Source organism: Benincasa hispida, chromosome 12 (assembly GCF_009727055.1).
Source record: "Benincasa hispida cultivar B227 chromosome 12, ASM972705v1, whole genome shotgun sequence".
NCBI classification, from domain to species: Eukaryota; Viridiplantae; Streptophyta; class Magnoliopsida; order Cucurbitales; family Cucurbitaceae; genus Benincasa; species Benincasa hispida.
Window position 1 is genome coordinate 59,776,162 of NC_052360.1, and position 72,089 is coordinate 59,848,250.

A 72,089-nucleotide genomic window follows, 5' to 3' on the forward strand; every position below is an offset into this window, starting at 1 on the left:
TTAAGACATGATCCACTTGTATGTCACTACATACATGCTTAAGTTACATAAAGACAACCAGGGATATTAAGTTTATTGGTTTGTTGTAAAATAAAAAACATCTAAATGTGCAAAGTCAAGTAGTGAAGTAAATATCATTTATATTATACATCACAAGTGTTCGTACAAAGTTATTTACAAACTACAGGGTACGAGACTTTAGGGCACAAACCCCAACAAAAGTCCATATCAATTACCGCTGAGCTAAGCCTACTTTGGCATAATAAACTAGTGTGAAGACGTAGGATTGAACATTCAACCTCTATAGACGAAGGTCATGCCAATTACCATCGAGCTAAGACAATATGTAGGGTAGGGGATCGAATAATCTGACTTTGAAATTGAAAATACAAGCATTTTGCTAATTGAGCTATGCTCGTTTTTGCTAAAATTTCGCTTGTTAGAGGCATATACTTGTAGGGCTATTGACGTTTTTTATTCAACGAAGATTCGTCTTTTCACCCTCATCACAATGACATTATGGAAACAATGCAATGGTCTTGATTTTCGGAAGTTCCAACATGCGTTGAAGGACTCATTTCAATGGGCTTATTATTGTCTGGAGAAACTTGATCATGGTTCGACTTGTCAATCAAATGGACGTGCAAGTGGCATCGATGCCTCTGCTGTTTTGGTGCCTCCTTCTACATTAGGCTGCCACAACTTTAGCACAACCACTAACGACCTCATTTCCCACTTTTCACAATGCATCTCCCTCCTCTGTACTCATATAAAATCAATTTAGATGCAATAGTTTTCTGTTGTATTGTGGGACTAGATGCTATTGTTTGAAATTTGATGGGAGAGATAATGTTTATGTTTGAAGCTTACCAGAATATTCCTAGCTTAGTCGAATTATCATAAGCTTTGGCTTTTTTAACGACATTACTATCATTATTGAAGCTTACTTGCACCATCTTTAAACTGAAGTAATCCTCAAACAGGCCATGAAAGATATTGGAATGAATTACAATGTTTTGTTGATGCTCTTCGTTCAAAATAGTATAATGGTTTCATCCATGGGTTCCTTTTTGCCAAGTGCGAAGAAAATACCACAACTTATGATTGTGTGATTCATGCTCATTATTTCGAATACTCGAAGATTTGGATTGAAGATTACCCATCACATGTGACCTCAGTTGTCTGTAGAGATATTCAAACCCCTTAGTTTACCTTTTGTTTATTTTGGTTTTGATTTCAATAATAAAGAAAAAAAAATTGAAACCAAGGGTTTATTTGGGAAACTGGAATGTAATCAAAATGACTGAAAATCAGTTTTACAATGAAATGTGAAAATCGATATTAGAATGAGATGACGAAAACGGTGGAAAAGAGAGTTGGGTTGAAAACAATGAAGAGAATGTAATAAGGATTACGAACCGAGTCCAAAGGCCACAATCCAAACGTTTGCTTGGAATTATAGCTTATTACATTCTAGTCCCAAGCTAATACTTTTTTGGTCCCTAGGTTTTGACTATAGTTTCTATTTGGTCCCTAAATTTTAAAATGATACACATTTAGTTCTTAAGATTTGAGTTTTGTTTCAATTTAGTTCTTAAGTTTCAAAATGTTACAATTTTACCCTTAAGATTTGAATTTTGTTTCAATTTGGTCCCTACATTTCAAGTTTTTACATTTTTAATCTCAATATTTCATTAAATACTCAATTTCAATCATTAGTGTCAATTTCTATTAATTAATTAAAAAAATTATGAAGTGAAATTTTAAATTTAATTTTAAAAGTGATAAGAATGGTGAAATTTAATTAATTATAATTCTTTTAGCGATTTTTAATTTATTAACATAAATTAACTCTAAACACGGAAAGTGAGTATTTAGTGAAAAATCGAGACTAAAAGTGTAAATCTTGAAACGTATGGACCAAATTGAAGCAAAACTCAAATGTCAAGAGTAAAATCGTAGAATTTTGAAACTTAGAGACTAAATTAAAACAAACTCAAAAAACTTAAAAGAATAAATGTATAACATTTTTAAACGTCGAAACTAAATAGAAATAAACCAAAACTTAAGGACCAAAAATGTATTTTTACAATAAAAAAAAATCAAACAGCAATATCCATTAAGTACGTGGTGCATTTTGAAGAAAAAAAAAAAAAGAAAAGAACGAGTTTCCTTTCTACTCTATGATGGCGGGTAAGCGAAAAATAAGGAAAAGGGTGAAAAAAAAAAAAAAAAAAAACTTCCATCTATTATCCGAGCGAGGTGAGAAGCCGAAAATCACAGAACAAAATAGGAAGAAGATGGGGGATCTCTACGCTTTGGACTTCGATGGAGTTCTCTGCGATAGCTGCGGAGAAAGCTCTCTTTCTGCTGTTAAGGTTCGTCTCTCTCACTTTCCTCTTTGCTTCTTCTGAAAATGAATGAAAATTCCTCCCTCTGAAAACAAAAGTTTTGACCCAAAACGAGTTAATACAACTCTGTTATCAGGCTGCTAAAGTAAGATGGCCTGGATTGTTCGACGATGTGGATTCCAGTTTGGAGAATTGGATTGTGGATCAGATGTACACGGTGAGTCTGTTATTGCCCTTTAATTGTTCCAATCTGTTTGTTTGGATAACATTTTCAATCCAAAAGACGCTGAATCTATTTCTCATAGAAGTACATGGAAAATTTTATAGTGGGTTTGTTGCACATTTTGTTTTTCTGTTCTCTAATTAAAAATTAGTGTGTGTTTTCTGTAATTCAAAAGTTATATTAAATTTTTTCGGTCATAACTTGAAAACCTGAACAAAAGGGAAAATTTGTTTCTGTGTTTTAAATATAGTTCAGTCAAATTTAAAGATTGAAAGACATAAAAACAAGTAAAATATATTCTTACTAGAAAGACATTTGGGAAAAAGAAGAAGAGAAATGGAGATAACGAAGAGAAAATGAGGGGGCAGGAGCTCAAGGACCTGGTAGTAATTAATTGCAGGCAAAAATATATATATATATATATATAAGGAACTATATATGTTGTTCTGAAAACATAGCTTTATGCTTTTCGAAATAAAATTTTTATAAATACATATTTGCACAGCAATGTTTTTGAAAGTTCTCTTGTTTTCATATAGCTTATTTTCATAGATAAACTGTCTTCTATAGCATTTGAATTTGTTTTTTTCTTCTAAATGTTAGGATTTTGAATTATATTTTGTATAGTTAGTTTGTTGTGTTTGTCATCTTTTATTTGGCTTTTTAATTGTTTGCATTGTTCAATGCAAGCTCGACATGTAATAAGAAAAGAAAATTCGAGTGCACAATAACTTATAGCCCTTTTTTACTTATTGTCACAAACACTGCACACTTCATAATTATACAAAAAACTTGTAATGTTTCAGTGCCATTTTTCTTTTATCAAATACAGAGAAGCCCCAAGAAATGTCATTAGCAGATAGAAGTTATCAATAAAACATTGTTAATATAACTAATGTCCTGTAATGTGGTAGGTCCGCCCTGTGGTTGAAACTGGATATGAGAATTTATTGCTGGTGAGGTTGCTGTTGGAGATGAGATTACCCTCAATTAGGAAGTCTTCGGTGGGTATGCCCACAGTTCTGCTTCAGTTTATAAAATCAGTTCTGTTGACATTCTTAGGAAATTGCGGACATTATATTTATTTTTTCAATTAGAAAGGTTGCAGAAGGGCTCACAGTTCATGGAATATTGGAGAATTGGTCAAAACTCAAACCAGTCATCATGGAAGAATGGCGAGAGAATAGAGATGCTCTCATAGACCTTTTTGGAAAGGTTAGAGATCAATGGATTGATGAGGACTTAGCAACTTGGATCGGTGCAAATAGGTACTTTAGACAAGGTTTTCAAATGGAATAGGTATCTTGCTTCAAACTAATGATGGTTAAAGCCATCATAGGAATTTGAGCACTACTTTTTGGTAGCTTTTGTTTCTTTTGTTTGAGCTCCAATATCTTGGCTGTCCAATTGACCTTCTCTCTTTAGCGAGGAGGAAGGCTGAGGTGTTGGGAGTTGATGAATCTTTAAGCATTCAAAATTAACAAAAATTTTAAGCTGAAGCACGGAAGACACAACTATGGAAATGTTCGAGTCTTGTCCAATTAATTATCTCAAAGTATCTGCTATTCATCAAGAGGACGATACATGAGTTTTGCAATTCTTATTTATTAATTAATTTATTTTTATTTTATTCAATTATTACTTATTTAACAGTATTCTAGAATAATTTCAGGCTTATCCAGATGGGATAGTCCAAAAGTTAACTCCTATTTATGAAATCATGTTATTTTACCCCCAAATGATATTTAATATATCTGAGCTCTTTTTGAAGCTTCTGAGCAACGAAATGTCAATTTTGAGTTCCAGTTGTCTCAGCATTTTACATTAGTTTAAATTGGAATGCTTTTATTTCTGCTTCTTCTACTAGTTAGCTTGTAATCTTTTGCTAAGTGTTTGCATTTTCCTTGAATTTCTTATGTTGTTGGATCTTTTGATTTGTCTCCTATCATGTATTTTGAGTATTAGTCTCATTTCATTATTTCAATGAGTAGGGTAGTTTCCGTTTCTATTTCCTCCTGTTGTATGAGTTGTGACTGAATTAAAACATGTTGACTGCCTTCCTTTCTCTCTAATGAGAAGGATCATATCGAGGAAATGAAAGGTCCTGACTGATGTCGACATTCACTCTTGGTCAAGACTGACATAATGTCAATTATCATGTACTAATTATTTCTACCTTTAGATTTGGAAGGTTGTTGCATTTGTTTAACATCCTGTACAGATTTTATCCAGGTGTTTCTGATGCTCTGAAGTTCTCAAGCTCTAGGATATACATAGTTACCACAAAGCAGGTTTGGTTCTCACTTAAACACTTGCTAAAATCTCTAACACGTATCTTTACTAGGGGTGATATAAAACCATCCTTTTAAGGTTACAGAAGTCCGTTCACTGAAATGCACCTTCTCACAAAACTCATATTCTTCTCCTCTTTTCTTGATGCAGGGTCGATTTGCTGAGGCTCTACTACGAGAACTTGCTGGAGTGACCATACCACCAGAAAGAATATATGGTCTAGGAACAGGGTTAGTCCATTACTCTAGCGTAATCATCACTAAAGTATAGTTTTTCGTTACAAAATGCATATTGCCCTGACTTGTTTGTCATATCATGAAAATTTATTACCTCTTTGACATTGATGATTTCTTTCAGTCCAAAGGTAGAAGTTTTAAAGATGCTTCAAAAGATGCCTGAGCACCAAGGATTGAAACTGCAGTAAGATATATCACAGTATATTTTCACTCGTCATCCGTAGCAGTGGCCTTTACAAGTGCCATTACACGTGTTTTGTGTTACTCTCTCTGATCTCTTCTCTCCCTTAACTATTTATAAAAAAGAAAGCGAGAGGGAGAGAGAGAGAAAGAAAAAGAAAACTAAGAATAGATGTGCTTTAAATGTGGCCAGCTTTGTGGAAGATCGATTGGCTACCCTAAAGAATGTCATCAAAGAGCCAGAATTAGATGGGTGGAATATATATCTGGGTACACCTCTTCTCTCTCTCAGTCATTTCTTTTAAACATAATGATACTTTCGTTATCCTCTGAAGTACTTGGTCCTTTTTTTTTTATCCATTTGTTCTTTTGAGAATGTTTTAGATGAAGGGTAAGAATCCACTAAGCAGACGTATAACCACGAACAAAGGAATGGCGCTTATTGCCCCTTTAATTTATCTTAGATTTAGAAAATTAAGACATTAAAGTTTCCCTTAATTTCCACATTTGAATATATGTATGTATATATATATATAAAGTTTGAATATAGAAGTGGTTAGAATTCCTTGAATCTGTTATCTGGTGCTTCATATTTATGTTATTTGTACTATTTACAATTTTGGCCTTAGGGTTTAGAAGAGTGTATCATATAAACTCTCTAACCCTACTGATGCCTTTAGCTCTGTAGTATGAAATCCTTGACACATGGATATAGTTAATATACTGTTAGTGAACCACGTAAATCTCTATGTCGATTTTCTGTTATTTACATTTTCTATTCATCTTTGATTGTCAATTTCTTAATCGAAGTTTTAGCTTAGAGTCTGTTACTAATGGCTGCACATGTGCGTTCGTTTGATGATGGCTTATTGCTAACAGTGGACTGGGGATATAACACACAGAAAGAGAGAGAGGAAGCAGCAGCGATTCAAAGGATTCGACTTCTTCAGCTATCTGACTTCAGTACGAAGCTCAGGTAGTACTCTTCATTGTTCCCAGTTGATATTTATGTATCCTTTTTGCAGATGAATGCTATTCTTAATTGTCCAATACATACTTTGAATTGATATTCAAATTTAATAATTATCTTTTCTTTTACTCTTTTCTTAGTTTATTATTCCAACAATTATATCTCTACTCTAGTTAAGATTTTGAGATTAGGTATTTGACTTTTCAGTTAAAATACCATTTTAGCACCACTTTGAGAATCATCCTTTAGTTATTTTACCTTCAAAATTTCTATCTCATTGGTATTGGGAGTGAATTTATTTATTTATTATTTTTATAGTTCAATATGGGATTGAAGAAATTCGTTTCTCTCAAACCTTTTGATTGATAGTACATTTTATGAGCTATGCTCAAGAGGAGATTAGTTATAAATTTAGGATTTAACTTAAAGTTTGGAACTTATGTTTGAACCAGACCTATAATTTTGTTGGATAAACACTTCGAGTGTCAAAAAGGAGAATTTTCAAAAACAAAAAAATAAAGGAAACTATTTACTCAAAATAGCAAAATTTTGACAAATTTGATAAAGGTTGATAGAAGCATATCCATGACATTTTTCTTAAACTTATATTTCTTAAATACTTTTTGAACCCTTCCTGTTAATTACTAAACTGATATTTACACGCTTAAAATGACGATTCATGAGACAAACATTGTCTCATTAACTATGGAAGAAAAACATGAAACTTGAAGTTGTTAAAATACGCAGTGTCGACAATTTTATTTAATAATAACAAACATGTTTCATAATAACATGTAATAGTTGGGAGTAGATGAGTTGTAATTAGACTACTTTCTTAAATCTAACAAACAAGATTTACATATTCCAATGACCAATGAAATGTCCAAGTGAGTACAAATTGCAAATCCTTAGCATATACAAAATTTCTTGCATGTGGGAATAAAAAAAAAAAAAATTAAAGGCAAAAAACGCACAACTTTTGACATGTGAGAGTCCAAAGAACAATCCTAATCAAACTTGGACTCTTATTCAAATAAAGAAACAACCAAAAAAGGGCAAAAAGAAGGGAGAAGAGAAGACAAACAGAAAGTCTTTTTCAATCCATTTTCAAGCTTTGCTTTTCAGTAGTCCATTGCCCATTCCCTGAACTCAAAGGCCAACCTTTCTCTCCCTCTTTCAATTCAAAGTGTGGTTCTTCTTTTTTTTAAAAAAAAAAAAAAAAAAATTAGAAAAATATTGGATTACAAAACCTACAATCTGTGGAAAAGGCACTCATATAGATTTGGTTGGTAGCATCTATGTTTCTGTCTTTCCATTTCTAAAATTGTTATATATGTATATATTTCAAATATTGACATATCATTTTAAAAAATAATGTGAATGAAAAAGTTTTTTTCCCCTAAAAGTTGATGGACGGATAGGATATATACATTAAACCAACTAAGAAAGTTGGTTTGATAGATTGACTTAATTTTTCGATATTCTTTGCTCATCCCTACTTAGAATTGAAGAGTGGAATTCTTCATTTTTCATTTTTTTTAGAGTTCAATAATTACGTGGTGGAAAATTGAATCATTAATCATTGAAATGGTTGATATGCATGTTTAAGTCAATCTTTCTCAACATGTTCAATAGATTATTAAGATCTCCAATATTTTTTTTGAAAAATTTTAAGGCAAAGTGTTACTATGCCTTGCACCTATGCTACGACCTTCATTTGATTTCCACAAGAGCAATTTTTAAGAATAATGCACTTAAAAAAAAATTAAAGTATAGAGTTGTTTTTAAAGCAATAATTTAAATAAAAGTAAGAAATGACAAAAATAGGGTTCAGAGCAATCTAATGACAAATTTAGTACCAAACTTGCCTATCGAATATGTTGGAGCTAAATAGCTAAATACACTGTGTACACGATTTGACTATTTCTTCTCAAATTGGTTCAACTCTCTTCCTCAGATGTACGGAAGGGAGGGGAGAAGTTACCCAACCAATTCAATCCAAATAAAATAAACAAACTTTATGACCATTAATTTTTGGTTTCCGTTTGAGTAACCATTTGGTTTTAAATTTTTTAGTTTTTGATTATTAGGCATATAGACATTACTTTTAACTTCAAATTTCTTATTTTGTTATCTATTTTTTATTGATGGTTTAAAAAATCAAGCCAAATTTAGAAAATTAAAAAAAAAAAAAAACAGCTTTTAAAAACTTGTTTTCATTTTTGAAATTTTACTGAGAGTTCAACCATTATACTTAAAAAAAAATGTAAATCATGGTAAAAAATGTGGAGGAAATAGACTTAATTTTTAAAAAACTAAAAACCTAAAACGAAATGATTACTAAATGGAACCTTAGTTTTTCACCCAAACTCTTCTTCACAACTCAACACTTCCTTCCACTGGCAATGGGGTGACATCAAGATGAGAGAAAAAGGGAAGGAAAAAAAAACCTAGATTTGTAGTTGGTGTGCAACAAGGGCGAGGAGAAGTGACTAAATTGCCAAATAAGTTAACCATCCTAAAAATTTTAGGAGTTCAACTTTGAAGTAAAAGGTTAATTGGTTTTATGTAGGAGAACTCGAAACTCATTTTGCATTCAAAATATGTAAGGGGAGAGAATTGTTTTTTAAAAAAAAATGATTTTTAGCATGGTATCAGATTGTAACTCCACACTCTCTCGCTTAAAACAGGCTCCTTGAATCTCCTGGCTTCAATATTTTCTAGTCTGTTGCCCCTCTATGCAAATCCGAGAATCAACAATCTCAAATATGCTTAGTCCCTCTTTGACTGGATTCAAAAATCCATTTTGGTTTCTTGGAATTTGCTCATCAAGTGCTACATGAGAATCAACAACGTCCAAATGATGCCATTGCATTGTTCTGCAAATTGCTTTGTGAGTTTATGTCTGATTCTTTTACATTCCCTTGCGTCCTAAAGGGTTATGCTTGATTGAGTGCACTACATGATCGAAATAAGATTAATGGGTTGATATTGAAAATTGGGTATGATGTGGATGAGTTTATTTTGAATAGTTTAGTTAGCACATGCATGGGAGATGTCAAGATGATGGAGTATGATTGTAAAAGCTTGCATTGATTGCGTTTTATGAAGCACAGATACAGATACGGATACATCAGATACGACGCTTCGTCAATTTCTAAAAAACTAAGATACAAATAGGTCTAAGGATACGCCTTTTTTATATATATTTTTTAATATATATATTTCTAAAAAATGAGATACTGATACACTGAAGATACATTTTATTTTTCTTAAAAAAATCTAGTATATAGATAAATTTAGTATACAAGTTAATAACAATAGCACAAAATAGAATACAAACACTAAAATACAATACAAAAAAAGCAACATCTAAGATGTTGAAGAATGTAATAGAAAAATGATTCATATTACAAAGAAGAAGAAGAAGATTAAAGTGAGAAGTATGAAAATAAATGAAGAACTTTTTTATTGAATTGTTGAACATATCCAAATGGTTTATATTTTGGTGGATTTTGTGGGGACTTAAATGTGAAGATGAAATTAGATGATTCTAGAGTTTGGTCTTTTATTTATTTTTTTTTCCTTTAGTTTGTACTTGACTAGTGAGTTTTTAAAATAGGTTGCCTAGTTTTAGATTGTGACATATTAGATGAGTTGCTTGTCTTTTTTTTTTAAAGAAAGGTACGCGTAGAAATAGATACGTCAATTCGCGTGTCAGATACGCATCTGTGAAGTATCTGGAAGTTTCGATATCCCGATACATGTCTGATACGAATTCTTTATCTCACATGAAGTATCTCTGCTTCATAGATTGCGTTGATGGAAGAACATGTGTTCCCTATACCTCAAAATCAGACTATAGAGGAGCAATGAGTTAGGTAATAAATTTTTTTGGAGTTGTATAATAGAAATTGGCCAACTTAATTGAGAAGAAATTAGAACCCTATAATTTTTAGTCTAAAGTTGACAACATTTCTCTTAAATGGTTAATCAAATCTTACAATAATGATCAAAGTAAATATTTTTTTAAAAAAATTTAGAGACTAAAACGGATATTTTTAGAAATTTAAAAATTAAAATAGAATTTAAACATAAATTTATAACAATTTCTCGTGTTTATTTCATATAAAAAACCACCTAATTTTGGCTTCCACCAACTGCACTTTTGACCAACATTGGACTTTTTTTGACCGTTGGTCTTCAACAATCAGCCGCCACCACAACGTACACTGAATGAGAATTATTTTCTGACGTTTAAAGAAATTCGACAAATCGTTTTTAATTATTGAAGTGAGAGAATTGAATTGATTTCCTCAATGGCTCGCTTCCCTATTTTGTTTTTAATTATTTTCCGACGTTTACTAAGTTTCTCTAAATTCCGTTTAATAATCATTTAATTAATATNAAATTAAATTTATAAATATTATTTTTATCTTATTTTTTTAATTATCTACTTTTTATTAATGATTTAAAAAAAAAGTCAAAATTTGAAAGAAAAATAACTTTTAAAAATTTATTTTTATTTTCTAAAATTTGACTAAAAATTTAATCATTATATTAAAAAAAGATAAAAATCAATATAATAAATAGAAAAAAAATATGCTTCACTTTTAAAATAAAAAATAAAAAATGAGATGGTTATCTGTATAGTATGTACTTATTTGATATTTTTAAGAAAAGTAAAATTAAAAAAAAAAAAAAAAATTATAGTAGACTTGCCGGTGTATTTTTCAATTTCAAGACATTTTAAAAGTTCAAATATATCATGATGGAATAAACTTTAAAGTCGAACAACTATAATAAAATCTAAATCTTCACTAGTAAGTTAAATTATAATTTTGTTTCTTTGAATTTTCATATCTAATTTTGACTAAAGTTCTTTTTTTAAAAAAATTGTTTTTTTAATAGGACCCTAAACTTCTATATTAATTCGTGTTTATTTAGTTATTGTATTTTTTTTTTCTTTTTTAAAAAAAATGAGTAGTTTTAATTTTTTAAGTTTTGTGACTAATAACGTTGATCCTTGCTTTCCATTGTTCAATTTTTACATGATATTGATAGTGTTCTTTAGGGCTTCTAACTAACACACAATTAACGTGTTATTAAGTGTTAAAAAAACTAATGTTAAAAACCGATTAAAAACAAATTTGAAAATTTAAGAGTCTATAAGAAGTTTTCAAAAAAGCAGGGTGACTATACAAATAAAAACATATAATTCCAAAAGCTCAAAAACTTATCAAAACACTTTAGAATATGATGACTAGAACAGAGAATTTAGGATCTAACTAGTTGTAATTTATATGATTAAAATATAAGCACACATAGCTGGATCAATTAAGTCATATATATGAGGGAAATGGTATATATAGAACTAAATACACTAGCAAATTGATTACACCTCAATTATTAGAAACAGTACACTCAATATATAATATTCAAACTCAAACGAAAGCTAAATGGTGTAACAAGGCTTAAATATGAAAATAACCAAAGATTTGAAAGAACTTCAAAATTTTTGGAGACTCAAAACGTAGTCAAGACACGTTTCTGGTAAGTGCGGTCCTAGAGACAATTATTCACTCTGCACGGGCTGCAAGCAGACTACAACGTTCGTCTCAGCGGAATACAACGATTAACTTCGGTAGAATTGCAACCTCGAACTACTTGGATCTGGTAGAACTCTTGGATATTTACTCTCAACTTAACTCAAGAACAAAAGAAAGAAAGAAAGAAAGGGGAAAACTCTTCAATTTGGCATGTGATACTACAAATGAAGAACCAAGTTGCTATTTATTGGCTAGCAACTTGGTAACTCTCCAAATTATAAAATAAAATCAAATAAATACAAAAATTGAAATATTTTTCAAATTTAAATCAACCGAGTTGTTACTTGACAAAAATCAAATATAACTCATTCAAATTGAAAAAACTACAAATTTACATATTACATGAAACATCATTTTAATTTGAAGTTTCAATTCAATTTGAAAGTTTCTAAACAATGAATTTAATTACACAATTAAATTCATTTTATATTTCAAATCTTCACACAACTTTCACTATATATATCCAACAATCCAACAATCCCCCGCATGGAAGAAAGTGAGAAAAATCAAAGAAAACTATTGAGAGCAAACAAACAAGCTATGCATCGGGAGAGGTGTCTTTCTGAACTTGAACCTTCCTTAGTGAATATCCATCGAATTTACCGAAGAAATAGTGAAACTAAGATTTGGAACTATCCTTCTCATTGGTGAATTGAGACAACAGATATCACACACAACTTGTCTTGTATCTTTGAGTTCTATAATTTGTGTCCATTTTGGTCTTGGATAAAATCATGAATTCATGAGAGTTTTAGAGAACATAAACCATTTGAAAAGTTCTCACAGAAGCGACACCACTTCTACTCTCATATAGGTAGCATCCTGTCACTACTTCTCTCGTAAACAAAAAAAAAAAAAAAAAAAAGACATCAATATAACCTTATCATTAACAGATCACATACTTTAGAACATCATAGAAATGGGAAGAAACTATAAGTTTCTTAGTGTGTCAACTATGAATTATCGAACTAGTTTGTGTATTAAACCTAGATCTTGGGATCTCCAGTCAACTAGGTTAGGTTACCACCAGATAACCTATTTCATAGGCTTTAGTCCCATTTTCCTCGATGTTATGTGACTTGCTCTCTTAAGGATCTGCAATATTATCTTTCAAATTCACATAATCAATGGAAATTATTCCATTAGAGAGAAATTACCTTATCGAATTATGCATGCGTCTAATATGTCGTGACTTGTCATTATAGACATTATTCTTGGCTCTCATAGAAGCCGTTAAATTGTCACAATGAATACATATTGAACTTACAGGCTTTGGCCACAATAAAATATCTTCAAGAAAATTTCGGAGCCATTCAACGTCTTCTCCTACTTTATCAAGAGCTATAAACTCTGATTCTATAGTATAACGTGCTATACATGTCTGTCTTGAAGATTTCCATGATACATCTGCTCCACCTAAGGTAAAAATATACCCACTAGTTGATTTAGTCTCCATGCTATCAAAAATCTAATTAGCATTACTAAATCCTTCCAATACATGTGGATACCTCATATAATGCAATCCATAGTCTAGAGTATACTTCAAGTACCTTAGAACTCTAACTAATGCATTCCAATGATCATGCCCAGGATTGCTGGAGTATCTGACTAAACTTCCTACCGAATAGGGAATATCAAGTCTTGTACAATTCATTATGTACATTAAGCTACCAATAACTCTAGAATACACTAGAGAAGTCACATCTTCATCATTATTTTTCTTCAAATTACAATTTGGATCAAATGGAGTAACAACCGACTTATTCTCAAAATGATTAATTTTTCTCAGCACTTTCTCTATATAATGAGATTGAGAAAGTATGTATCCACTTGAATTTCTGGATAAAGTTTGATTTTAACATTCTTTTAGTGGAATCAATAACATTTCTATTTGTGCCCATTATTAATATATAATCCAACAAACAATGACATACTTTTGACCTATCGTTTTAACATAGATACATTTCTCACACCCATTTATCTTAAATTCATTTGATAACATAGTGTGATCAAACTTTTTATGCCATTGTTTATGTGCTTGTTTCAACCTATAAAGAGACTTAACAAGTTTACAAATTTTGTCTTCAAGCCTCTAACAACAAACCGCTGTTCCATATAAATTTCTTCATTTAAATCTCCATTTAAAATGATTTTTACATCCATTTGGTGTATTTCCAAATTTTGTAAAGTTTCTATTGCAATATATGTAATCCTCGTTATTGGATAATAGGTATCAAAGAAATCTAGCTCTTCTTTTTGGCGAAAGCCTTTAGCTACCAATCGGACTTTGTACTTATCAATAGTATTGTCAACCTTTAGCTTTCTCTTAAAAATCTATTTACTTCCAATTGGTTTACTTTCAGGAGGTAAATCAACCAATACCCACGTATTGTCCTGTAAAATGAATTCTAGCTCACTATTGATAGCTTCCTTCCAATAAGGTGTACTGGGGGATGATACAACTTCTTGAAAAGTCTGAGACTCACCTTCTATTATATAAGTTATGAAATTAGGTCCGAAATAAATAGTTTTCTTAGCTCTTTTGCTTCTTCTAGGTTTAACTCAGTATTCAGATTGTCTTGACCTTTCGAAGAGCTAGCCTCATTAATTCTTTTGATACTAATAAATTTATATCATTCCTCATTTAAAGGAAAGATATTCTAAAAGAGTTCAGCTTCAATAAATTCCATTATGGTATTATTATCGATATCAGATATTTCTGATTTAATTACCATGAATCTACAAGCAGCACTATGCATATGCATTGCATAGCCTATAAAGACAAAATCAATTGTCTTAGGAAGTTTGATCCTTTTTGGTAAAGGAATTTGTACCTTTGCCAAAAACCTTTCATTAATGGAATTTTTTTGATGTAGTGAGTAATAATTTTGGTTATTCGCTGTTCAAGAATTCTTGTTTAGGCAGTTCATACCATCCATACATAATGTTTTGATCTAAGATTCTAATTCTTCCATATTTCAGCAGTAGTATATTATTCCATAGAGCTAAGGTCCAAAATACGGAAGAAACTGGTGTTTTCACGATTCTATCACCCAGTTAATTCTGTTCCATTTAATCCCTATTTTATTGCCACATATTTTTCCGGCTAAGGAATGGGAAACTTTTCTCTTATTACATGAATCTAATTTTCATTTTGTCCAGGAAAAGCCATCTTTTTCTCAATATTGTCTTTATGATTAGATCCAATAGTGTTCCGTTAGACAGGAATAGATTTGATTTACTGATAACTCTCGGAAAAATACATTAGACATGAATTATTGGTTCTAAGCCATCTCTGACGATGAATCAACAATCTGAAGTATTTTTCTTACGTATTCATTATAAACTAGTATTTATATATAGATGAAGGAAGATCTGTTTGGAAAGTAAGCAACCCCTTTGACATCTCTTCATCTGCAGAGAATTCTCAATGTGAAAACAAAGAGATAAGGCTGATCTTAAGGGACCTTTAATTTTTTTAATGATATTTTCAACTTTAGAGCATATATTAACTCATATATATTTTTTGGGTCATTTCAATTGTCATTACAATTCAGTTAATAACCTTATTAATCGATGAAATTGTAGGATTCTAGAAAGGGGCCTGATGGCTACTTTTTTCTGCATAACTGGATTATTAGTTACTCGTTGAATTTATTTAAGGCATTTATCTGTAAGTGATTTATATGAATCATCACTATTTCTTTGATGAGATTTCTCCATTATTTATCTATATACATATTTTAAAAAATATAAAAACTATTTAAGTGTAAGCACAATATCATGCCAAGTACTATTTTTATCCAAGGTTTTGCTACTTCAAGTTTTTTAACTGAAATGCATCAATCTCCACTATTAGTTACCCCTCTTATGATGGTATTGGGTTATGCAACTCTTTTATATGGATCATTATTTTTAGTAGCACTTATAATGATTACATTTCAAAAAGCTATTAGAATTTTTGGTAAAAACGATAATTTCTTAAATGCGTTATTTTCCTTTGATGAGATCCAATACATGAATGAAGGGAACAATTTTGTAAGGAACACTTCCTTTTTTTCTTCAAAGAATTATTATAACTCTCAATTGATTCAATAATTACATCATTGGAGTTATTATATTATTAGTCTAGGATTTATCTTTTTAAGCATAGGTATTCTTGTAGGGGTAGTATGGGCTAATGAGACATTAGGATCGTATTGGAATTGGGACCCAAAGGAAACTTGGGCATTTATTACTTGGAACATATTTGCAATTATTGAGTTTGATTCATAGTGATCATTTATCAAAGAATGCCTCTGGTTACCAAATGATTGAACAACCGAGAGTAATTTACTTACGATACTTAGTTGACATTCATAAAAAGTATCTAATGAATTATGAGTTCAATACATCCTGTTTGATAGAAAGACAGAAATTTCTTGCTTATTATCAGACAATCACTTATCCACAAATTTCATGTGGGGCTAATAGTTTTCATTTCCCATCTCATGGAAAACCCTTTTCGCTCCGCTTAGCTCTATCCCCCTCTAGGGGTATTTTAGTGATAGGTTCTATAGGAACTGGACCCAACATTTTATATGAGGGTAATTTTCCATTCCACACTTTATAGGACGACTTATTAGTCTTCTTATGTGGAATTCTATTTAGTATAAAATTTGTTGTCAGCAAAGCTTCCCTCCACAAATTGTGAGGTAAGCCTAAACTATTTAACATGCAATTAACCATGTCCTTTAAAGTCCGGTATTTCCTTCAACTACACCATTCTTTGTGGTGTATAAGGTGTTATAGTTGATGGATTATACCATTAACTTCCTAGAATTCATAAAGTGATGATGATTCATATTCGCCACTTCTATCTTATCTGAGCATTTTTACTTTCTTCTCAAGTTGATTTCCAACTTCTACCTTATATGTTTTAAAAACATTAAGGATTTCATCTTTACTATGTAATAAATATATAGCATTTTTTAATACAATCATCAATGAATGTGACAAAGTATCTCTTACCACCTCGTGTGGGAGTATTTTTCATACAACATATATTAATGTGGATTAAATCAAGTAACTCACTGCTTCTTTCCACAAATAAAAATGACTTTTTAGTAAACTTTGATTCAACACAAACTTCACATTTGTGTCTATTATCAATATTAAAATTCGGCAATAGTCCTAAGTTTACCATTCTATTTAAAGAACGATAATTGATATGTCCTAATCTAGAATGTCATACATCATACAACTCAACAATATAAGCAGAAGAGTTGATATTATTATTATTCTTTGGCATTTGTGCCAATACATTCAATTTGAACATGTTATCATTCAGATAACCTTTTCCTACATACATATCCTCATTTGTCAAAATAAATTTATTTGACTCAAATACAAGCTTAAACCCATTTTTTGTTAAATAGGATTTTTGTCACTAGATTCTTTCGAATCTCTAGTACATGACATACGTCATTAAGGGTAAGTTTCTTTCCAAAAGTCCATTTTAGCAGGACCTTTCCTTTGCCTTCCATTAAGGCAGTTGAAGCATTTCCCATGTACAACTTATCGTTGCCATCTAGCTTCTCATATATATTGAACAATGATTTGTTATTACAAATGTGCCTAGTAGCACCAGTATCAATCCACCAATCTTTAGTGTGTGAAGCCATATTTACTTCAGAAATGACGGAAAACCAAATCGTCATTTTCTACAACATTAGTGTGATTGTTGGAACTTTATCTCTTCTTATGCTTGCACATTGTAGCAGTATGACCATTCTTATCAAAAACCCACAATTTCCTCGAATTTTCTTGCTAGCATCATTTCTTAACCCATGATATTAATTTTTCTTCTTGAAATTCTACTTCTTGGGTTTATGTTTTGAAGCTTCAGCAATGTGAGCCTTGGCTTCAACTTCTAGTGGAATTTTATCTCCTTTTATGTTATCCTCTTTTATACGAAGTTTTATCGCGAAGTTCTCCATGGATAACTCGTTTTACTTGTGTTTAAGATAACATTTGAAGTCCTTCCAAGAAAGAGGCAACTTCTAAATCACAGTAGTAACTTGGAATGGCTCACTGATGTCTAGCCCTTCACTTTGCAAATAATTGATGATAATTTACAATTCTTCCATTTGATTGACTACCAATATGGTATCGATCATCTTATAATCTAAGAATTTTTCCATAAGGAATTTCTTAGTACCAGCACCTTTTGTACTTCTTGTCTAATGCCTCCATAATAGTTTTGATGTATCGTAGACATTGCAATATACAATATACAGAGTGTCCTCAAGACCACTAAGTGTATAATTACGACACATGAAGTCCGAATATATCCATGCTTGCTTTGCAGCTTCTGTTTCAGAAGTTACAGCTTCTAACATGGTAATTGAGCAATCTTCCTTCAAAATATGAGCAAGATTCAGTGTGATGAGATAGAAGATTATCTTCTGTTGCCATCTCTTGAAATTGTCTCCCTTAAACTTCTTTGGTTTTTTAGCATAAGATTTGACAATGGGCAATCCAATGATGGTAGAATTAACGATATTGATGGAGGAGTTTGCAGCCACCAATTCAAATATATTAATTGTCTTCAGACTATTGGGGAAATGGTATATATAGAACATAATACATTAGCAAACTGATTACACCTCAATTACTAGAAACAATACATTCAGTGTAAACCATTCAAACTCAAACAAAAGCCAAATGGTGTAACAAGGCTTAGATATGAAAATAACCAAAAACTTGAAAGAGCTTCAAAACTTTTAGAGACTCAAAGTGCAGTTGAGGTACGCTTCTGGTAAGCATTATCTTGAAGACAATTATTCGCTCTACATGGGCTGTAAGTAAACTACAATGATCATCTCAGCAGGATACAACGACGAACTCTGGTAGAACTGCAACCTTGAACTACTCGAGTCTGGCAGAACTCTTTGATACTTGTTCTCAACTCAACTTAAGAACAAAATAAAGAAAAAAAGAAAGTAAAAAACTTTTCAATTTGAAATGAGATGCTACAAATGAAGAACCAAGTAGCTAATTATAGGTTAGCAACTTGGTAACTCTCCTAATTACAAAATAAAATCAAATAAATATAAAAATTGAAACATTTATCAAATTTAACTCAATTGAGCTGTTACTTGACAAAAATCAAACATAATTCATTCAAATTGGAAAAACTACAAATTTAACTTTTATACATATTAACTTTGTACATGAAACATCATTTTAATTTGAAGTTTCTAAATAATGAATTTAATCTACATAATTAAATTTATTTTATATTTTAAATCTTCATCAAATTTTCATTTTCTTTCACTATATATCCAACAATATAGTACTCCCTAAATAGTCGAATGTTCAATTTTTTTTTTTTAAATAATTACTAATCAGAACATAATTTAACGGTTAAGATACGTAAATTCTAGCTTAGTTTAATTACAATTTTAAAAGACGATGATGTGATGTTAAATTAAACCAAAGATTATTAAGAAATAAGAAAGATGGCATTTTATTTAAGGGAAAAAAAATCATTAGAAAATAACAAATAACATAAGGACAAAACAATCATAAATAGATGCACAATGGCCATATGGAGACCACTCAATAATCTTCTTGTGGGGCCACTTCTCAGCGTGCATGCATCTCCAAGTTCAAAGATTCTTTCCACTAAAGTTTCAAACCCATATTCCAATTAGTCTATACCAACACCAAATTAAATAAAACTAAAATTGCTATTATTATTATATAAAAAACGTTATATTTATTATAAATATTATGATAATAGATGCTCGTTAGATGCTCATATTTACTGTCTATTGACTATATATCATGTCCCCATTTTTTAAAGTGTTGTCTATGTGTCTCGACATTACACATTATTAATGTCCATGTAATCTATCTCCTACTTGCCAAATTACCTATTTTAGTGAGTTTTTGAAGACACACGTTGGATAAATTCCATAAAAATTGGAGAAAGTGGCGAATTTAGAGAAATTTCTTATTTTATATTTTGCCAATTTATTTTATTTTGTTTATTTATATATTATGTTTAATTTATTTTAATATTATATTATATTATATTTATTTTAATATTATATTTTATTGGTATTCGTGTTCTCGTTGTTCTCCTCAAGTTCACAGCACGTTATCAACACGACCTTTTTTCATTTTTCCTGTCATAGGTAGGTCTTAAAAGTATATTGGTTTTTTCCTCTTTGTTATAACTAACAAATTAATTGTTGTTTTAGATATTTGATATATATTAAATTTCTAATATAAATATAATATTTTGTAATAGTGTTACTATGAAAATGTTATAAAATTAAAATTTATAGCATTTGATACTAGGATAATGACATATTTGACCCATCTCATATGACATATTTGGATGTGACGGACTTATTCAAATTTTTTGAAGAAAAAATCAGCAGAATTGATGGAACATCAAGTGTTTCTTTTGACTTTGAAAATATCTAGATTTAATTTTTTTTTATTCATCTCCATGTTTTTTTTTCTTCTCTTAGTAGACGTTAACTTTTATATATTCCAAATGCTGTTTTTCTTATTGTAATTATTTTCTTTTAACGAAGAAATTTGGATCATTTTCATATGTCAAGTGACTAAAAAATGAGTAAAAAAGATTTATATTTGGCAGACGGTGCAACTACACATACAATATTTACAAGTAGAAAATATTTTTCGAAAATGACAATACTGGAAGCAAAAGTCAATACAAAATAAGGTGCTGCAAACAGATTTTGGAAATGTAAATATAATTTTGGCTAGAGAAACAAAATTTACAATTGACAATGCATTGTTCTCTAGTCAATCAAAAAGAAATCTACTTAGTTTTAGAAATATACGTTACAATAGTTATCATATTGAGACTGATAGAAATAATAATATGGAGTATCTTTATATTATATCTACTCTCTCATATGAAAAACGTATATTGAAAGAGTTGCTTGTTTGACCTTCTAAATTATATTACACTTATATATGAGTAATTGAAACTTATGCAACAATGAACTTGAAGTTCATAAATCTAGACATATTTACAATTTGGCATGGCTGATTGGGTCATCCAGAATCTATAATGATGAGAAAATTCAAATGGACATCCATTGAAGAACCAGAAGATTCTTCAGACCAATAAATTATCATGTGATGCTTGATCTTAAGGCAAATTAATAATTAAACCATCATCAACCAAAGTGGGAATTGAATCTCTGCATTTTTCGAACGAATTCATCGTAATATATGTGGACCTATTAACTCACCAAGTAGATCATTTAGATATTTTATGGTATTAATAGACACATCCAGCAGATGGTCACACGTGTGCTTATTATCAAGTCAAAATTTTGCATTTGCAAGATTACTTGCTCAAATAATTAAGTTAATAGCACAATTTCTTGATTATACAATTAAGACCATTCGTCTTGATAATGATGATAAATTTACATCATAAGCTTTTGATAATTATTGTATTCGATTGGGATAAGTGTTGAACATCTTGTAGCTTATGTTCATACACAAAATAGTTTAGCAGAATCATTCCTAAAACGTTTGCATTTAATTGCTAGACCATTACTTATGAGAGCTAAGCTTCCTACATTTGTATGAGGATATACTATTTTGCATGCAGCATCACTTATACGCATTAGGCTAGTATCTTATCGTAAGTACTCGCCATTACAATTAGCTTATGACACTATAACAAATATCACATTTAATAACTTTTTATAAAGAGGATTTAATATTTATTTATTTTATTATTATATTATATTTATTTTAATATTATATTTTATTGGTATCCATGTTCCCTTTGTACTCCTCAAGTTCACAACGATTTTATATATTTTTTCCCTTAAAAAAATGTCATAGCTTAAGTTTTGCTCTTATATATACAAATTTTGGAGTAAATCGTTTTTTTTTAAACAATATGTAAGAGGAGAAAATCGAACTTCTAACACCGAAGTTGATAATATAAGTACTATACTAGTTGAGATACACTACACATTGGGTTTACCATATCATTTATAGACGGTTTGTAGCACAAACTTACATTGAGTTGAATGGTAATAATTAGCTTAGTGTGAGCCATTTAAGCTAGTTAAAATGACTAACTCTTCCTTCTTCTAACGTTTCAAATGTCTCCATTTATTGGCGATCAACTCTAGTGACAACCCTTTGTCGGCGACTACTGCTACGTCACTCTTACGACATACTCTAGCGACTAACTTTGACAACTACTTCTAGTGGCCAACTCTGCGATTAACTCTATGAACCATGTCTGGTGATCACTTCGATGTCCAATTCCAACGAAGATCACATAGAGATCAACTATAAAGAACACCTCTGATGTCCAACTCCTAGCAATGACCACATATAGCATTAGCGATTAAGATTAAGAGTAAAATATTTAGCCAAAGGCAACGTTTATTTTTGACTTTTTTTTTTTTAAGAAAAACAAAGGAATTCTAAATTTATGGTAGAAAATTGCTTTTAATTACCTATAAATTATTTATAATTGTATCTCAACATATTCTAAGTTTAAAAAAAGTTATGGAGTAAAGTATCCATAGACATTTAGAATGGTTATTGATACTTTACCTACTGAGATAGACACAAATTAGCATGTTCTAAGAAGTATTAATACTGTATTAAAATGTATTATAATGTATTATTATTTTTAATTAAATGATTGATTTTAGTTGTACCTTAGCTAAGTCGAAACTTTATCTAAAAAGAATATTTTTTTTTAGCGGGATAAAGTTAGGAGTTTTGAACTACAGATCTCTTAGTTGCAAACATATCTATATACTAGTTTAGATAGGCTCGTTTTGGCCTAAAAAGAATATTTAATCTTTTTTGAAATCAACAACTCTTGTCCTTATTAACCAACATGAACATAACTTAATTGACATAAGATATGTTATTTACTTTTGACTAAAAAATTAGATTTGCAAATCTCTCCACCCAATTATTTACTAAAAGGAAAATGCTTACCTAAATCCATAATAGCACAATCATATAAAAGAATAATAAAACTAAAGAGATATTAAATCACTAGACATAGTACCATCTATCCATAGGGGATGATCTTCAAACTAGACACTAGAAATACTAGACACAACATGGTCAATGATATATAGCATAATTATATTTGGTTAATGATATATAATACCATTTTAATTTTTATCTCCTGAATTTTAAACATCTGAACTGCAACTTAAGACTAAGCACACCTGTGATATTATGGAAAGAGATCAATATCTCGTGGCTCGAACACTTAAGGCTAAGTATTTTTCGTATACCTTCTTTCTTCATGCAGGTCTAGATTATCGTCCTTCCTACACTTGGTAAAATATTTTTGTGGAATCATGAGCTAGCTGGCTCTCAAAGAAGGGATATGGATGATTGGGGACAGTAAGTCCATTGATATTTACTCTAACCAACGGATCCCCAGATAATCGACTTTCAATCTTCCCTATTTCCCACGTCCTCTTTTTTTGTCATCAGTGCATAGTTTGCCATAGGCAATGGATCAACCTACAATAGATGAGTTCTTTTGTTCGAAAGAAATGGGGATGATCAAGAGCATTACCTTATGTTCTCTTCCTCGGTTTGATATTTATATATGATATTATGATAAAAGAGACATCTAGTTTGTTAAGAGTAGTTACAAGTTGGCACAAGCCTTGGCTCAAGAAGCTTCATAATCCTCAAGTCATGATACAGAAAAAATTTGAAAATTTTTGTGGGCTTTATCTATCCCTCAAAAGTTATTTTATTTTATTTTTTTATGGTGAGCATGTCTTAACTCTTTCCCAACGTGTAGAGCGTTGATTAGCCACTCAATCACTGCTCTAGTGGAGACTATCCTCTGTCTCCGTGCTTCTTAATCTAGTATTCATGCCCTTTGATTGTGCAAAGGGAAGTAAACATATTTGGTCTCTAAGGCCCCCTAGTCTTTGTCTCTTTTGTAGGAGCTATTCTATTGTTACTTCTCTTTTTTTAGAGCTTGTGATGTTTTGAACCAATTGGATATCAAGATTTTCTCGCTTATTTTTTATGTTACCTGGCACAGGTGCAATCTCCTTGTTTCTGGAGGATGCAACTTTACCACCTTAGCTCATATCCAGTGGGCATTGCAAACGGTAGAATCTATGGTTCATTAGCCATTTTTAGTAGAGTGGCGTCTATTCCCTTTCCACATTTTAATCCTCTTCTAAACCCCAAGGACATTTGTCATTGGTCAACCCCGTCGTATGGTTTCTTCAAGTTGAATTATGATGCCACAGTCCTTAAAGGGGATGTGGGTATTGGAGCCATTATTCATGATTCCAATAGTGATGTTATGTTCAACATGGAGACCCATTTCTTTTATCTGGTTTCGTTGAGCTGGCAGAAGCTATTGCTTGCTTGATTAAAAAATCTACATAAATATTAATGAGGGTAAAGTTTTTGTGGATTCTCTCCATGATTTGTATAAAGGTCATTCACTCATGGTTTCCTTTTTGTCAATTGTGAGTGTAACTCTTAATTTTATGTAATGGTTAAAGTTTAATTGATCCCCAAACTATTTTTTTTAGAAAAAAATATTTTTATTAAATCTCAAGGACATAGTTTGAGTCAGAATCATATACAACTAGATTTTGAATCCATAAAGGATAAGTATCCATCCAAACGTCATTAATACCTAGTAATCTAGCTTTCTTAGCTACATTATCAGCTAATTTATTTTTCTATCTAGGGATATGTGCAAAAGAAATTGTATAAAAAGTTGTTAAAGAATAAATTATTCAAAAAATAATGGAATTAAATAAAATTAAAATCAATATATATATATATATAAATAATTGTGTTATAAGTAACAAAAGACATATATTTTAAAGTCAATAATAAATTCGGATTGGTTCGGGTTATATTAGATGAAACCATGAACCAACCCAACCCATAAAATTTTCATTTATTTGAACCCAACCCAACCCAAATGAATTGATAATCCAACCCAAACCGCATGGTTGGATTGGGTTGATCGATTTTTTCGAGTCATCGAATTTTTTGAACACCCCTATTATACTACAATCAAATTCAACTATTATCTTCTTGTTTGTGCATTTCCATATAAAGTGATTAATCTTTGAAGGAGCTCGAGCTGCCAAATTTTCTTCCATAACCTCTCATTTTTATTATTACTTAATGATTTCTGAAGTAATTTTGAATTTAGGAAGACGTTGTAACCACTTTTAACGGTGTATATGCCATTTTTGTCATGATACCAAATTCATTTGCCCTCGATTTTCAAGTTTAGAGGGATTGTTTTGATTAAAACAACATCCTCTCTTGATAAGACCTTACTTAGAAGTTCAATGTTCCATGAACCATTTTGTTGAATAAAATCAGCAACCAGGGCATTTAAATACCATGGATCAGATGATATAGGTTTAAAAGTATTTGATCTAGGCATCCAAGGACCTAAAAAATCTTCTTAGAGTGTCCATTCCCAATTCTGAAGCCCAAGCTATCTTTTAGTAGATCTCTACCCCATAGTAAGCTGTTCCATAAGTATGAAGGATTTTTTTTCCATTTCAGCAGTCATTATATTTCCATTTGCAAAGTATATTCCTTTGAGAAAATTTACTAATGAATTAGGTTTCTCAATCATCCGCCAAACCTGTTATACAATCGGTGCTTGATTAAAGCCTTCTAGATCTTTAAAGTTTAAACCCCTAGGTTTTAGGCATACATATTCTCTTCCAAGAAACCCAATGAAGCTTTTTGTGACTCGATGAAGATCCTCACCAAAATCTTCAGAAGGATCTTGTAATCTCATAGCAATTTTTTCTTTAGGTAATTTGAAGAGACTCATTGTGCAGGTAGGAACGGATTCACCTACATTTTTAATTATAATTTCTTTGCCTACAATTGAGAAGAATGATCTTTTTCTGCATTGAATAGCTTTTCAAATCTATCCCCAAATTTTTAAGATGTTGTGTCTTACATATATATATATATATATCTTTAAAAAATATTAAATATGTTTATGTATTCTTATTGTCGTGTCTAATAAATCTCTCGACTTTCAATTTTATTTTAAAATATTTTTAAACTATTAATTTTGTCGGACTATCACATTTATGCCTAACCAATTAACTAAAAGTTTATTTGGATTTATTAGAGAAAAAAATATTGTTCAAAAAATCATTTTTATTTAAAATCTGGTGATAAAAAAAGGTTCAAAATAGACTTTAAAAATATTTCAAAAACTATTTTAAGTGGTTTTCAAAAATTTTATTAAACACAAAAATAAACATTAAAAATGGATTAAACCATTTTAAAATTTTAGGAGATCATACGATTAACTTTAAAAAATTGTAAGTTGTAAATTTAGATTTTAAATTATTGTTTTTTTTTTTCTTTTCTTTTTAACTTCAAGATTCTATTAGATAAAAAATTCAAAATTTTCCATTAATTATTAAAAAATTTAAATTCGTCAAGAACCTATTAAACATAAAATTTACATTTAAAGACAAATTAAATACTTTTAAAAGTTTAGATACTAAAATATAAACCTTAAAATTTATTTACTAATGGTATAAAATGAACAATTTTAATATAAAAAGAAAAAAATGAAAATGAAAAAGAAAGGAGAATTAATAGTGGTTTTCCAATATAGAGAAATGAATCGAAATATTTATAAATATAATAAAATATCATAATCTATCTGTTATTTATGTTTGTAATATATAGATAATAGTCTATCATAATTTATTGTAGACTATTTACTATAATTTATAAATATTTTAATAATTTTTCTCATTTAAAATAATTTTGTAAAAGGTAATTCAAATATTACAAATTCCTGTTAAAAAAAGAAGAACGAATAGAAAAAGGCAGAGGCGGCAATGAGAGCGAAGGGATCTCAATTTTCAAGTACAAAAGCCCGAAGAAGAAGCCATTAGGTACCATCACTCCCAACTTCTTCCTCTAATCTCATCTTCTCTCTGCAATTTCCATCTCTACTAGGGCTCTGTTTCTTCCAATTTCTCCTAAGAAGCAGCGATCCTGTACTCGACATTAATGGCCGCCGCTGCTTTGAGGAGTTTGGTGAAGCAGAAGGCAGCAATTTCGTCCGACGGTTGTTCGACGGTGAGGAAATTGTTTTCCACTCAAACAGTTCTGGAATCTTCTTCTTTCGTTCAGAGACTCAGAGATCTACCTAAGGATCTCCCTGGAACTAGTATCAGACGAGATGCTGCTCATGTAAGTTGCTCGATTCCTCTCTGTTTTTGCCTTTGTTCTTTTTCTTTTTCAAATTGCTCGTTTCTCTTGCGTTCTGGAGTTCGCCGATGAACTCCGATTATGCTTTCTCCTTCCTTCGGTTTTCTTTATTAATTATTTATTAAAAAAAGTACAGTTATAGATGTGAAGTTGGTTAACAAGAAACTAGAAAGTATTGTATTATTTCAAAGAGAAAAAATAGATTAAAAGCTGTAGCTATGCAAGTTTTTTTAAAAATGATTTTAAATAGATTAAAATATCATTTTTGATGCACGTAATTCGAAACTTCAATTTCAAATCCTTATACTTTTCCATCCATTTTAAATTTAGTTATTTGATTTTAATTTTTTAAAATGAATTAAATAATAATAATAATAATAATCATGCAAGAAAACAAAATTTATTAGGTGATGTATATATTTTTCTAAAAAATCAATAATAAACTTTACGAACTAAATTTAAGATTTATTAAAATTTTAATGATTAAAATTGAACAAAATCTGAATGTATACGAATCAAAATGATATTTTGATCTAATACCTCTAATCTTAAGCTTTTAATTTTTGCAGTACCAGAATGTAATTTTTTAAAAAAATTTTAATTTAATTAATATTTAGTTTATTAAAGGTTTCATTTTTTGAAAGTAATGTCTATTTCCATTTAAGCTTTAGTATGTTTTTTACTAGTGTTGCAAATACATTTAAATTCTTAGTTTTATTTATTTTTTTCTTTTTAAAGTTACTCTTTTTAACTCTTAAAATTTGACTCACCATCCTAATTTAAAAAGTTAAAATTTCTCTTTTTAACTCTTAAATTTAACTTTAAAATATTATTTAATTACGTGAAAGAAAAAAAAAGTAGATGTACGTGTACCAAAAAAATAGACTAAATCTAAATGCCCTGATAATGGTAAATATAGACCTTTTGAACGTAAAAGACCTAAAAAACAAACGAAAGTTGAAATAACATGCCAAAAGAGTTTATTTGTTGTGTTTGCTTTTGTTTTTTTGGGAAATGAAAAGTTTAATGGAATTTAATTCTCATGATGCAATAGAAATATTAAAGATTTAAATTTATAAAAATTTCTATGGAAATATCGTTTTCAATGGATATTTTTAAAGAAAATTATAAAAAAATATTTTAAAATAAATTAAGATTAGTAAATAAATATTTTATTATTTTTTAACCAGTTAATGTATTTATTATTTATATTATATTTAGATTAGTGATATTTTGTTGTTTATTTTTTGTATTTCGTAGATTTTTCTATGATATAATGAAATTTCGATTAATCCCTCATTCATTATCTAACCCATGAAAACTATTGATATGTCCATGAAAATTGCTCGAAACATCACGAGAAGTCTTATTTTATTTTATTCTTATTTATTGGATCTGGGGCTTTGACTGAGCTAGGGATTTACGCCATTGAAAATTAAACAAAATTGAGAGGAATATTTGATTTGGAACTTAAGACTTTGTTTTATATTTTCAGGTCTATTGAATTAATCGATAGTCGAATTTTAAAAATAATATTTTCATATTTTTCCGTGTATTCTGTTTTTGAACTTGAAATTTTAAAATTCATAATTATATTAAAAAAAGGTTAAAAACATTAATAAATATAATATTTCGGAGTCCAATTATTTTTGTTAAATTGAAATAAGTATTATATAATATATTATAAATTAAATGATGTTACAAAATAATAGTTATACATCTATTTTAAATATTCATAAATTAACTAATAATAGTTTATATTCAACCTAATTTTGTGATTAACTATAATTAATTTTATGGTTCATTCATATGCGATTAAACATGGTTCAAATGGGAATTTAATATTTGAATCGGCTAGCAAACACGTATATGAAAACATAAAATAAAAAATAATAATAATAATAATTGAATTTCTTATTCTTGAAAATTTGTTTTTAAATTACCTACAAAACAAACTCTAATCGAAATGGAAAGAATCGAACCCAATAGTATTTAAATATTTCTTTAAAATATACATGTTTTATAAATTAAAGGAGGATTTAATTTTTTTTAAGGCACTACAGAAGAAATGTTTGGATTGGACCTCAATAATTTTGGTCCAAAAATAAAATGAACTCAAAATTCCTCTGTTTTTTAAGTTATGCACTCAAAAAATTTTGGTCTAAAAATAAAATGAACTCAAAATATTTTAATTCAAAATAAAATGGTTGGAAATTATAATATTTTCTACACATTCCCACTCATATATTGTGTGTTTATCGATATTAGGGATGAAAGATCAATTTATACTAGTTTTTGAAATTGTATTGATTAAAACTCTACAAAACCTCATTGGTTAACTATTTTAGTTTAGTTTTACTGTTTTTGTAATTTACGCTTGTTTTCCTATTTTCTAATCTTCTTACTCGTTTGATATTTCTTAAGGAGATATTTGAATCCTTAGATAATTTCTAAAAGTAAAAAAAAAAATCTTTAAAATTATTTTTTTAGACTTAGTTTGATAACTATTTGGTTTTTTGTTTTTTGTTTTTGAAAATTAAGCTTATAGACACTACTTCTATCTCCAAATTTCTTCATTTGGTAGCTACTTGTTACCAATTGTTTAAAAAACCAAGTCAAATTTTGAATACTACAAAAATAGCTTTTAAAAATTTGTATTTGTTTTTGAAATTTAGCTAAGAATTCAACCATTGTACTTAAAAAAGATGTAAATCATTGTAAAAAATGAGGAGGAAATAGGTTTGATTTCAAAAACAAAAAAACGAATATAGTTACCAAACGAGACCATAGTTTTCAAATTTTGGTATGATTTTTTAAAACATTTATAGAAAGTGGACAGTAAAACAAAGGGATAGGTGGAATTATAAGTGGAAGTAGTATTTATAAGTTTAATTTTTTTAAAAAAAATAAAAAATCAAATGCTTATAAAAAGGAGAACTTTCGTAATCAACAAAAACTAAATGGAATAGAAGCATAATCTAATATTTAAGATAGCAGTGAAGTCTTTTAAATCTAAAAACTAAATAGACATAATACTAAAAGTTTAGGATAATGTTTAGAATATAACATTAGTATCTCCATGCCCATATTAGTAGATAAATTGTAATGTTGTTCTAAATCTTTATTTTCAAACTCACATTTTCAGCTCATTGGGAAAACGCCAATGGTTTATCTTAACAAAGTCACTGAGGGCTGTGGAGCTTATATAGCTGTAAAACAAGAAATGATGCAGCCTACTTCCAGCATCAAAGACAGGTAGAGCCACTCTTTTTACAATTACATTCTCTTCTTAATATCTTTGATCTCTTTCAATTTATAATCAGTTCTATTTCCTTTCGTCATCAGACCGGCCTTTGCGATGATCAACGATGCCGAAAAGAAAGGCCTGATTACTCCTGGAAAGGTCAGCTTTATCAACTCTTAGACAGCAAAATTTTTCTACAATATTTTCTTTTCTGAACTTTTGAAACTCTGTTTTACAACATAGACGACTTTGATCGAGCCGACATCGGGAAATATGGGTATCAGTATGGCATTTATGGCTACCTTGAAAGGCTACAAAATGGTTCTAACCATGCCTTCTTATACAAGCTTGGAGAGGAGAGTTACAATGAGAGCATTTGGAGCTGAGTTGATTCTCACTGACCCAACTAAAGGAATGGGAGGTACTGTCAAAAAGGCTTATGATCTTTTGGAATCCACACCTAATGGTTTCATGCTCCAACAGTTCTCAAACCCTGCCAATACTCAGGTGCCTAACAAAATCCATTTTTCTTACTTAATTACTTTGTGGGGTTGGATGATATAATATTAAATTTGTCTTCACCCAACTTAAGCTTTTGGGCCAACCGACAATTTAAGATGGTATCAGAGCAGGTGGTCTAGGAGGTGTTAGATGATATAATATTAAAATTTCCTTCACCTATTAGCTCAAGGGTCGTCAATTAACGATTTAAGATGTTGAAATTATATTCCTCGCTCGAACATAAGACGTTGGTAGATATTTGGTTGAACTGAAGATGGATTTAAAAAAATTGAACAGGTGCATTTTGAAACCACTGGGCCTGAGATATGGGAGGATACAAATGGACAAGTTGACATTTTTGTGATGGGAATAGGCAGTGGAGGGACTGTCTCTGGAGTAGGACAGTATCTGAAATCCAAAAATCCTAATGTTAAGGTATGTAATTATGTGATTATGTGATGAAGTTTTGCTGAACATGGATTTGAGTTTCTTATTAATGGTTGATATTTTGGTTTTTTATTTACTGAAGATTTATGGAGTGGAGCCTGCTGAAAGTAATGTACTGAATGGTGGTAAACCAGGTATAGTTACAATATTGCTTTTTCAAGGAAAATTCTCTGACTTCTTCTTTAGAAAATGTGCTAAAGAAATCGATAATCAAAGGTGAACAAAAAAAAACGTAAGTAATAGAGAACCTTTACGTGGTTCGTTAATAATGTGTTAACTATGTTCACGAGTAGAGTGAGAGAGTAGTTTTATGATTAGAGTAGAAAAATTCAGATTACTGATAAGAGAGGTGCCTCTAGGATTAAAGAGTTTAATAGTGCATTCCTCTAAACCCTAGGACCAAATTTGTAAATAATGTAAATAAAACAAATACGAAAACAACCCCTTGTACGTAATCGTTTGCATCACCAGATAACAGATTCAATGCATTCCAACAAAATGCCCTGTTTTTGATAATCCAAGAAGTATGAACGTTTTAGTCTGGATAGCGTGTCCGTGTTAGTTACATTAACCATGAAAAATATACATAAAATTTAATATAGGCCATGCTTTTGAAGAAATTTCTTTCTTGTATAAAGACATATTTAAAAAGGAGACGCTTTCTTGCCCTTTCCATTTTCATGTTCTAACTTTTTAGTAAACAACATGTCACTAAATTGTGTCGTGTCGTGTCCGTGCTTCTATTACGATCAGTGGAAGATTCTTTATGTGACTTTTCATCAATCTCCTTTGATTGCTACCTCAGTGGTAAGGAAAACTAATGGGCCATGGTGTTGTCAATTGGATTAGGTCCTCATCAGATTACAGGCAATGGGGTTGGATTCAAGCCAGACATATTGGATATGGATGTAATGGATAAAGTTCTTGAAGTAAGTTAGTAAAGTCTAAAAACATGTTAGCCAAGGGCCCCTTGATATTGATTTAATTCTTAGTTTTTACATTCTTCATATATTTTTTCCCCTTAAAATTTGATTACAAATTTACATATTCACAAAAAAAATTTACTTGGCAGGTAAGCAGTGAAGATGCTGTAAATATGGCTAGGGAACTAGCAGTGAAAGAAGGACTAATGGTAAAAGAATAAACATTAAAGCTTAACCTTTCCCCTTTCAGAATCATATTATAAAACACAAACATTTTTGCTTACTTTGCCCCCTTTTGGTTTAAGATTAGAGCTTTACTTTTCTGGTTCATTCAGGTGGGAATATCATCCGGCGCCAATACCATCGCTGCGCTCAGGCTTGCGAGATTACCCGAAAACAAAGGCAAACTTATTGTGGTAAGAAAAAGAAAAAGAAAAAGAAAAAGAATCTTCCTCTCCTACTTTCTTAAACAATCTCTAGAGCTAAATCGACATAGCCTAAGATGAAGATCCTTACCAGTTGTGATTTGTGAATGTTTTCGTAAAGACGATTGAATCGATATCGAAATAAGAAGTCGGTATAACTTGTTATTTGGTTGCATTTTCAGACAATTCATCCAAGTTTTGGGGAGAGATATTTGTCATCTGTCCTGTTCCAAGAACTGAGGAAAGAAGCTGAGAACATGCAACCAGTCTCAGTTGATTGAAGCTTATGATTATATCAAGTATGGCAGTTGACTTGTTTCCAATGTGGGGAAATTAAAAATTTATCCAGTATTATGTTGGATGAAAGTTTGTAGTTCAAATTTTATATATATTGAAGAGAGAAAGAAGGGGGAGGGGGGGAATGATTTTTCCCCAGAAGTGCATTGTGAGATGTTTCTTGTAAGTTGTAATCTCTTTAAACTAATAATGTTAAATCACAAAGTTTAATTCCTCAATTTGAAGTTGGTTGTTTATGTCTAGTCCCTTTTCAATTTTGCTTCTATTCCTCAAATTTTAAAAATATCTAAATAATTTTCTTTTAACTTTCAATTTTGTATCTAGTATATCGATCTACGACATATTTAAAATTTATAAAAAATTAATTGATTTATTAAATTTAATGTCTAATAAAAATCTAAATCTACAATTTTGTATTTTATAAATTCGTGAATTAAAAAAAATATATATCCAATAAACTGAGGACTCTATTAGATATAAAATTAAAAACTCAAACAACTATTACATACAAATTTTAAAGTTTGGAGGCCTATTTCTTTTTAAAGTTTAGAGATAAACAAGAGATCTAGTATTTATTTTTCAAGAAAAGATGAGAAAAGATTAAGAGGAAAAAAAATGGAAGAAGAAAGAAGAAATACTACGCAAAATAAAAAAATAAAGGTTAAAATTTCATTTTCATCTCTACACTTTCATACTTGTGCAATTTTAATTTTAAATATAGTTTCTATATACTAGTTTATGGTTGATTTTTTTTTAAAATAATTATCTATTAGTACTTTTACTTTAAATTTAGAAAATATTCCGTATATCGTATCGTATTTTTTTGTATGCAAGTTTTCAATGAAAGTATAAAGATTAAAATTAGATAAAAATACAAAAATAATAAAAGAAAAACAAAAACAAAGAGAGATGTAATGATGTGATAGATGATAGTGGGAGGATGTGAAGGAAAAAGGAGGGTGGGAAAGTGAGAAAGAACATTTTTCTCAAAATTTACCAAATAAATCATTTTCCTAAATATTAAGGGTTAAAATGTGGAGTTTAAAAATTTAGGATTGAAAATGCTACTAAATTCAAACTTTAAGAATCAAAATTATATGTTATCTTAGACTTAATAAGAAATTAAATGAAAATCTATATCATCACCAAATAATATTTTCTTCATTAAAGTTAGTTTAGCTCAACTGTAATTGGTATAGACTTCCTCTCTAGATGTCGAAGGTTTGATCTCTCGTTGTCTTATTAATACAATTTTACTCACTTTAGTTGCTGAGTTTAAAGAGTAATTGTCTTGTCTCATGGAAGCAACACCTTACCCTCCACAAGATCCAATGCACTCAACTTTGTGGAATAAATCGAACTTCAACGAATTTATAAAAGAGAGAAAAGTTTTATGAAAAAGTTAAAAACCAATTTCAAGAAGAGACATTATTATAGACTAATTCGTGGTCACTCAAATAATCACATCCCTTGGTTAAATTTTGAAAAGACATACGCATTCATAAAACATTGAGCTCATGGAATTGAAAGAATGCAATCATATACGAATAATCACATACCATTTATTCCAATACATTCCTATTGTATTAAAATAAATAATATTTATTTCTTACCATCAATTATAAAGTTAAAAGTTTCAATTTTCATTTTACATATTGTTGAATTCAATTAATTACTTTTTTCCTTAAGAAATTAAACTTTAATATTGTAAAGTTACTAGCTAATGCGATCACATTTCGAAAGGAAAAAAAAGTTAGAAGATAAATATCAACAAAATCTAACTATTTTAATTAAATACCATTACCTATTGTATAGTTTTTTTTCTTTCAAAAGGATATTGAATGACATTTTAATAATTTCTAATAACAAAAAACAATATTCTAAAAGTGGTTATCTCCTAAATTTAATATTTTAGGAGTTTAATTATTTGGTGGTTATTTATCTAAGATTGCAAATCAAGACTCATATACTCACAAATATGAAAAACAAATCTTCAATCAAACCTTCAATTAGCAATAGAAGTGTGTTACTCGAAAAAATTATTTTAAATAACTAAATTACTTAAAATATTTATAAATAATAGTAAAATATCATAGATAGACGGTCATAGACTACTATATATATAGATAGACGGTCATAGACTACTATATATATCTATCATATAGATATAAATAGTAGTCTATATGGTCTATATAAATAGTAATATTTTATTATTATTTATAAATATTTTGATTCATTTTCTTATATCTCAATTAATTTTTTATAAAAAAATTAGCTAACCTAAACACTTTCAAAATGTAAAAAACTAAATCAAAAAGATATTTGTATAAATATTTTTTACATGTTTTTTTTTAATAAAAAAACAGTAATCATTAAATTAAATTATAGGTAAAATTCAAACACTAAACTGAAAAAAAATACCGATGTCTTTATTTATTATTATTTTTTCCAGGTAAAATTCAATCACGGTAAAAAAACACACACAGATTTTAAACATTTGCTCTAAAGTATCCACTAATTCATATATTTCATTTACCTCGTTTGTGTCTTCAAAATATATTATCATTCCATTTTATTTCGTAAAGAAAAAACAAATCGTGAGTTATGTAAAATATCCGTTAAAATTCTAAAATTTTCCCACCTTCAATCGAAAATAATATAGGTACAAATTTTCACATTACAAAATCTAAACCAACTTAAGGGCATAAAAAAAAAAAAGAAGAAAAATCTAAAGTTGACATCAAATATATATAAATGATACATATAAAACAAAAATATATAGCTTAATAAAAAATTAAATCGAGCATCATAACTCAATATCACCATTTTAATGGTCGAGTTGATGGTTCAAATTCACTCAAGTAATTATTGAACTAAAATTAAAATAAGTTTAAACAAAAAAAAATTATAATCAACCAAATTCTTGAAGAAAAAACATAACTAAATTGAATGGAAGTTAGCATACTAAGATAAATCGAACCAAAAGTTTAACATTTTATATCCTAAAATGGTTCGTTCTTTCCATTTGAATTAATACCAAATGGTTTAAGGAAACCTCAACAATCATCAACCTAAACCCTTAAAAAATGGGTAGAAAAATGTTTTATATTAGAAGAATCAATCATATTCATCCAAAATCCCTTAAAAAAAATCTAAATAAATTAACATCCTACAATCACTCAAATAGTAAACTAGCTCAACAAATAGATAATCAATCAAATAAACATAACAATATGTTAATTAACATATCTTAAAACAATTCATTCATTCATTCATCCTACAATCTCTCTTTTCTTCCCTATCATTGCCTCGACAGACCTTTCTCGGCCACAATTCTCACAGTCGAGCCGCTTCGGGGCGTTCCAAACCTCCAACACACAGTTGTACATCACAGATTTGTTGTTCACTATGACTTTCTCTGCTTCCTTGAACTTCTCCACTAGATCATATTCTATTTCACTCTCTACCTCACACTTCTTGCACTTCATTTTTCCTACAATTTTCAAAATCCCATCTCCAACTAGGTTTCTCATACTGTGTATGATTGCTTGTCGGTTCCTCGCCCATGGATATGGCGTCGGTATTGTCTCGATTTTTCCTGGTCGGAGTAATTGCCTTCGACATCGTGTGAGAGCAACAGAGTTTACAGTCGGAGATAGGGACCGAGATCGAGACCGAGACATAAGAGTACTAGGATTAAGGTTTTCATTTGGAGACATTAGGAAGAAATCTATGGTAGGGTTGATGTAAGGGATGGAGACGACAAAGTTGGTGATGGTGGTTGGTGCGGTTGGAAAAGGTCAAGATCGATGTTGTTGCCATTCTCATTTGGAGACGTCAAGAAGAAATCTATGGTAGGGTTTGGTGTTAGGGATGAAGATGACAAAGTTGAAGATGGTGACGGGTGTGGTCGGGAGAGATCGAGATCGTCGTCGTTTCATTCTCAGTTGGAGACATCGGGAAGAAATCTGATAGCACCGAAAATGTGCTATCTTCCTCTTCTTAATTCTAGGTCGTTATTATGTTTTAATGTGTTTATTTGGTGTTTTTGTAAGTTTTGGGTGCCTAAGAGGTAGAATCGGCGGTTACGAACTGTTCGAGGTTAATTTGGACCAATTAGGAGCTAAAAGGAGCACCTGGACTTCAAAGGAGGAAAAATGATAAAAATGTCTCTAGAGGCACAACGCTCAGTGCCGTAGCACCAACGTGCGACGATTTTTCTAGAAGCACCAGATTTTGGTGTAGTATCGCAATGCTACGTACTCTGATGGCTGCATTCGCACGTCAAAGCGCCGTGACGCTGTCCCTAGTGTCGCGGCGCGTCCACGACTGCTATTTAAAGAATTCTTTGTTTAGGGCAGAGGGATCGACCTTCTAATCGGCCTCCAGCCTATTTCGCTACCTTTTCACCTCTTTCACTTGTATTTTTCTCTAATTTCTTCCTTTTTCTCATGTAATTAGTTGAGATGGAGCCTGAATTTGTCTTCTCCATCCCATGAGAAGGTAAGTTCTAGGGTTTTCTCTAGTTTAGGGATTCATAAGAACTCAATATAGTTTTTGGGAGAATTTTTATATTACAATGTATATATCTTGTTTATGGATTCTCACTCTGAATTTACTAATTTCAAATTGCATTTTCATGTATTTGATTGACAACTAATACTTGTTTATATAGTTCCATGCTTAGGTTTAACATTGATTAAGGCAATGAACCATAATAAAGAAGAGATTAAATTAACTTGCTTAATTGTGAAGTCGACTGCATTAGGTAATGCTTTAATCAATCTCGATGTAAAAATCATATTGAACGAGTTAACTAGACAGTGGAAATTAATTAGTTCATCCTAGCATCTCTCTAAAGCTTAATGCGTTTAGTTGATGTGTTTAATGTGGATTCGTCTTCTCATGTTAGCTAATTAGATTTTAAGGACGGTAATTAGGATTCTAATTAATTTGGCTAGGCATAGACAAGAAAGGTTAAGTCATATTATGAAAATTCGATGACCCGAATTACATTGGGCAACTCCATTCCTCTAAACTAGAAAGTCTTGATTAATTGCATTTCTATCCTTTATTTTCTCGCATTTTACTTTTCATGCACTTTGAATTATCCAATCCATACCAAATCTCCACCTCCTTATTTTACCACTTACATAAAAAAATGAGTTTCAAGGAACTAATCTTCTGTGCTTCCCTGTGGATCGACCTTAGACTTGCCTCTTGTACTACTAGTTAGTATAAGTAGTTCGTTCAGTAATTTATAAATATTATTTGATTGACGATCTTTTGGGAGCGACACCAAAAAGAGATTCTATCCGTCAAATTGGTGTCGTTGCTAGGGAAGCCAATTAGTTCTTCTTAGTTAGTTTTTAGTTCAAATTTCTTTTGCTTTGATTTGTTTTCTTTCTTGTGTCAGTTAAGCATGGCAAGATTTTCAAATCAATCTTAGACGTCCAAAAGTCGACTTGTAAGTCTTGATGACGAGGTGAGTGGGCTTAGCCGCCATATTGCCAAGTTGACCGCCTTGGTTGACCACGTAATGGGAAGGAGTTCATAGCAAGTAGAGGTGTGCACGAGTTGCCTCTTTGAGGGGCACCCTACGCAAGCATGCCTGAGGTTGCAATGGATCCCAGTACCGCGAGGATTCGCCGAGGAGGTATATTGTGGTCATTTGGACTACGAGCCTCACCATTCTTGGTGGGAGGAGTTCTTTGACCAAGGATACTTAGGATGACAGTAGAGCTTGGATAACAAAGATTTCACAGTACTCCACCAGTCGACTCATGCTCAATCTTCAGGGTCGAGTATGTCTTTAGAGGTTTTGGTTTTAAAGCTTGTTAACTGTACTTTTGAGTTTCAGTAGAACAATGCCCATAGGCAGCAGGAGTTCGAACGCTTCCAGCAAGAGAGTCTTTTCCCCAAGGTAGAGGTTGGAACTGATTTGCAAAGCCTGAATGACCTTGTTGCTCAGCTTGTAACATCAATTGGGAGGCCAGACGAGCCATTGCCAGACCATTCCCTGGATTCCCTAGAGGCCTAGAAGCATGAGGTAGTCCATGTTGACATGATGAAGAAGGAGGAACCACTTTATGGAGCTTCGTCCCCAAGTACAACGTTGGAGTTCTTAATTTCCGAACTTGCTAATAGCTCCATTCAATTTCAGTAGGACACCTAAGCTCAACTGCAAAGCATGATCGACCATGTTGCCTAACTGATGGAGGTTGTGCAGAGATTGGAGGGCCAATTAGAGGAGCCTGTTGTCTATACCTCGGAGACTGAGTTTCTTACGGAGTGCTACTTCTTCAATGATCATGGGGATCTCACGCCCTACTCCCCATTTTGTGAGGCTAAGGAGGATCCTGAGCCTAAACCCGACGATATCCAGGTGACAAAGTTAGAGGTCCAAAGAACTCGCCCTGTTTTAACTGCTAGTATTTCATATATTTTTTTAATTTTCTTTCCCTAGTCCTCACGAGTCTGTCGAGTATTTTCTTTATTTCGACTCTTTTGGGTTATTTGAGTCTTTTAATTCTTTCTTTTTTCCTTTTTTGCCTTATTAAAAAAAAAAAAAAAAAACAAATTCGACCTGTCTGGCTCTCTTCAAAAGATGAAAAGCCTTAAAGCCGTACCGAGCTATATTGACTCATCTAAGAAGGGACCAGAGAAATATGAGAATTTCTTTGTACCTTGACAGGGGATAGGTCACGTTGAGCAACCGACATTAAAAATTTTCCCTTCCTAGAGGGAGCCAGGTGAAAATTTTACTTCTTTCCTTTACTGCTTTTCTAGCTTAGCTTCTTCTTTTTCTTTTGTAGGTTCTTTTCCACTGCCCTAAAAGAAGAAGAAGATCAATTCATGCGCGATACCACCATCCCATGTACGTAAACATCATCAGGGTAGGTTTTCTATTTCTCTGACTCTTTTATTTTTTTGTGCTTAGATTAGAGATACATTGGGGACAATGTATCATTTTAAGTTGAGGGTGGGGTATGTTGTGATAGCTTGGGGTCTTTGAGTACTGTGCTTGGACAATGATTTTGTGCTTGAATTGCTTGCTTACTCTCTTGCTTGGTTTATTATGATGAGTAGTTGATGTCGCACCCTCTTTGTGATTAGGTTAGCATGCTTAGAGTTGTATTATTGAGCTTATATTTTTGTTGTCACCCCGAAAGGCCTAGGTGATAGGTGTTAAGTGACTGAAAGCTCAACCTAGTAATGTATGCCTAAGTTTTTATCAAACTCTTGTTTTGTGTTGTAGAAGTCAAGCATGTTGTATAGTAAAAGAAAGTTTGTAAAAGGCAAAGCATGTTGTAAAATAAAAACAAGTTTGTATGTTATTTTTGAAGGGGATTACTCTCGTTTCTTGGGGTTATGATTAACTTGGGCGGCTATGACACCTGTAGTTTCCCTCTGAGCTAAAGTACCCCGAGGAATGAGTAAGCTTTGGCACCTTGTTAGGAGACGTTGCTTATAGTTGGATCTCTTTCCCGTAACCCTTATGGGCAAGCCAAAACGAAGGTGACGTGTCTAGATAAGGTTTTCTCTTTTGTATAAAAGTAAGAAAATGAGAAAAGACAAAAATAAAATAAAGGTTTGGTTCCCCTTAAGTGTGTCAGTGCATTGTTGAGTCTACGAAGCTTAACTCTTGAACCTTAGAGCTAGAGTAAGGGGAAGATGAATTGAGAGCCTTATAAAACCATTTTGAGTTGTGGGCTTAATAGTAGGGCTTTGGACTCATCCATGTATGGATAGGTTTAGAATCATTTTTAAATGTGCTTCATTGATTGATTGTAATCAGATTTCATCTTTGATTGCAAATCTTATCTTAAGAGACTGTTGAGACTAGAATAATGACCTTCGTGATTGAGCAAACATATTTTTGTATGAATGTGTGATTTTACCTTACTCGAGGACGATCAAGAATTAAGTTAGGGATGTTTGATAGCACCGAAAGTGTGTTATCTTCCTCTTTTTAATTCTACGTCGTTACTATGTTTTAATGTGTTTATTTAGTGTTTTTGTATGTTTTGAGCACCTAAGAGATAGAATCAGCTGTTATGGCTATTCGGGGTTAATTTGGAAAAATTAGGAGCTAAAAAGAGCATTCGAGCTTCAAAGAAGACAAAATGACAAAAATGCCTCAAGAGGCGCAGCGCTCAGCGCCGCGACGCTTTTTCCAGAAACACCAGATTTGGGTGCAACATTGTGGTGCTATGTACTTTGACGGACGCGCAAACCAGAGTGTCGCGGCGCCACCACGACTGCTATTTAAAGAATTCTTCGTTTTAGGGAAGGGGGATTGACCTCCCAATTGGCCTTTAGCCAATTTCTCCACCTTGTCACCTCTTTCACTTACATTTTTCTCTAATTTCTTTCTTCTTCTCATGTAATTAGTTGAGATGGGATCCTGTGTTTGAATTGGTGTCCTAATTCTCCCAGAGTCTTGTAGTTTGTAAACTGTACACATTGTTATGAATAAAATAAGAGTTATTTTATTTGGTATTTACTCATATCCAATAAACAAAGCTCTATGATTATTGCATGTAAACTTAAGCATGTATATAATATATACAAGTGGATCATGCCTTACGTGATAACCTAAAAAGATCTGTAGTATAAGGATTAAGGAGGGATACCTGATCCTTATGACACTACAGATATAACCCGCTGTGTAGAGGTTTACAAGGTTGTGAACTACTACAGATGGTAGATCCTGACCATTCATGTGAAGACATGTGAGCGGGGGTGTCTTATACAACAGACCACAAGATGTTTCTTCTATTTATATAACGCCATTGATACTTGAGCATACATCTCACCTAAACGACCATAGGTGACATGACCTCAATCCCGAGTGTTTTGGGAACTCCTGCATTTGAGGGCGGTCCTTTGATTAGTATGGGTGAGAGTGGCCAGATTGCCAACTCAACATGCCTACCTTTTTGGGGATTTGTCTGATTTGGGAGCTAGGAACTCAGTTACACAAGATGGAATTCACTCCTTCCCCAAAGTAGATAGATTGCTCCCTTAAGGGTTGATTTCGGGTCTTAAACATAGTGGCCACAAATTCTCTTTGGAAGAGAGGACTCAGTCATAGTAGGACTATGACTTATGTTCATTAAAGGGATCAATGGTACTTAAGGAGTTAGATGTAACTACAGGGGCATAACAGTTATTGGCCCAGCTGTACTTATGAGCTATCTGTGAAGGGTTATTGCATTGTTGATTGGTTGATATGGACACAAAATATATCTATAGTAAGGAGAGTATAGCTATCAGTCTTTAGTGGGGTGCCCGACAGTTAACGAATGATGGATCTCGTTACTAAAGAGTTTAGTCAGTTATTCACGTACCATTGGAGCTTCAAGCTACAGGTCCATAGTTGAGAATCAGTTCTTGGTGTTGATTTGAAATGTTCAAATTGACAAGAGAAAATTTGATTATATATGATATGATCGATGTGATGTATGAGATACATCAAGTGGAGGATTAATGTAAATAAGATTTACATTAAGTACCATAAAATAGAAAAAGAGCCATGGTTTATATGTTTCATGAGATGAAATATTAAAACTATATGTTATAAATATAATATGGTAAGTTAGTTATCATATGTATTTATCATAATATTAATTATTGGATAATTATATCTTTTTCTCTAATGACCAATTGAGTGGGAGGTTATTGGTAGTTTTATGGTAACTGTAAAATAAAAGAAAAAATGTTTTTCTAAATTTAGAAGAGCATTCGTCAATACGATAGCACTTCTCATCTCCCACTTGCTCAATCGTCTACACGATTGTTGTTTCTCCAGTCTTTGCCTATAACTAAGTTCACATAGAGCCCATACTTCTAAATTCTCACATCGAGAATACCAAGGTAACACTTGTGGTGGTGTCCTCACTCAACTCGATGGAGTTCGAGGTTTTGGAGGTCGTTCGTTGAGTTCGTGATCTTGGAGATTGTTGAGTTCGTGTTTGNTCGTTGAGTTCGTGATCTTGGAGATTGTTGAGTTCGTGTTTGCTGTTGATCGTGCTATGTTGCAGTCATTGTGTTCGAGCATTTGTGTGTTGCTATCTTGGAGACTGAACGAGTGTTCGTGATCGAGGGAGTTTGAAGAATGGGTCTTCAAAGATATGATACTTTATCCCTTGATCTCATTAAAGCATGCTGTAATTTTGTATTGTGCATGACCTGTTAGTTTCCGTTTCTTGATTGTAATTGTGTATGTTCAATATCGAATGAAATTTGGAACGATCATTTCGCTGCTTATGGAAATCCTCATGTCTGATTTCTTTCAACTTAGATTTGTCTTCTTCATCCCATGGGAAGGTAAGTTCTAGTGTTTTCTCCTAGTTTAGGGATTTGGAAGAACTCAATGTAATTTTTGGGAGAATTTTTATATTACGACGTATATATCTCGTTTACGGATTCTCACTCTGAATTTATTGATTACGAATTGCATTTTCATGTATTTCATTGAAAAACGATACTTATTTATGTAGTTCCATGCTTAGGTTTAACCTTGATTAAGGAAATGAACCATAAGAAGTAAGAGATTTGATTAACTTGCTTAATTGTGAAGTTGACTGCATTAGGTATTGATTTAATCAATCTCAATGTGAAAATCATATTGAACGAGTTAACTAGACGATGGAAGTTAATTAGTTCATCTTAGCGTCTCCCTAAAGCTTAATGCGATTAGTTAAGGTATTTAGAGCGAATTTGTCTTCTCATATTAACTAATTAGATTTTAAGGACAGTAATTAGGATTCTAATTAATTTGGTTAGACATAGGCAAGAAAGGTTAAGTCATATTATGAAAATTTGATGACCTAAATTATATTGAGCAACTCCATTCCTCTAAAGTCTTGATTAATTGCATTTCTATCCTTTATTTTCTCGCATTTTACTTTTCATATACTTCGACTTATCCAATCTAACCCCCCTCCAAATTACCACTTTAACTAAAAATGAGCTTCGAGGAACTAATCTTCCACGCTTCCTTGTGGTTTGACCCCAGACTTGCTACTTGTACTACTAGTTAATTAAGTAGTGAATGCAATATCCGGCCTTGTGTTGACAAGATACTGAAGGGCGCCAAGGACACTTCGATAAGGTAGAGGATCAGACAAAGGAGCACCATCATTAATGGAAAGCGATAGCCCTAAAACAGCCGGTGTAGGGCATGGTTTGATGCTAGACAGATTGTGACAATCCAATAAATCATGGATATATTTGGATTGGTTGAAATGAAGGCCCAAAGGTAAATATGTGACTTGAATTCCAAGGAAATAATTAAATCGGCCTAGGTTCTTTAGTGCAAATCTATAATCTAGAGTAACAATTATCTAAGAAATGAATTTCGGATCACTTTCAGTGATGATAACATCATCAACATAAATAAGAAGTAATATAATTGTAGTGGAGCGATGTAAATAATAAAGAGATGCATCTGACCTACTAAGCATAAACCCATAGCTGAGTAGAAAATTTATGAGTTCATCGTTTGACACCCTAGGAGCTTGTTTGAGGCCATAGATGACCTTGTGAAGTTTGCAGACATGATGTGACTGAGTGGGATCTTCAAATCTAGGTTGTTGAGTCATATAGAAAACCTCCTTAAGGGTGCCATTGAGGAAGGCACTGTTGAAGTCTAGTTGACGGAGAGGCTAGTGGTTGGAAACAACAAGGAATAGTACAATTCGTATAGTGGAAGGTTTAACCACTGGGCTGAAGGTGTCAAAATAATCAACTCTAGGCGTCTAATGAAACCCCTTTGCCACGTGGAGGGCCTCGTGACGTTGAATGAACCCATTGGTGTTCATCTTCAGCCAAAAAATCCATTTGTAACCCACAATATTATACTCAGGAGATGGTGGTATTAAGGACCAGGTCTTGGAGTTGCAGAGGGGACTGTATTCAGCTTCCATCATAGCTTTCCACAAGAGAGATTTGAGGGCATTGGTGGCTTTGGTCGGTTTGATGTTGGAACATTTAACTAAGTCATCGGTAGAGGCAAAGACAACCCAAGCTTTAAGATGAAATATGTTGGCCTTCCCACAAGTGACCATTTGGTGGTCATTGACAACTCTAGGTAGGAGTAGAGTCGAGGGCGATTGTTTGGAGCTAAGTAGGTGTTGTTAGGTCTACCGAACCCAAAACAAACAATATTTGTAAAGCTCGAACAACAACCTAACTAACTCGTAGTTAAAGTGGAAGTAAGAGGTCGATCCACAGGAAAATTTTATTTAATCTTTTCCTTAACCAAGCTTAACTATGAAAGCTATAAAATGGGGGTTTTTTTATTAAGACAAGAAACATGCTAAAAATCAAAAGAGAAAGGATAGTTGTAACCAAATTTAAAACAATCTTACTTCTAATCCAAGTTAGAGGTTCAATGAAATTCTTATCATTGAATTTTACAAATTTAATTCACAATCGGATTAAGCTCACAAGTACCTACTTAACTAGATTAAACTAGCCTCTACAAAGGCGGACAACTAGCATTAACCTAGTCAAGAAAATGTCCCAATCAACAATTAAGATAGGATAGCCCATACCCTAATCAATCTACATACTTTTACCTCTACTAGGTTCGATATCAGCTATATAGAAGAGAAAACACACGCATTAAGTTCTAGGATTCAATTGCGTCGATTATTTGTCAAGATAGCTTACTCAATTAACCGATTTTTTTTTCATATCTAGTAATTAGTGAATCCTAGGATAACCATTCAACAAAAAATTACTATTACCTCTTGTAGATTTTGGCTAGACATTCTATCGAACACATTAAAAGTAATGCATTCAATCATAAGTGAATATGACAAAACCAAGCATCTAGGCTAAACATGTTCAAGAAATAAATCATTCAACATGCTTCAAGAATTAAAAACGAATTCAAGAATGCTCAAATCAGATTACTAATGATAAAGACAAGTAGAAAACTCAAAAGAATTTGCAAGATCTCTTAAAATAGAAACAAGATTCAATACTTCAGAAATCCTTAGATAAATTCATGAAGAATTACAAGTTATTGATTACAATTCAAAAAGAAATCAAAATCTAACCTAAGTAGGAAACAAAATTACCATAGAGACTAATTGATATAGAGAGAAATTCTAGCCTCCATTGAAATCGTGCTTCCCCTTTCAACAAAAATGAAAGAAAAATTATTTATACTTGCAGGGTAGCGTCGCGATACTAGGATTAGCGTTGCAACGCTAAATCGCAAAAAGCTAAGAAGCGTTACGCTTCAGACGTAATGCTAGAGGTTGATGCTACGTTAAGCGTTGCTCGATGCTTCTCTTAAGGTTGTGATGCTGAAACTCGATGGCATTACTTGATACTCAATGGCATTTTGGTAATGTTGGATTTTATGTCCTAAAACTCACAGTTTGTAATATCATATCCTTGTTCAATAAAGCTGTTATTGAAAATCTTTAGTAAATTTAAATTCTATATTCATGATCCAATAAACTAAGGATCCGAGGCTATTAAGTTTAAGTTTGAACTTTATGTAGTGACATAAATGTGGATCAAGTTCAAATATATAGCCAAAATAGTCTATAGTATATGAATAAGGTTGGGCACCTTATTCTAGGGACACTATGGATGCGGCAGTACAAACGATGTGATCCTAAACCGTTCATGTGGAGACATGAAAATGGGGGTATCCTATGTAAAGAGTTTACATAAGACTGAACCATGAAATAGTCAACTTTTACGTTCTAAACGCCGTTTAATGTATAAAACTGACTATTTCGTTAATTGATGACCTAGGTAACTTAATCTTAATCTTGAGCTAACTATGAACTCCTGTTCACTCGAAATTATCCTTAGATCTGCATAGGTGAGGGCAGCTCATTATCGCTGGCTCAATAAACCTCCCATTTCAGGGGTAAGATCAGGTGGATAGTTGGGAACATAGGGTGCAAGACGGAATTCACTCCTACTCCTGTCTCTTATACACATCTAGATGTGTATAAGAGACAGGCATAGGTGAGGGCAGCTCATTATCGCTGGCTCAATAAACCTCCCATTTCAGGGGTAAGATCAGGTGGATAGTTGGGAACATAGGGTGCAAGACGGAATTCACTCCTACCCGTTATAGGGATAGTAGATAGGTTCTTCCCTTTAATACTGAATCCAGGTCTTAAACAAGGGGCCCCACCTCTCCTTGGCTCGAGAGGGGTTCGGTTTATAGGTTGTACCTTAAACCATGTTCATTAGAGGATTAGTGAAACTTAAGGAATAAGATATAGTCTCGGAGGTAAAACGGTTTTTATGACCCAGCCGAGATTACGAACAACCTATGAAGGATTAGCTTACTAATCATGGTTATATCATATGGACACAAATATATCTATAGTGAGGGGAGTGCAGCTACGGGACTATAGTGGAATGACCCGTGAGTTATCGAATGTTGATTAGCTTCATCTAAACGGCGATAATTATTCGCATGGAAATCAAATCTAAACACAATACTGGTAGTTGATGATCTAAGATTTGTCTTAACTAAGGAATTTCCTCAAGCCCCAGCCTCAAATGCTAACCGAATTATTAGGGAAGCATACGATCCATGGGTCAAAGCTAATGAAAAGGCCCGTGTTTACATTCTTGCCAGCATGTCTGATGTTTTGGCAAAGAAACATGAATCCTTAGCTACAGATAAAGAGATAATAGATTCAATAAGAGAAATTTTTGGGCAACCATCATGGTCCCATAGACACGAGGAAATTAAGCACATTTACATGAAGCAGATGAAGGAGAGGACCTTTATTAGAGAACATGTCCTGGACATGATGATTACTTCAATATCGCTGAAGTAGATGGCAGACCCATTGATGAGGCTAATCAAGTTAGCTTTATCTTACAATCTCTTCCGAAGAGTTTTATACCTTTTGAGACAAATGCGTCTTTAAATAAGATAGAATTTAACCTCACTACCCTTCTTAACGAGCTCCAACGATTCCAAAACCTTACTTTAGGTAAGGGGAAGGAAGTGAAAGCAAATGTTACTACCACTAAGAAAAATTTATAAGAGGATCATCCTCTAAAAATAAAGCTGGACCCTCTAAAGCTCAAATGAAAAAGAAGGGAAAAGGGCAAACTCCCAAGATAAGAAAGGGAAAGAAGGATACAGATAAAGGAAAATGTTTCCACTGTAACCAAAACGGGCATTGGAAGAGAAATTGCCTGAAGTACTTTGCAGAGAAGAAAGTCGAGAAAATGGCACAAGGTAAATATGATTTACTGGTCGTTGAAACATTTTTAGTGGAATATGATACTTCAACCTGGATACTAGATTCAGGAGCCACTAATCATATTTGTTTCTCGTTTCAGGAAACTATTTCTTGGAAAAAGCTTGAAGAAGGTGAGATAACCCTCAAAGTTGGAACATGAGAGGTTGTCTCAGCTGAAGCAATGGGAGATCTGAAGTTGTTTCTTGAAGATAGATATCTAGTACTTAAAAATGTTTTGTATGCACCTCTTATGAAGAGGAATTTGATATATATCGCTTATATTATAGAACAATTATATGCAATATCTTTTAATATAAATGAAGCATTCATTTTTTGTAAACGTATTCAAATTTGTTCTGCTACACTTGAAGACAACTTATATAAGTTAAGATCAACTAGAGAAAATTTTGTTTTAAATACTGAAATGTTTAGAACATTAGAAACTCAGAATAAAAAAAAAGGTTTCTTCAATGCCTATCTATGACACCTAAGACTTGGTCACATAAATCTCAATAGGATTGGGAGATTGGTCAAGAGTGGACTTTTAAGTCAGTTAGAAGATAATTCTTTACCTCCATGTGAATCCTGTCTTGAAGGAAAGATGACCAAGAGATCTTTTTCAAGAAAAGGTCTCAGAGCCAAAGTACCCTTAGAGCTCGTACATTCGGACCTTTGTGGACCAATGTATGTCAAGGCTCGAGGTGGGTATGAATATTTCATCAGTTTTATTGATGATTATTCAAGGTATGGTCATGTATACCTACTTCATCACAAGTCTGATTCTCTTGAAAAGTTCAAAGAATATAAGGTTGGAGTTGAGAATGAATTAGGTAAAACAATAAAGACACTTCGATCAGATCGAGATGTAGAGTATATGGACATACGATTCCAAGACTATTTGATAGAAAACGGGATCCAGTCACAATTCTCTGCACCTAGTACACCTTAGCAGAATGATGTATTAGAAAGAAGAAACCGAACCTTATTAGATATGGTTCGCTTTATGATGAGCTATGCTCAATTGCCTGATTCCTTTTGGGGATATGCACTTGAATCTACTATCCATATTTTGAACAACTTTCCCTTTAAAAGTGTTTTAGAAACACCTTATGAGCTATGGAATGGGTGTAAAAGTAGTTTACGTCATTTTAGAATTTGGGATTGCCTAGCACATGTCTTGGTACAAAATCCCAAGAAATTGGAACATTGTTCAAAATTATGCCTATTTGTAGGTTATCCAAAGGAAACAAGGGGTGGTCTATTTTATCATCCTCAAGAAAATAAGGTATTTGTATCAACAAATGCCACATTCTTAGAGGAAGACCACTTTAGAAATCATCAACCACACAGTAAAATAGTGTTGAAATAAATTTCAAAAGACGTTAAAAATATACCTAGTTCATCTACTAAAGTAGTAGATAAAGCTAGTATTTCTGGTCAGTCACATCCTTCTCAAGAGTTGAGAGTGCTTCGACGTAGTGGGAGAGTTGTTCATCAGCCTAGCCACTATTTGGGTTTAGCTGAAACTCAAATCATCATACCTGATGAGGGCCCAGAGGATCCATTGACCTATAAACAGGCAATGAATGATGTGGACCATGACCAGTGGATTAAAGCTATGGACTCAAAATGGAGTCAATGTACTTTAATTCAGTCTGAACTCTTGTAAATATACCAAGTGATGTGAAACCAATTGGTTGCAAATGGATCTACAAGAGAAAACGAGATCAAGCCGGTAAAGTACAGACTTTTAAGGCTCGACTTGTGGCAAAGGGTTATACCCAGAGAGAAGAAGTGGACTATGAAGAAACTTTCTCTCCCGTTGTCATGTTAAAGTCGATAAGAATACTCTTATCCATTGCAACTTTTTATGACTATGAAATTTAGCAAATGGATGTCAAGACAACCTTTTTGAATGACAATCTTGAAGAGAGTATCTATATGGTTCAACCAGAGGGGTTTATAGTTTAGGGTCAAGAACAAAAGGTTTGTAAGCTTGAGAAATCCATTAATGGATTAAAACAAGCTTTTAGATCCTAGAATATAAGGTTTGATACTGCAATCAAATCCTATGGTTTTGAACAGAATGTTGACGAGCCTTGTGTTTACAAAAAGATCGTTAATTCAGTTGTAGTGTTCTGGGTTTTATATGTCGATGATATTTTGCTCATTGGGAATGATGTAAGATATCTTACTGACGTCAAGCAATGGCTAGATACACAATTCCAAATGAAAGATTTAGGAAATGCGTAGTATATTCTTGGGAACCAAATTGTTCGGAATCGCAAGAATAGGACACTAGCCATGTCTAAAGCATCTTATATAGAAAAAATGTTGTCTAGATATAAAATGCAGAATTCCAAAAAGGGTCTGTTACCTTTCAGACATGGAATTCATCTGTCAAAAGAAAAATGTCCTAAGACACCTCAAGAAGTTGAGGATGTGAGAAATATTCCCTATGCCTCCGCAGTTGGAAGCCTGATGTATGCAATGTTATGTACTAAACCTGACATATGTTACTCAGTAGGGATTGTCAGTAGATACCAGTCTAATCCTAGACATGATCATTGGACTGCCGTTAAGAACATCTGAAAGTATCTTAGGAGAACTAGGGACTACATGCTCGTGTATAGTGCTAAGGATCTGATCCTTACTGGATACATTGACTCTGATTTCCAAACTGATAAAAATGCTAGGAAGTTTTCATCTGGATCAATGTTCACTCTTAACGGAGGAGCAATAGTGTGGAGAAGCGTAAAACAAACCTGTATAGCTGACTCCACAATAGAAGCTGAATATGTAGCTACTTGCAAAGCAGCAAAAGAAGCAGTATGGCTGAGGAAATTCTTGAAAGATTTGAAAGTTGTTCCAAATATGCATCTACCCATCACCTTGTATTGTGACAACAGCGGTGCAGTTACAAATTCAAAAGAACCTCGAAGCCATAAACGGCAAAAGCATATTGAACGCAAGTACCACCTTCTCCAAAAAATCGTACACCATGGTGACGTTGTAGTGACCCAGATACCTTCTGAGCAAAATATTGCTGATCCTTTTACAAAAACCCTCATGGCTAAAGTTTTTGAGGGTCACCTACAGAGTTTAGGTCTACGGTGTTTCTAAACTAGGACAAGTGGGAGATTATGTTGGGTGTGAATGCCCTAGTTTATTGTATTCATGTGTTTATTGTACTCATATGTAATATTAATTTCTCACAGTTAAATTCAGCATCGTTTGATCCTACTAGGAGTTTTAGTCCAAGTCGGAGTTTGCTGGATTTTATATCCTAAAACTCGTAGTTTGTAATATCATATTCTTATTCAATAAAGATGTTATTGAAAATCTTTAGTAAATTTAAATTATATATTCATGAATCCAATAAACTAAAGATCCGAGGCTATTAAGTTTAAGTTTGAACTTTATGTAGTGACATAAATGTGGATCAAGTTCAAATATATAGCCAAAATGGTCTATAGTATATGAATAAGGTTGGGCACCTTATTCTGGGGACACTATGGATGCGGCAGTACAAACGATGTGATCCTAAACCGTTCATGTGGAGACATGAAAATGGGGGTATCCTATGTAAAAAGTTTACATAAGACTGAACTATGAAATAGTCACTTTTTACGTTATAAACGTCGTTTAATGTATAAAACTGACTATTTCGTTAATTGATGACCAAGGTAACTTAATCTTAATCCTGAGCTAACTATGAACTCCTGTTCACTCGGAATTATCCTTAGATCTACATAGGTGAGGGCAGCTCATTATCGCTGGCCCAATAAGCCTCCCATTTCAGGGGTACGATCAGGTGGATAGCTGGGAACATAGAGTGCAAGACGGAATACTCTCCTACCCATTATAGGGATAGTAGATAGGTTGTTCCCTTTAGTACTAAATCCAGGTCTTGAATAAGGGACCCCACCCTCTCCTTGGCCCGAGAGGGGTTCGGTTTATAGGTTGGACCTTAAACCAATTGTTCATTAGAGGATTAATGGAACTTAAGGAATAAAATGTAGTCTCGGGGGTAAAATGGTTTTATGACCCAGCCGAGATTACGAACAACCTGTGAAGGATTAACTTACTAATCATGGTTATATCATATGGACACAAATATATCTATAGTGAGGGGAGTGCAACTACGGGACTATAGTGGAATGACCCGTGAGTTAACGAATGTTGATTAGCTTCATCTGAAGAGTTTAACCAGCTAATCTCAGATTGTTGGAGTCCATGATCTATAGGTTCATTAGGTTCCCCTACTAGCTCATATGGAATAAACTTAGAACAGTATGATAGAATAATTCGAATTGTTTGAATTAGGTGAAGAGATACAACTTTAATATTCGAATTGTGATATAGTGGTCGATTTTTCAGTTTAGAGATACAACTTTAATATTTAAATGTGATTTAAATATTAAGAATATGAATACGTTCATATTCGGAAGCTCAGAAATAATGGAAATGGTCAATGATGTAAAAAGTCAAAGAGTTGACTTTTGACTTTGAAAAGTCAAACTTTGACTGACCTTATATTCAACATGAAAAAAAATCATAAAATCTCAAAATGTTGACTTTTCGATCAAAGTTTGACTTTGAAAAAATGACTATTTTGCCCTTTGACTAAAGTTAGTTGGAAAATCCAAACTTTTGTTGGATAATTTCACTAACAAGATAGTGGGCTAGGTGTTGGCTTATAGTGGAGACATCAAGACCACTTAGATAGTGGATTTTAAGGTGTTGGGTTTTTATGAATTTGTTTCATGCAATTTTGCATGGTTTTTTTCTATAAATTTGGGCTTTCAATTTGGATAAAAGGCTTTTGACATTTTACCAAAATTGTTTTCTAAATTTGGGCTGGAAAAAATTGCTATTTTGAGGAAAATTCAAAACCCAAACCGAACCCAAAAATCCATCTTCTATTTCCATCTCTTTCTCTCTCTCGGGTTCTTCATCCATTGGGTCCCACAACCCGGTTCTGAGTCCAGAGGATAGTAGGTCAGCTCTAGTGGTTTTTCGGTTCATGTTCGAGCGGAGATAGTAGAGTTTCGGGAGCTTCAAAGGTAATATTTCAAAAAAGAAAAATCCTTAATTAATTAATTTAAGGTTGTATGTTTAATTTATGCAATTAGAGTAAAATTGATCCTCATTTCCGCTGCGCATGCTGTTTTTTCTATCAGGTAATTCTTCAGATTCTCTTCAATTTAGTTTATTTTCTTAATCATTTTTTTTTATCCTTTTGGCCCAATTTTCTCGGAATGACTCTTAAATGCCTCAGGATCATTTTAACTACAAAATTAACATTAAAGGAAAATAATTAACACGATTTTGGGGATTAACATGGAAAATATACATCCTTTAAAAACCTAACAATGCTGGTGCAAGGAAGATGGGGGTGTTGAGGTTAGAGGACAAGAGGTAAGGTTAATGTGGGTGGAAAACATGTGTGGGTTAGTAGGAGAGGAATATGGGCTCAATTTAGGAGTTGGGCCAGTTGGTGAGACGTGGGTTGGGGAGAAATGATGGACTAGTGGGCTTGGTTCAAGGCTTTATGAGGATTGAGCCGACGTGAGAGTGATGGATGATGGATCAATTTGTGTGGATGACTGATGGTTAATAGGGAAAGGATTGAGTGACAGGTGGATAATTAAGGTGTGGGCTGGGCTAGTAGTTGAGGTAGGCCAAACCAGGAATTAATTGATGTGAATGGTTGTGGATTTGGGGAAGGTGAGACAGCAGTACCAAATCCTGTTTTGAAGGTAAAATATTCTTCGTTGAAGATTACATGTCTCGATACAAAAATACATCCACTTGAACTAAGGCAACAATGTCCTTTGTGAAGAGGAGAGTTCCGAGGTAAACAAACCGTTGAGTGTGAAAGTCAAATTTGTTTTGTTGTTACAGGCGTAAATTAACAGGCACACCCAAGAGTCCTTTTAGATAAAGGATCAAGAGACTATTTGAGTAGAACTTTTAGAGCAGATTTACCTTGCTAAACATCATAAGAAAGCCCATTAATTAAAAGAACGATAGTTTGAAAAGAGAACCACCAAAATTTGATGGGCATGGAAGCTTGAGCAAGCAAAGTGAGACCAGTTTCTACAACATGTCGATGTTTTCTTTCATCCCTTCCATTTTGTGCCGAAGTATAAAGACAAGAGATCCTTGTATGAATTCACAGGTGAGTGTACACATCAATAATGGACTTATATTTGAAGGGAATCAAATTCCCACCGAAGCGTGAGATTGCCTTGCATTTTGTTTTTCCATTTAATAGAAACAAAATCATAGCAGTCCACATAGGAACAATGAGGGATAAGCATCATATTGAACATGCTATAGAAGATGGAGAAAAAGGAAAATGGAGCTCACCTTTGTTGAATCCCAATCTTCTCGTAAATTTCTCTTGCTTATCTCCACCTCTTCAACGATCTTGGAAACCCCTGTAAGAATAACCTTGTTATTCTCTAGGACTCCAAAGGTTAGATGAGTGATCTCTAACATTTGGAAGAGGAAGAGGTAGAGAGAATTTGTTGAGAGAGAGTAGAGAGAAATTTGGTGGAGGCTAGGTATTTCTTTTGCACAATGAAATCCTTACCCTAAATGTGCTATAAGGATATATTTATATGGAGAAGGGAAGTATTTCTTTTTTTACCCTTAGTACTAATTAATTAAACAACCCTTATCTAATTAATTGGCACACTAATTAAATAACCACATATTAAAGCCTATTTAATATCTAGTTAATTAATTAACAAATAAATATCACATATTTATATGTATCCACCTCTCTAACATCATAATTAATTATTCTTCACGAATCTAATTCACTTGAATTTAATGTTTGAATCTCATTCTAATATCTCTCTCTTATATAATTTGGATTATAGATCACATCTATAATTAACCATTATATATTAATTTGATTAATATAAAATTCCCTCAATTGATTTGAACAATTTAAATCATTCTTCATTACTATCCTTTCGCGAGTTAACAAGGGAATCTTATGGACCTACATATTAAAAGCTCCAATGATATGAGATTAATTAATTAAACTCTTTAATTAAATCAATAAATATTAATTAACTACCAGTCACTCCACTAATGACCGATAGATGCACTCTTTGCACTGCAGAAATATTTTTGTGTCCATGGATACAACCAATCAACAGTGAGCCAACCATTCACAAATTGCTCATAACTACAGCTGGGTCATATACTGTTTTACCCCTATAGTTACATCTAACTCCTTAAGTACCACTGATTCCTCTAATGAACAAACAGTTTATAGTTTAACTATAAACTAACACCTCTGAGGCTAGTGAGAGGTTGAGGCCTCATTGTTCAAGACCCAGAATCAACTATTAAAAGAGCAATTTATCTACTTTCCCTAAGATCAAGAATGAGTGAATTCTATCTTGTGTAGTTTTGTTCTCAGCTCCTTACTCGGACAAATGCCTAAAATGGTAGGCTTGTTGAGTCGGTTAACATAGCCACTCTCACCCATACAGATCAATGGATTGCCCTCATAGAAAGGAATTCACAACTCACTCTAGATTAAGGTCAAGTTACCTATGGTCATCTTAGTGAAATGTAATTCTCTTCTAGTAACAATGTTATATAGAGAGAATATTCATTTTGTGGTCTGGTCTTGTACAAACTCTTTATATAGAATACCCCCGCTCATATGTCTCCACATGAATGATCAGAATTAGATAATTTATAGTATTTTACAATAATTGTAACAATTACAAAGCGGGTCGTATTCATAGTGTCACTAGGATAAGGTACCCAACTTTATCCATCTAATACAGACCATTTAGGTTTTTGCTTAAAAATGATCCATCTATATGTCAACCATATACATGTTTTAAATTACATGAAATAACCTTGGATCTTAGTTTATTGGATTGAATTAATGCAGTCTAAATGTTTATAAAATACCTCTTTTTTTATTAAATATGTAATATGTATTTAAAAAATACAAAATACATGAGATTTAGGACACTAAATCCAACAAAGCTCCCAGTTGTCCTAAAGCGAGTGGGGTGTATAGTATCAAATACAATACAATAAACTAGAGTATACAATATACCCAACAACATCTCCCACTTGCCTTAGATTATATGACTCATATCTCGTAGATTCATGCTTTCCAGGTGGCTCTAAAAAATTTATGAGAGCTTTTGTAAATGGATTAGCAACATTGTGCTCCGAGACAATCTATGTGACGATTACATCTTCCCATTGCACAATCTCCCTAATAAGATGATACTTGTGCTCAATGTGTTTTCCTTATTTGTGACCTTGAGGCTCCTTCGAGTTTGCCTTGCCAGTTCACCACCATTATCACAATAAAAGGTGATGGGCAAGTTCATGTTTGGAACAATTTCCAAATCCGTCAGAAAATCCTTGAGCCAGATAGCTTCTTTAGCAACTTCACAAGCAGCTACATATTCTACCTCCATCTTGGAATTCGCAATACATCCTTTCTTAATGTTGCACTATACTTTAGCTCCTCCATTTAGAATGAACACTGATCTTGATGTGGATTTCCTAGAATCCTTATCAGTCTGAAAATCAGAGTTAGTGTATCCTGTAGGATCAAATCCTTAGCATCATACACAAGCATATAGTTTCTTGTTTTCTTAAGATACTTGAGAATAACATTAACCGCTGTGCAATGATCAAATCCTAGATTGGATTGATATCTGCTGACCAGTCCCACTACATGGCAGATGTCGGGCCTAATACACTGCATGGCATACATAAAGCTACCTACTGCAGATGCATAAGGAATCAATCTCATTCCTCAACTTCTTGAGGTGTTTTAGGACGCTATTCCTTTGACCACATAATCCCATACCTAAAAGGTAGTAAACCTTTCTTGGAATTATGCATCGAATATTTAACAAGCATTTTGTCAATATACGATGCTTGAGACAAGGCTGAAGATTCGTTCTTACAATCCCTAATGATTTGGATCCTTAGAACAAATTGTGCTTCACCCAAATCTTTCATTTAGAATTGAGCAGCCAACCATTCCTTAATTTTGGTCAGAAAACCCACATTATTCCCAATGAATAGAATATCATCCACATACAACACCAAGAATGCTACTGAATCGTTAATGATCTTCTTGTAAAAACAATATTCATCAACATTTTGATTAAAGCCATAGCTTTTGACTGCAGCGTCAAATCTTATGCTCCAAGATCGAGATCCTTGTTTCAATCCATAGATGGATCAATTTAGCTTGTAAACCTTTTGCTCTTGATCTTGTTCAATGAATCCTTCTAGATGAGACATGTAGATTATCTCCTCATGATTACCATTCAAAAAGACAGTCTTAATATCCATTTGTCATATTTTATAATCATAATATGTGGTAATGGAGAAGAGAATCTAGATAGATTTTATCATAACAACAAGCGAGAAGGTTTTCTCATAGTTCATCCCCTCAACTTGGGTAAAACCCTTTGCTACTAATCTTTACAGACTTGCACCTTTACATCTATACCTTTATTTATTTATTATTATTTTTTTTTGTGTAGATCCACTTACAACCTATAGGTTTTAACCCATCAAGTTGATCTACAAGTTTCTAGGTAGATTTTGAGTACATAGACTCCATTTTTTTTATTCATGTCTTTAATCCATTCATCCTTGTCCACATCAACCATTGCCTGTTTGTAGGTCAATGGATCCTCAATGTTATCATTTTGGATGATACTTTGAGTTTTAGTTAAACCCAAATAGCGAATGGGTTGGGTTTTAACCCTTCCACTACATTGAGGCCCCCTCAATTCTTGAGTAGGATGTGCTTTACTCGATAAAGCAATATCAATAACTCTTGTTGAAGTGTTACCTTCTTCAACAACTATTCTTGAAGTTTCAGTAGTTTCTTTGGTGAGTTCATTTAATACGATTTTACTCGTTGATTTGTGCTCTCTAATGTGGTCTTCCTCCAAGAAAGTTTCATTTGTCAATACAAACACTTTATTCTCTTTTGGATTGTAAAAGAGGCAATCTCTCATTTTTTTTGGAGTAGCCTACGAAGAGGCACAATTTTGAATGTGGTTCCAACTTCTTCGGATTTTCCACAAGCACATGTGCTGGACATCCCCAAATCCTGAGATATCATAAACTACTTTTATGACCTCTCCATAATTCAAAAGGAATTTTAGAAATAATATTTGATGTAATTGGTTCAAAAGGTATGCTGCAGTCTCTACTGCATAATCTTAGAACGAGATTGGTAGAGAAGCATAACTCATCATGGACTGAACCATGTCTAATAGGGTTTTGTTTCCTCTTTTTGATAAACTATTTTGTTGAAGTGTACGGGGTGCTGAAAGTTGAGATGTGATTCCATGTTCTATCATATAGTTCTAGATCCTATATCCATATACTCTCCACCTCAATTTGATTGACGTGTTTTTATCCTTTTACCAAATAAATTTTCAAATTCAGCCTTATACTCCTTAAAGTTTTCAAGTGTATCAAACTTATGTTACATTAGGTAAATATATCCATATCCAGAATAATTGTCAGTAAAAGTGATGAAGTATTCAAAATCTCCCCTTACTTTATTCATCGAACCACAAAGATTTGAAAGTATAAGCTCTAAGATTTCTTTAGCTCTATAACTTTTTCCAGTAAAAGATCGTTTTGTCCTTTTTTCTTCTAGACAAGATCCACATATTGGTAAAGAACTTTCTTCTAACTTGTTTAAAAATCCATTCTTAACCAATCTTCAATCTTATTAAGATTAATGTGGCTTAGTCTTAGATACCAAAGATGAGCATTTTCTTTTAGAGAAACTTTCCTTCTTTTGTTTTGTATAGTTGCAGTGTTGAACATTTCAACATTATGGAGCATTTTAGATACTAACGACCTTAGTACATACAAGTTATTTTCATTTGTTGCAGAACATATATCAACATCATTTTCAAGACAAACGTTTTATTATGAATAAACGATATATTATAATAGTGTTCCAACAAACAAGAAATTGAAATTAAGTTCCTTTTGAAATTAGGAACAAAGTAAACATTGTATAACAATTTGAACTTAGAGTTAAAATATAACTTAATGCTCTCTACTGCAATTGCCGAGATGACCTCGCCCATTCCTACCCGAAGAGTCATCTTCTCAGCCTCAATTTGCTTCCAGGAACTATTTTCTTGCAAAGAGGTACAAACATGATTAATGGCTCCATAATCAAGTATCCAAGCATTATTATCATGCTCCACTAAACACGTTTCTAGAATAAGTAAATCATATTTACATTCTTTTTCCTTCTTCTTTTCAACCAAGTAAGTTGGGTAGTTTCGTTTCCAATGGCCATCTTGATTGCAATGGAACAAGATCCCTTTGTACATTTGACCTTCTTACCCTTCTGGGTAGTAGCAAGTGGATTAGCTTTATTCTTTCCTTTACCACCTTTCTATTTCTTTCACTTCTTGGGGTTTGAGGAAGAAGGCACGGATTTAGTCCAAGAGGTAGAACCCCCTGTGGAAGTTTTTCGAGGAACATGCAATGTTTGCCTCCATGGTTTATCCTTTTACTTTCATCAAGAACTCGTAAGTCTGCAGCTCATTTCGAAGGGTGGTAAAATTTATGGAGGTAACTCTTCAGAAGGGTTTCTAGAGTAAAGCTAATTTGGCTGACCTCATCTATGACAACCCCATTCATCTTAGCCACATTGAAGTGGACCATCATATTAAGGACGTGCTCCCTAACAGATGATCCCTCGTTCATACGGGTGTTAAAAATGTTCTTTATTTTGGGGTTGATGCCCTAAATCTCGTAGGGTTCTATAGTTTGTAAACACCTGTATGAACAAACTCTTTGTGATGTAATAATATGAGATTTTTATTCACTATAGTCTATGAAATATGAGATATTTTAGTTGCATTAACCACAAACCAATAAACTAAGATCCTTAGTTGTCGTTGTAACTTATGAAGGAAATCGAACACGAGGATTTCCATGAGCAACAGAAAGATCATTCCAAATTAAAAGCATGTATGAACATTACCAATTACAGTCAAAACAGAAACATATGGTTATGCATTCATTACAGAAATTACAACATGAAACTATAAATGATCAAGAAGAAATCTAAACATATTTGTAGACTCGTCTCCACACTTCTTGATCACGATCGCTTGAACACAACAACCTCGAACGCTCTTCCAACACGATCGCTCCACTGCACGAACACCATGCACTCAAACTCAGTGATCGCCTCGGTCATGAACACCCCAACAGCACGAATGGCCTCCATAGAAACTCGACGGCGTCGAGTTGAGTATGACACCACCAAGAAGGCTACCTTAGTATTCTCGGTGTGAGAATCCAGAGGGTGGGCTTTGTGTGGACTTGGTTTGAGGTAGAAGATGGAGGAAACAACAATCGTGTAAATGATTGAGCAAGTGGGAGAAGACTGAACCTATCGTATATGACGATGCCCAATCGTTTAGCAAAAGCTAAGCGATCGTTTAGCTCATCGCTTAGCTGCGTGTCTGTCGCCTTCAAATACTACATGATAGTTTACCTTTGTTAAGCTGTTGCTTAGTAAATCTTATTTACTTGAAAACTTTCGTGAGATTCTTTTTCTGAGAGAGAAAATCTCAAAATCAACATTACTAAAAACTTACTAAAAATAGGAAAAGAATTTTCCTTTTATCTCAAGGTTACCATAAAAACCACCAATAACCTCTCACTTAATTGGTTATTAGAGAAAAAGATTTATATCTAATAATATTTATTATTATAAATATAAATGATAACCAACTTATCATACTATATTTATAACATATAGTTTTAATATTTGATCTCATGAAGCATATAAACCATAGTTCTCTTTCTATACCATGATACTTAATGTAAATCTCATTTATATTAATCCTCCATTAGATGTATCTCATACATCATACCGATCATATCATATATAATCAAATTACCTCTTGTCAATTTGAACATTTCAAATCAACACCAAAAACTGATACTCAACTGAATCCATTGAGCTACCAAGGGGACCTTATGAACCTGTAGCTCGAAGCTCCAACAGTACGTGAATAACTGACTAAACTCTTTAGTCAGGGGATACACCATTCGTTAACTGCCAGGTATTCCACTAAAAACCAGCAGCTGAAGTCTCCTTACCATAGATATATTATGTGTCCATCTTAATCAATCAGAAATGCGACAACATTTCACAGATAGCACTTAAGTACAGCTGGGCTAATAAATGTTATGCCCCTGTAGTTACATCTAACTCTTTAAGTACCACTGGTCCCTCTCATGAACATAAGTCATAGTCCTACTATGACTGAGTCTTCTCTTCCAAAGAGAAGCTGTGGCCACTATGTTCAAGCCCCGGAATCAGCCTTTAAGGGAGCAATCTCTCTACTTATCCCTGCTTCGGGAAATGAGTGAATTCCATCTTATGGATTGAGTTCCCAAGTCCCAAATCAGACAAGTCCCTAAAAAGGTAGGCATGTTGAATTGGCAATCTAGCCACTCTTATCCATACTAATCAAAGGACCGCCCTCAAAGGTAGGAGTTTCCAAAACACTCAGGATTGAGGTCGTGTCACCTATGGTCGTTTAGGTGAGATGTAAGTCTCTGTTATCAACAATGTTATATATAGAGTCTAATCATCTCGTGGTTCTGTCTTATACAAACTCTTTGTATAGGGCACCCCCGCTCACACGTCTCCATATGAATGGTTAGGATCTACCATCTATAGTAGTTTACAACACTTGCAAACCTCTACAAAGCGGGCTGTATCTGTAGTGTCACCAGGATCAGATATCCCACCCTTAATTCTTATACTACAGACCTATTTAGGTTATCACTAAAGGCATGATCCACTTGTATATCACATATACATGCTTAAGTTCACATAAGATAACTAAGCAACTTTGTTTATTGGATATGAGTAAATGCCATAATGAAATAACATTTATTTTATTCATCAAACAATAGAAGGTACTTGAGGATGTTCTTAACGACAATCCAATGATCATATCCAGGATTGGACTGATATCTGCTGACAATTCCAACTGCATAGCATATGTCGGGATGTGTACACAACATGGCATACATTAAACTTCCAACTGCTAATGCATAAAGAATTTGTTTCATAACCTCAACCTCTTGAGGTGTCTTAAGACATTTTTCCTTAGACAAATGAATTCCATGCCTGAAAGGTAACATACCTCTTATGGAATTTTGCATTTTATGCTAGCATTTTGTTCTTGCAGTTTCAAACTATTTGGATCCCAAGAACATACTATGCATCTCCCAAATCCTTCATTTGGAATTGCGATGCCAACCATCTCTTAATGTCAGCTAAGAATTCTACTTCATTTCCAATGAATAGAATATCATCAACATATAAAACTAAGAAAGCTACAGTCTTATTAACAATCTTCTTGTAGACACAAGGTTCATCAACTTTCTGTTCAAAGATATAAGATTTGATCGTAGCGTCAAATCTCATATTCCAAGATCTAGATGCTTGTTTTGACCCACAAATGGATCTTTTAAGCTTGCAAACTTTTTGCTCTTCACCTTGTTCTATAAACCCTCTGGTCGAGACATATATATACTCTCTTCAAGATAGCCATTCATGAAGCTTTTTTTGACGTCCATTTTCCAGATTTCATAGTCATAAAATGCATCAATGGATAAGGGTATTCGAATAGACTTAATTATGGCAACTTGAAAGAAGGTTTCTTCATAGTCCACCCTCTCTCTTTGGGTAAACCCTTTTGCCATGAGTCTAGCTTTGTGGGTCTGTACCTTACTAGCTTGGTCTCGTTTTCTCTTGTAGAACCATTTGCAACCAATAGGTTTTACTCCTTCTGGTTGATCTACAAGTTCCCAGACTAAATTGAAGAACATAGACTCCATTTTGAGGTCCATGGCTTTTATCCATTGGTCTCTATCCATATTTTCCATTGTCTGTTTAAAAGTCAATGTATCCTCTAAGCCATCATTAGGTATGACGACCTGAGTTTCTGTTAAACCTATGTAACGATCAGGCTGTTGAACAACCTTCCCACTATGTTGAGGCATTCTCAAGTCTTGAGAAGTATGTGAAGTACCATTTTCATCAACAACTGTTGTTGAAGAACCAGCTTGATCAACAACTCTTGTTGATTTTCTTGTAGCTTCTGTGATGATTTCATTTAATACTAGCTTACTGTGAGGTTGATGATTCTTTATGTGGTCTTCCTCTAAGAAGGTTGCATTTGTCAATAAAAATACTTTATCTTCCTAAGGATCATAGAAAAAAAACCACCTTTTGTCTCTTTAGGATAGCCTACAAATAGGCATACTTTTGAACGACGTTCCAATTTCTTTGGGTTTTGCACCACTAGATGTGTTGGGCATCCCCAAATCTTGAAGTGTCGTAAACCACCTTTACGTCCTCTTCATAACTCAGAAGGTGTTTTTTAAACACTTTTCGAAGGAACCATGTTCAAACTATGTACAGCAGTCTCTACTGCATGTCTCCAAAAAGAACTTGACAACTAAGCATAACTCATCATTGAACGAACCATATCCAACAGGGTTCTATTTCTTCTTTCTGCTACACCATTTTGTTGAGGTGTATCAGGTGTTGTGAGTTGGAACTGAATTTCGTGTTCTATCAAATAGTCTTGGAATTTTAAGTCCATATACTCACCACCTCGATTTGATCGAGGTGTTTTAATCTTTTGACCTAATTGGTTTTCAACCTCAACCTTATATTCCTTGAACTTATGAAGGGTTTCTGACTTATGATGCATTAGGTAAATATAGTCATATCTAGAATAATCATATATAAAGCTGATGAAATATTCATACTGTCATTTTGCTTTAACATTCATCGGACCATAGAAGTCTGAATGTACTAGCTTTAAGGGTTCTTTGGCTCTAAGACTTTTTCCTGTAAAATATCTTTTGGTCATTTAAAGATGGATCCTCTTTAAATATTTCACATATTGGTGATTCTCTTGTGTCCTCTGCACCTAGCTATCTTAAATTGAAAAATGTTCTTTGTGTACCCTTCATAGCAAGAAATCTGGTTAGTTTGTCAAAACTAGCTCACGATAGTAATATGATTGTTGAATTTCACACTAATTTCTATGTTATTAAAGATAAAACAGTGAGGATGAGCTGCTGAAGGGCACACTTAGAGATGGTTTTTACCAATTAGTCGCACATGAACAGTATAAAAATAATTTCTAGAAGGATACTGAGTCTAGAGGTTTAGGATCAGCGCAAGGTCAGAAAGATAATAATGTCAAGAAATATGCAAGGATAAAATCATTTGACACCTCGGTGGAAAAGTTTTCTTTTTGAAATAAATCATGCGATGTCCTGGGATTTAGTAAAGTTCTTTTGAAGGTTAAGCTTGCGATCCCTAGGTCTTAGAAATATTTTAAGAAGAAACTTGAATATGACTTAAGGAAATTTTGGTGTATAGGATTTGAACGAAGTATCCTTGAGAAATCTAGAAAAAGAACAGTGCGGTCGACTTGCTAAAGGAAATCTTTAGCTTATGCTTGAGGACAAGCATTGTTTAAATTTGGGGGTGTGATATCGGGCAGAAATGCACGTTATCATAGTGCTAAGTTCTTAAACAATATTGGCTTGTGTTGATAAAACATGTTAAATTGCGTTCAAAAAGCATCAAATTCATAATATTGCAGTTGCATGCATTCATTGCATAGAAACAGTTGATTTTTGTATTTTTATGCAGAATATGTGTTGACGCAAGGAAGAAATTGCGATCATAGGAAATCATTGGTCGAGCGCAGCATTACGACAAGGCTTTGCGGTGATTGTGCTCGCAAACATTTGCTCAAGAAGGATTGCCGCAACTTGGTGAGCGCATCTGGGTGAAAGACATAATTAATCACGATGGGACAGAAAGCTGATGACAGTCGAATCTGAAGTAAGTTGACAGCCGCTAACGATAACAAGGACACTCAGCTTTTCAGTGACAAATATTTGGCACTTCAGTCAGGAATTAAAGCCATCCCATCTGTTCAATCATAAGAGAGAAGCCGCCTTTCATTCTGAAAGCTTTATAAATAACGAAGGCATCCTTCAGAAAAGGGGTTCACCTGTTCACCAGATCAGCTGCTTATGAGTTCACAAGTTCTGTTGATAGTTTAGCCTTGTTCTTAGATTTTCTTTCATTTTAAGGCGGACGCGAGAGAAGGAGGTTGTGCCAACAGATCGTTCTGATAAGCTTGGGAGAGCGCCAGAAGCTTCAAGATCAGTGAGAGGGCCAACTCCTGTGGAAGCAGGAATATCTTTTGAACCGAATAGAGATTGCCAGTGTAAAAGCCTTGGTTAGCAAGGGATTGCTACTAGGCTCTCTACCTTTATCTTCCATTGTTATTTTGTACTCAAACTCATTTATCGAAATGGAATTTACTTCTCTATATCTATTCACTCTCTATTATTTACGCATGAGTAGCTAAATCTATTGAATGGGTTGAGAAGCATTTAGCTAGCACAGCTGGGAATATTCATTCTATGTGGTTATCTTGTATTATGTATGCTTCATTCGTTCATTAGAGATATTAGAAAGGGTAGTCTAAGGACAGGATCTAGGCTTGGGAAAGTCAGGTTAGAATCTAGGCTCGGGAGAGTCAGATTAGAACGCATAATCAATAGATAGAAGCTTAGGAATAAACATTATTTGCTATTAACGCATCACATGCATTTTAGAGATAGGATATGATTGTGTGCGGTCGCCTTGCCTTTGTGCATCTTGCATCATCGCATAGGAAAAGAGTAGAGACTTAGAAATAAGCTCTATGGACACTTTTGCATTTAACACATGCGTCCTAGACTTAGGAGCACTGCATTTGCATGGGAAAATGACTTGTTGTGCATGAGTGTAGCATGATCGCATAGTCTGACGCATTCCCAGGTAACGTTATCTAAAGACCTTCTCAACCCGTTCATCCGCATACTCAATGCATCTATCACACAATCACACTTTTCTCAAATCCGCCGCATTTGTTTATTTTTTTCATTACCGCAAACAACAACCTCAACGCATTTTTCACCATCGCATTTCATCCATAATTCCACATCATAAAATAAAGCATCAGATACTGAATCTGGAGGTTCAGGTGCTGCCTCTATAGATGAAGTTTCTGTTTCGAGAAATTTTTCCACTAAGTTTATAAATGTTCAAGCAAATATAGTGGTGACCAAATCCCTTTTATAAAATGACTTGGTCACCTGTCTCCACCAAGTTTGAATAGTATTATCAACTTTGTAATTTGAAACTTAAAGTTAATGAGAAAACACCTTTTTATGAAGCATGCAATTTTGGAAAAATTCATGCCCTCCCCTTCCCATACTTCATGTCTCATGTTGTTAAACCAATTGATCTTGTACATACTGATGTTTTGGGGACCAACCCCTGTCTTATCGACGGATGGTTTTCGTTTTTATGTTCTATTTATTGACGATTATAGCAGGTTATGTTGGATTTACCCTCTTCAGAACAAAAGTGATACACTCGTTGCCTTAAAAAATTTTCAAGCTCTGGTCTCCAATAAGTTTTTCTCTTCAAACAAAATGATCCAAATGGATTGTGAAGGAGAATATTGTTGGATTCGATGTCCTAAATCTAATGTATCTTGGTATTTTATTAACATTTAGATTGCATTAATTATATATGATAAACTAAGATCCAAGGTTTCATATAACTTAAAACATGTATATGGTTGACATACAAGTGGATCACGTTTAAGTAATAACCTAAATGGTCTGTAGTAGGTGGATAAGGCTGGGTATCTTATCTTGGTGACACTCCGCTTTTTAGCTATTACAATTGTTGTAAAGTGCTACAAATGATCTAATCCTGATCATTCATGTGAAGACATATGGGCAGGGGTATTCTATACAAAGAGTTTGTATAAGACCGGACCATAAAATGAATAGTCTCTCTATATAACACCGTTACTAGAAGAGACTTACATTTCACTAGGATGATCATAGATAACTTGACCTTAATCTTGAGTGAGTTGTGAACTCCTGTTTGAGGACAATCCTTTGATCTGTATGGGTGAGAGTGGCTATGTTAGCCGACTCAACAAGCTTACCATTATGGGGATTTGTCCGAGTAAGGAGCTGAGAACACAACTACACAAGATAGAATTCACTTCTTCCCAATCTTAGGGAAAGTAGATAATTGCTCCTTTAATAACTGATTTCGGGTCTTTAATAATGAGGCATCGACCTTTCACTAGCCCGAAAGGTGTTAGTTTATAGTTGGACTATAAATTGTTTGTTCATTAGAGGAATTATTGGTACTTAACGAGTTAGATGTAACTAAAAGAGTAAAATGGTAACTTGACCCAGCTGTAGTTATGAGTAATTTGTGAATGGTCGACTCATTGTTGATTGGTTATTGTTGGGGTTGATGCCCTAAATCTCATAAGATCTTGTAGTTCGTAAACATCTGTATGAACAAACATTTGGTGATTTATAATATGAGATATTTTATTCACTCCTGTCTATGAAATATGAGATATTTTAGTTGTATTAACCACAAACAAATAAACTAAGATCCCTGGTTATCGTTGTAATTTAAGCATGTATGTGGAGACATACAAGTGGATCGTACTTTAAGTGATAACCTAAATGGTCTGTAGTATATGGATAAAGGAAGGAAACCTTATCCTGGTGACACTACGAGTGTGGCTCGCTTTGTAGATGTTACATGTGTTGTAAAGTGCTACAGATGGTCCGATCCTGACCATTGGTGTATTAGACATACGAGCAGGGATGCTCTATACAAAGGAGTTTGTATAAGATCGGACCACGAAATGTTTAGTCTCGTTATATAACGCCGTTCATGATAGATACTTTCATTTCACTAGGATGACCATAGGTAACATGACCTTAATCCTGAGTGAGTTGGGAACTCCTACCTATGAGGGCGGTCCTTTGATTTGCATGAGTACGGAGTGGCCAGATCGTCGACTCAAACCTACCACTTGGGGATTCGTCTAATTGAGGAGCTAGGAACTCAGCTACACAAGATGGAATTCACTATTTCCCGAAGTAGGGGTAAATAGATAGATTCTCACTTACGGGATGATTCTGGGGCTTGAACATTGTGGCGCCACACCTTCTTTTTGCCCGAGAAGGGTTTACTCATAGTAGGACTATGACTTATTATTCGTTAGAGGAATCAGTGGTACTTAAGGAGTTAGATGTAACTATAGGGACAAAATGGTAAATTGGCCCAGTTGTACTTACGAGCGATTTGTGAAGGGTCATCGTACTGTTGATTGGTTATATCCAATGGACATGGAAATATATCTGTAGTGTGAAGAGTGCAGCTATTTGTCTTTAGTGGAGTGCCCGGTAGTTAACAGATGGTGGATATTGTGATTTTTAGTCAGTAATTCACGTACTGGTTGAGCTTCAAGCTATAGGTCCATAAGGTCCCCTTAGTAGCTCAAGGGATTCATAATGAGAATAAGTTTTTGGATTAGTTTGAAGTGTTAAAATTAACAAGAGGAAATTTGATTATATATGATATAATTAAATTGATTCAATTAGATGTGATATAATTGGTTTGATGTATTAGATACATTAATTGGAGAAATTAATATAAATATGATTCATATTAAATGCTATGAAGGAGAAAAATAACTATGGTTTATATATTACATAAGATGTGATATTAAAACTATAGGTTATAAATATAATATGATAAATTAGTTATTATATTTATTTATAATTAAATTAATTATGAGACAATCAATTTCGATTTTTTCTCCTAATAACTGACTTAGTGGGAAGTTTTAATCAGTTTTGAAAACTAATGGATAAAATGAAAATCGTTTTCATTTTTTTTTATAATCCAACGCGCATAAAGAAAAAAGCTACACGATAGCTCTGAGAAAGTAAACGATAAAGGAACAAGTATCCTATACGATAGTCACTCGTCACTAAACAATCGAGTACCCAAGTCTATACGATAGACTTTTGTCTTCTCCCACATACTCGATCGTTTACTCGATTGTCCAATTCCTTTTTCCTTATACCAAATCCATATAGAGCCCACACCTTCTGGATTCTCTTGATGCATAACTGTTCTGTTAGTCTTTAAATGTTCATGATCTTTCACAATGGGATTTGGAACGATTTGTTTCCGCTCATTGGTTTTCTGTTTTAAGAGTTCCTTCAGTTAGTATTAGAGCCAAGTTGTTCTGATATTCCAAATTCCATTGATGTATTAAATTACATTTGTAGTCTTGGTGGGTTTTATGTCTACAATGCGTTTGAACGTTAGATGTAGTTGTGGATGTGAATTGATGGATGTTTCGGGATGATTGCCTCTGGTTTTAAAGCTTTCTTTAGATTTCAAAGTTAATTTGTAAAGGCCCATGCGTTTTTGGGCATAATTACTTTGTTATCGAGTCTTTATTCAAAGTAATTTGGTCTGTAAGAGTCGTTCGTGATGAACCTTCAACGCATGGAGATGCTGTTCACTTCGAGGAAGGAGACCAAGGGTTGGTCGAATCATGTAGCCCAGGCTACACATTCGTTTAGATTTGGCTACACGATTGTGTAGAAAAGTTCTACTCGATTCTGTAGTATTTACTAAATAATCGCATGGCTGATGTTATGTGATCGAGTAAAGAGTTTACTCGATCGTGTTGCGTTGCCTACTCGATTGCTAAGACGCTGAGTTAAATGATCGTTGAGTATATGATACTCAATGCGTGGTAGACGCGCACACTAAACAATCGAGTAGGCCAGCATGCTCATCTCATAGCACTGGTTACTCGATTACTCGATATGAGATACTCTTCGCTTGCTTCTCGATTGTTTAAACGATCATGCTTCATCACATAATTGCCATCAACTCAATCGTTTAGGCATGGTTACACGATGTGCGTTGCACGATTGCATGGCCTTCATGCTTCATCACATAGTCAAAGGCACTCGATCCATACTACACGATCGTTTATACTCGATCAGCATTACTCGACAATCACAAGGAGTTACTATATGATCTAGGAATGAGGCTTCACCGAGGTGGTTCAAGACCCGGTTCGCCTGTTTGAACCAAATGACTCGTTGGCTTATGTAATAGATAGTTTTATTTTTGGTTTTTAGAGGCTAATTATCCCGGTACGTTAATTTTTTATGAATGTACATATGATGTCTGTTTAATTATATGCCATAAAGTATGTCATATAGTTTTAAAACCCACCATAGGTTATGCATGTACATGCATCATCTTTATATTATAAGAGTTATAATATAGTAGTTTGCATGATTAAATTACTTTAAAGCATGCTCATGCATCATATAATATAAGAGTTATAATATATGCATGCATTAAGCATATTCATGCATCATCTTTATATTATAAGTGTTATAGTATAAGCGTGTATGAAAGCATGTATGCTTAGTTCATTACAAAGTTATATAAGAGTTATATATAGTAATGAATGAACATTGCATGAAGCATGACACTTAGGTTAATTTATAAAAGTTATAAATACCTAGTCTAGCTTAGCAATGTGGATGTTTTAGTTGTTTCATTTTTTATAAGTGTTATAACTAATGAAATTAGAACTAAAAACAATAAGAAAGACATGCATGCAAACTTAGGTTTAAATAATGTTTTAAAAGAGTTCTAAAATTTGATTGAGATAGACCTAAGATCATGATTCTAATGAGATTAGAAACCTAAGTTTAATCTTTTAATTCGGTTTAATCGGATTAAATTGACTAATAAAAGATTAAATATGTACCAAATTTATCTATAAGGGACCTTTTGTCTAAGTCGGATTTTGTCTAGGCTGGGGTATTTAAGCTAACAAAAACGGAACACCCCTACTGGGAACCTATCTGGAAAGGTGAATTAGATAGATTTTTTACATGCATGCAAATTTGATGAAAGTATGTTAAAGTGTATAATATGACTTGAGTCAAACTTGTTTAATTATCAAAAGTAAGAGTTGTTTTTTGAGCAAATTAAACACACACTTAGTTAAAATCAGTAGCCAGATTAACTAAGTTAATGAAACCCTAGGTAGAACATTCAGTGGGAGGTACTTGAGGTATATGATACTTCACTTAAACCTCTACACATTTCTCCCTAAAAGTTCCCACCGTGAGATCTATCATCGACCTCGAGGCACCATGAGAGTGTCCCCTAAAGAATGGTGTTTGGTTAGGTCAATACCAAGGTGAATGAAGAGAATGTTCATAGTAAGTGGGATTGGGACGTGTGACAACATATCCCACGGTCTCTCTCATTAGGTTGGATAACGTTTTTGTGCATCGCCTCTAGGAACCCTGGGAGTCTCCCCCTAAAGGATGGCAGGATTTGCATAACTCTTTATCTGATTTCCTGGAAAGGACTTGGGCTTGCCTTAGGCGTCTTTGGACTCACGGAACCTGGGATTGGGTGTGTTGTTGAGTGACAAGGGGTGAGGTGCACGTCAAGCATGATGTTGCAGAATGAGGGTGTGGCATCATACGTGCATAGCGGTGACATGAGGCGTATTCAGCGCTGGTGATGGCCAACCCCATACTTTATCCTCCAACCAGCTCTTTTCACTAACTTTTTTCACTTTTCATGATGTTGCAGAATGAGAGTGTGGCATCATACGCGCATAGCGGTGACATGAGGCATATTCATCGCTGGTGATGGCCAACCCCATACTTTATCCTCCAACCAGCTCTTTTCACTAACTTTTTTCACTTTTCATCAAATTTTCCAATCTTCAATCAAATAAGTATTAATATCAAATCGCAATCAGACAACAATTATATAACAA

The 72,089-nt window shown here is 33.1% G+C and overlaps 3 protein-coding genes across 3 annotated transcripts; 2 read left to right on the top strand and 1 right to left on the bottom strand.

Annotated features, from left to right (window-relative positions):
• The first annotated feature begins 2,162 nt into the window (after positions 1-2,162).
• LOC120068027 lies at positions 2,163-6,386 on the top strand. The gene is made up of 9 exons (XM_039019697.1): positions 2,163-2,378; positions 2,488-2,568; positions 3,489-3,578; positions 3,676-3,842; positions 4,796-4,865; positions 5,017-5,096; positions 5,224-5,286; positions 5,476-5,552; positions 6,162-6,386. Exons 1-9 carry the CDS (start codon positions 2,184-2,186, stop codon positions 6,260-6,262), a joined length of 924 nt encoding a protein of 307 aa, XP_038875625.1. The 5' UTR covers positions 2,163-2,183; the 3' UTR covers positions 6,263-6,386.
• Positions 6,387-26,759: 20,373 nt separating this feature from the next.
• LOC120068144 (bifunctional L-3-cyanoalanine synthase/cysteine synthase 1, mitochondrial) lies at positions 26,760-33,213 on the top strand. The gene is made up of 10 exons (XM_039019845.1): positions 26,760-27,134; positions 30,298-30,407; positions 30,498-30,555; positions 30,640-30,903; positions 31,195-31,332; positions 31,427-31,478; positions 32,194-32,273; positions 32,417-32,476; positions 32,603-32,683; positions 32,875-33,213. Exons 1-10 carry the CDS (start codon positions 26,952-26,954, stop codon positions 32,971-32,973), a joined length of 1,125 nt encoding a protein of 374 aa, XP_038875773.1. The 5' UTR covers positions 26,760-26,951; the 3' UTR covers positions 32,974-33,213.
• Positions 33,214-36,261: 3,048 nt separating this feature from the next.
• LOC120067587 lies at positions 36,262-36,708 on the bottom strand. The gene has a single exon (XM_039019133.1). It carries the CDS (start codon positions 36,706-36,708, stop codon positions 36,262-36,264), a length of 447 nt encoding a protein of 148 aa, XP_038875061.1.
• Positions 36,709-72,089: the final 35,381 nt, after the last annotated feature.

Coding starts and splice junctions, on each gene's coding strand:
- LOC120068144 (XM_039019845.1), top strand. CDS start 26,952: ATGGCCGCCGCTGCTTTGAGGAGTTTGGTGAAGCAGAAGGCAGCAATT. Junction 30,408..30,497: donor ACTTCCAGCATCAAAGACAG/GTAGAGCCACTC, acceptor TTTCGTCATCAG/ACCGGCCTTTGCGATGATCA. Junction 30,556..30,639: donor GCCTGATTACTCCTGGAAAG/GTCAGCTTTATC, acceptor TTTACAACATAG/ACGACTTTGATCGAGCCGAC.
- LOC120067587 (XM_039019133.1), bottom strand. CDS start 36,708: ATGTCTCCAAATGAAAACCTTAATCCTAGTACTCTTATGTCTCGGTCT.
- LOC120068027 (XM_039019697.1), top strand. CDS start 2,184: ATGATGGCGGGTAAGCGAAAAATAAGGAAAAGGGTGAAAAAAAAAAAA. Junction 2,379..2,487: donor GCTCTCTTTCTGCTGTTAAG/GTTCGTCTCTCT, acceptor CTCTGTTATCAG/GCTGCTAAAGTAAGATGGCC. Junction 3,843..4,795: donor ACTTGGATCGGTGCAAATAG/GTACTTTAGACA, acceptor CATCCTGTACAG/ATTTTATCCAGGTGTTTCTG.